Here is a 72,089-nt window from a genome sequence, read left to right on the forward strand (position 1 = left end):
TTCTAACAGGGCCAGTTGCAGTGACCGGTGGTCAACGCAACATCAGAAATGGATATTTTAGTGGATGTAAAGATGATTTTCACGCGATGATCTGCAATTGCGTACGTCTCAGTGTTTGCGCTGCATGCAGAAAAAAAAATGTGCATAATCTCCCGGCTGAAAGACACGAACACGCATGAGCTCCTAGCACGTTTTACCATTGTCGAAGCTGCATGTACGCTTCGCAACGGAGAATACACGAAAACATTAAAGGTATCGCGTTTTATCGGAGATCTCAAACGTCTTACTTGAAACAGTGGAGGTTCTTGATGGTCATATTCTTGGTAGCTTACGTATACAGCTAGATATTTACGAAGCGAGAATGCACATTCCAAGTTCGTGTATCAAGTCTAAAGCAGCAAAATGAGTATGCATACAAGGTGTAGGCATCAGATACAGCGAAGTAACCGCGCAAGAGATTATATATATAAATTATTGTGTTCAACATCGCATAACTGCTCGCATAACGTCGTAGGGGAAAACTTGGCGTTAATTTCCACGGGAATTTTTTAACCTCAACCGAACGCACGACAACGATAGCTGCTTTCTTTGTCATTTTTTTGTTCATTTATTTCCAATCAAAATTTTGCGCCGTCGCTGGGAATCTAATCCGTGACCTCGCGCACGGCAGATCAAAACCTTGTTGCCGTCAATGCTGTACTCGATTAAAACTGCAGTGCACATGTCGCGATGGAAATTTAGTATGTTCACATTTCTGCCATGCAAATATTTCTCCAAACACCAGTCGTTTAGTATAAAGTACATGGTTTCGGCACCGTGAAAATATACAACGTTCTCTTTCGAAGAGAGTAAAATTTTTTTTTTGTGGCTGCACACGTCTACGACGAGCAAATCACCTTATGTTGACCTTTATATAGGCAGTGACTCTTCCTTTTGAATGCTGTGAATTCATAAAATAGAAATTTGTGGAAACTTCTATCGAAACAATGCAGACACATGCAGGGCTGCTATGCAGAAAGCTCCCGCCGGCAGAACTTTTTTGTCAACCAGCGGCTGCGCCGAAGGAAGGGGCTTGTGGGTGTGGCACTCGCAATGACTTCACACTGTTTGCAAACAGGGAGAGTTCTATTGGTTACGCATCTAAATTTCAGTACATTTGAAAAGTTATTACACACGGCTTTATCTAATCGGATCGATGGTATGAAACCAGATGCCATCGGATTAAGCTGTGTTCTAAAAGACTCGTCAAATAAATATAAATTCACCGTACAAGTCTCTAAAAGTGATACTACTAAGCCTGGGTGTAATTTGGACTGTGCGCGTGATTACAGCTTAAGAAATGCTGCATGGAAAAAATTACTTTAAAGCCAGTGCCCTTGTAATTGATTATACTGATGATAAATTATAGTGATTATAGCTCTTATAAATATGCGGCCGCTATTTTTAAGTAAACCGTCGCCATTGCGAAGGAAAGCTATCACAGCCAACGTTTTGAGTTTCTCTCGAAGACAGCAAATAAAAAAAAAACACTATTTCGATCCCTAAGTATAAAAAAAAATGTTATTCCTTTAGTGATAAACGCAGAATCTACGGTTTCCACGTGAATAGAAGAGTTTTCCCGAAAATATAGCTAACGCCCTAGGAAGTCGCTTAACGACTCTTCTTTCATACCACTACCAGTCTCCTGATAGCGGTGACGATTTTGAGGGGGTGCGAGTTTCGGAACTAGCAAACGTAGTAAAAACGTTGCCCAATTCGGCGCCAGGTACTCATGGTATGACTACGTTGGTTATAAAAATTCTAGATAAGATTAACCCTCTGGGCCTATTTGCAATCCTTAATAACTCGATTACAAATTCATGGATTCCGCCTGATTGTAAAGTTGCGAAAATAATTCCATTATCAAAAAGCGAGGCGCTAGATTGATCTTATAAAAATCAGGCGTATACCACTCTCACTGAATCTAGTAAAATTTGTTTAAAGAATTTTACTTTGCCTTGATACTTGAAATACAAGCGCGTCACTACACAGGGACTTAAAGGGGCCCCGCGACGCCTTTACAACTGACTTGTTTAGCGCTGGAATGCGTGTAGTAATGACTTCCGAGACGAACGCAAGAAGAATTACGAAAATTGGTGCATTAAAAATGCTCTTATTAGTCTTCAAAGTTCAAAACTCAAGCAGACGACGACAAGAAACGTTTTCTTTTGCATTTCACTCTCCCGCTGACGTCAAAGGCCGTTTCCAATGACCACGCGCCTGTTATAGAGACATACAGGAAGCCTTGTCTCATGGTGGCCTTCACACAGTGCCTTGCCACCGCTCTCTTTGACGGCGTTGCAACCATGGCTGCGACGAACCACGTGCGTTGCCTAGCAGACGGTCCCCTGGTTTGTCGTGTGGTGCACACTATGAGTCTGGGTGATCCAACAAACCTTGAGCGCGAGATCTTGCGGCGTAGCAATGCCCCGCACGTAGTGCTGTATCCGGACATGCCACTGTAAATTGAAGGTGTGTCGCTGAGCCCCGCGTAACGCGAGGATGGCTCCGAGGGCCCGGACGAAACGCTACCGCCCGATGACGGGGAAGGCGTCAGTTGGTAAGCGTTTAGAATTTTTCTTTTTTCGTTGACAGCATTGGGCCGAACTGAGCTTTGCGAATTTCGCAGCTGCCGGTGTGGCCGATATCGCCCGATGCCGCAAAAGGCAAAATGCAAAAGAGTATCGTTTGCTTACTGCCATGCCCACGACTTCCACAGCGCACCTAGCGTCCTGTCCGTTGTTTTGAAAATACAACAGTTGGAAACAGACGTGAATTGTTTGTGAGAAAGCATAAAAAAAGGGTTTTAGTATTTTTAGCGTTCAGTAATATGGCCTAGCTGCCACCAGATGACTTGTCGCGTCAAGCCAATCAAAATGCATGGCCTTTGTTGTCACTGCTACGTGATGAAACGTCACTACCATAACAAAAACAGCCGATCTGTGTCGCTGTAGTCCAAAATCAATTTAGTTTGTCTGGTGAAATAAAATTATAACGGCTTCGTTTCCGGTGATGCCACTTTCACAATGATCCCACAGTAGAAGAACAAGCGTTGAAAACGACATGCTTAATTTGTGTCGCAGGGGCCCTTTAAGGAGACAGGGCAAGCGCATACTACCAACTGAAAGTTTATTTGTAGGGCAGTGATAGATAAATGTTCCGCGACAACATCCGGGAGGAGTACACAGCGATAATAATCCAAGCGATAAAAATAAGAATATTTGGCAGATCCCAGCCATATGGAAATCGGGTGCTGTATGAATAGGTTCCTATGCTGTATTTTATGGCTTTGAGCCAAGAGTTACGAGGTGGATCGACGTGTTTTTGTAAGCGTAGTAGTTGTGTGCACATCGTGGCCTTACGAGGCACGTCGACAACACTGGCGTTTGAAATAACTTATGGCGTGACATTACATCAGCACTCACGTTACAGCACATACGTCAGTAATACCGAAACGAACTGCACTTTATGGCGCAGTGTCGTGAATATCATCCATAACTTTCGTAAATGTATTCCTCCAGAGTAGAGCAACGCTTCAATATAGCTTGCTGAATCATAGGAATACAAGTGTAATGTTTATTTGACTGCTGTAAAAGCGGAGCCACGACTGGAACCATAGGCGTTAACCTGATATGACACCTGTATCGCAGGAGTACATATATAATGTTTATTGCTTTCTTATAAAATTAGATAGCCAGCACTACAACAACAATGACGTTGCACCGCTATTACGCCTGCATGGGCTGCTTTTACAAGCCTCTTTGTAGACCTGGCATGGATCTGTGGTACAATACCTGACTGCTACGCAAAATGCATGGCTTCGATTCCTGCCGGGATCCTAATCTTTAATCTTTGCGTGCGTCGGTTCACCTCTGCCGATGTCGGTTTTTGTTAACACTCTCGCATTTAGCTTAAAATTGGAGTGCACAACACATGGGAAGAGCTCGTGGAAGCGCACAATGTCAACCAGCTGGAGAGACTGAAGCTGACGAATACGGGTAGAGCCCTACTTCAAGATGTAGGTTATCAAGTCGAAGATGGCATGCACGTTCCTCAGCGTATCCCGCACGAGATCAGAAACAACCTATACATAAGCAATATACCAAGAAGCATGCATCCTGAGTACGACAAGGGAAGAAGACACGCTAGGATACAACTGCTAAAGGAAACACTAAAACGCACCAACAGCAATGAAGAAGACGTGAGGTACACGGACGCAGCGGCTTACATTACAAATGACCGTTTTGCAATCAGCGTGGTCGACGAAAACGGTCAAGAACTGACAGCAACATCCATACGTGCCAAGGATGCAAGCACAGCGGAAGAGTTTGGCATAGCCCTAGCCATCGCTACATGCAAGAAGACGCGGGCTACCGTGATCACGGATTCGCAAGAAGCGTGCAGAAGGTACATGAACGGAAGGATCGGAAAGGCAGCACTCCATGTATTAAAGAGCACGAAGGTGGAAGAAACCACCATCCTCTGGACACCGGGACACGAGTCTCTCGCGGGGAACCAGGCGGCGCACGCTGCGGCTCGAGATCATGCACGCCGAGCCATCTCCGACACGCAGAGAACACGTACCGATGGCTGTCACAACGAGGATGAACGCATACCGAAGAAGTATTCAGACATTTTGGCGCATTACAGGAAGAAGAGGAAGTGGTACCCGCCGGCACACAAGAGTCTGAGTAGAGAGCAAGCGGTGACCTGGAGAAGACTCCAGGCCGGAACTTACCCGCACGGAACATTGATGCACGCAATGTATCCAGGGACTTACAGGCGGGACTGCAAGTTTTGCCCACCGGACACGCGCAACACCCTGCGCCACTTGGTGCTGGACTGCTCGAACAATCCGGACGTACCACCGTCATCACCCCCAAGCGGAAACGCAGAGGAAGGAGCAGACATAGAGAAAGAACTAGAAGACCAGTGGAAGGCTCTGCTGGTGACGCAAGACCCTGACAACCAGCTACGATTGGTGAACAGGGCTCGGGCGGCGGCAGCGAGCCATGGCTGCCTGGACTAAGGAGGCCACCCACCTTAGGGCTCAAGTACCAAGAGCCTGGTCAAAAATAAAGTTCATTTCTCTCTCTCGCATTTATTTACGAATGTCTGTTCTCGCTGTTCCTGGGTAGATAGAACTGATAATCACCTGTGGCGCACAGCTGTACAACTCGGCCCGTGGTAACCGGGTATGTGCCACACGTGTATGGAGGTAAGGGTTTGACGAAACACTCGAGAGGAATTTCACGTTATTCATGTCATGATCCGCCAATTATATTCGTCAAATCCTCTTACCCTCCCATGCCAATTTTGGTCCACACCAAGTTAAGGAGTCGATCTTGAGAGCACCCAGACCTAGGCGGCTAGATAGATGGATAGATAGATAGATGGATAGATAGATGGATAGATAGATAGATAGATAGATAGATAGATAGATAGATAGATAGATAGATAGATAGATAGATAGATAGATAGATAGATAGATAGATAGATAGACACGTGGATAAAAACGCCCAAAGTGGCTAAGGTTCGCTAAGAAAGGCTTCACATTTAATAAAGATGACGGTTAAACCTTGCCAAAGCCTGCATTGCCTTGCAGAAAACAGATTACCGCCACGGCGTGTGCCGTTTTCCAAGAACATGAGCTGATTATCTGACAGGGCGACGGAGGGTTTACTTAAACAAGACAGGTGATGCACTATGCTTGAAGATTCGCTATATTGAAGCTGCAAGCATGGCTCTCGATCGCCTGTCTTGTGTAAGTAAGCCCTCAATTGTCCTGTTAGATAAGAAGCTTACGTTCTTGGAAACCGGCACATGCCGCAGGGGCTAATTATTTTCTGCGGCGGAACGCAGGCTTTGGTGAGGTGTGGCAGTTATCTTTACTTTTACTTTTATCGCTTTTATTGTTATCGTAGTGCTCTGCTCTCGGATGCTGTTACGGAACATTTATCTCACGGTATATATATGTCATTGCTTCCCAAATAAACTTACAGTTTGTAGTATGCGCTTGTCCCGGTTTTCCCAAGTGCCTGTTTAAGTTAGGCGCTCGTATTTCAAGTATCATGAATCGCATGTCTCGCTACATCAGCAGACGTTAAACACGCTATACCAAAGTCGGCAAACGTGTGTGAATAGACTAGAAACGTGGCTTTAGGGCATTAACTTGTCCCTGGATATCAGTAAAACTGCAATCAATAAAACTGTTCAAAGTGTCCCAGTGCAAATATCGTTATTCTATCGACAGCACATTATCGCTGGTTGTCGGAAAAAGTGATATGGAGCCCACGTCTAATTGGATCCAGGCGTGACTGCTCCATTTGGTCTGTGCATGTTGACCTAGAAAGCATAATGCAACTTGCTCGATATCACAAACAATATGCCGCTTTACTTACTTTGGATATGACAAAAGCTTATGACAGTGTGGAGCATATGAAACTTATGAATTCGCTTCAGAATTTAGGCCTGCCACAATACTTTGACGCAATCTGTTGCTTAAATGGTGGAAAATTTTATCGGTCGCGGTCCCCTTTTTCTTCCTCAAAATATAAGCAAACTAGTGGTCTCCCCGAAATGTCAGTTACTGTTTAATGATACTGTTTAACGTTTGACCGTTATTGTTTAATGTTTGTGCTATTTATGAATTACAATTCGGCTGCATTTTGTTTTCTGGCGCACTTGCTTACCGAGTTCGGCCACTGGTGTTTTTAGGACGTGAAGCATTACGCTGATGTCTTGGGCTTCCTAAATTTCTCGCAGACAATATTTTACACGAAGAATCACGCCCGACTTCTCTTATTAATAAGTTTCACACCCTAACAGTACAAACTTTTCTAAAAAATATACACGTCATCCCAGAGAAGGTCATATTATGTTTTTGTTAACCAGCCGACCTCATTTTTTAACCACGAGTGGTTTAGGTTAGGTTGCCCCCAAGCAGGGCTGGCAGTATCGCGATAGTATTTCAGAGATACTTTTCAGTATCTGTATTTCTGTATCAAGTTATATTTGAAAGATATTTGTGTCTCAATAGTGAAATATACTTTTGCAATGTATCGTCTGTATCGCGATACTATGCAGGACACGGGTATCTCGTTACATTTTTTTCGTGGGAAAAGTGTTAAGGCGTGTTTCGAAGGCGGAATGACGTTTTTTTGTTTATTTTTGTGCCAAGACAAGCAAAGGCGCTCCGCCGGTCGCCGACAGAAAAAGCGCCGATGGTTCTCCTCAAGTGTGGCATGGCCCATGTGGTAAAGCGTGCTACACCAGAGGCGACAGAATCGCGGAGGCAGTGTTGCCGGCCTCTGCCGACGAATGTCGCTGTCTCACAAGGCCAATGCAGCACGCCTAATTTTTTTCGGGTGGCAAGCCTTCGGGACTCCCCGCGCGGATGCCGCCTTGGAGCAAAGGCTTTGCAATGCTTCCCGTGCATTCATTTCTCAAAGCGGCGGCACTTCCAAAAGCAGTTGCCGTTGCCGCGGCGGAAGTGACTTGAAGATGGCTATTTTTGTCGCCCTTTCAGCCACCTCTCCAGTTCATTAGGATGCGTTCCTAATTGATTACAAGCGTGAAATGGTCTTTTGTGGTACCGGGCTTCCCCACCGCCGGAGCTGACTTCGCCTGTTGCGGCTTACTGGAATGGGTGCTGGTAGCGTCTGTGGTGCTGACCAGTGTTGCGGAATGACGGCCTCCATTTCATTCCAGTTCCATTCCCGGGAATCAGAACTTGCCGCAACTTCATTCCTTTCAATTCCTCGGAATGAAAAAACTTAGCCGATTCCCACTCCGGGGATGGCCGGGCAGTTTAATTCCATTCCTGCAATTCCTCAACGTAGGAAAGACATCTTGATAGTGTCATCGAGTTAAGATTGAACGCCTCATAAAGCCGATGTCATCAGATGCATTAGGCACTGCAAAAGTACGCAAAACACGTTACCAAGGTCGAGGGATAGCTTGGTGACGGTGACATATCGTTCAGTACAACCGCCCTAGTAATTCCCATAGGGGCAGTTCTCCCACTACCTATAGTATTTGCATGGTCAGGATGTTTGAACGAATGGTGATGTTTTATTAGTTTTTAAGCTTAAATGTGTTAATACTAAAATGACAACATAGCGTATTTTTATGCTGACAAAGCTATAGTGTTCAAGAGACTAAGCAGTTTTGCCACGCGTCTGGAGGGGTCGTGAATATGGAGAAAACTAAAATTTGGTTGATGGGGAACAACACCCTCTAGATCTGCTGGTATTAACTGGAACAGTGCACCATTAGGGTACCTTGTGCCTTTTCATCGAATACGGAACACTGGGCCGCACTGCTCGTCAGCACTCACGTTTGTAAAGCAAGCATGGATGGGGTGACGAGAACTTTCTGTGTTCGCCTTGCACAGGTATGCAATGTCTTCCTTGTCGCAAAGGTTATTTACGTGTGTCAGGTACTAAACTGCTCCTCAGATAAAGATTATGCTGTGCATAGAGTATTCGCCACTTTCGTGTGGGGGTATCAATGGGAACCAAGGCGCAGGTTTTTTAGGTACACTAACTTATGCCTCGGTTTCTCTTTTACAAATTCACAGATCGTTCACACTTTTACACCAGGCCTACCCTTGGCTCTGGCTAACTAAAGGTGGACCTAGAGAATGCGTTGTTGCGTTCGACTTCGAAAAAACATGTATACTCAGGCCTACATGGCTAATATGAGCATGATATACGGTAGTAGCAATTAAGGATGTAGGAAAATACGTTCCTCCACAATGCCCTCTTTGCTTTATTGTTCATTTCGAGTGTCTGACTCACTAACGTTTGAAGTTTGAAAAACAGCGCGTAGACGAAAACGTGCTCTATTTTTGGAAAAAGACGTAATTCCATTCCCATTCCATTCCGTGCAAAATGCGCTTAATTCCATTCCCATTCCCTTCCTCAAAGCGTTGTCCCCATTCCATTCCGGGGTCGCGAAAATGTCGAATGATTCCCGAGTCATTCCAATTCCGGAGTGGTAACTCCGCAACACGTAGTGGTAACTCCGCACAACTTTATTGAAGAGTGACCCTTTCGGCGCAGGCGACGAGTGCTTGCTGTAGTTTCTAATGGGGCGCTCTGAGCAGCTGTCCTTGTTTCCACGTCTGTTTAGAGAGCTAGCAGGAGCGACTCAGAGGGCTTAAAGCCCTTCACCCCCAAAAAACGTGATTTTAAGGAGCTAATGTTTGAATTGTGCAGTTTTGACGTATTGGGTTCCATTGCGCGCAGGGAATTACGACATGCTCATATATGCAGCGGAATCCTCAGCCGTCTGATCAGGCGCCGACCGGGCCAGACGGCTGAGGATTCCGAAGATGGGGAGCGACTTCGACTTCTGAACGGTCAGACCAACCCACGTGAGGGCGGAAGTGTTTCGGTATCTAGATAACCAGAGAAGAGATATCGCCACGCTGCAGGGATATCCGGCTATGAAGGCGGCATTTATTCATTATAACACGAATTTGTGCTCGTCTGCAGTGGTATAGAGACTTTTCTTCTTTCGCGAATCTTGTGCTGAGGTCGAACCGACGCTGTCTAGAAGACAGCCTATTTCAGATGCTCGCACAGCAACCTTCTCAGCAACGCAGATCTTATGTGCAAAATAAATGTATACTTTTTCTCAGTTCACTGGCGTTCTTTAGTGATTCGAGTGATTTCCTTAAACTGTGCTATTTCTAGCATGACTCATTTTGTTTTCACCAAGTATGTCGATGTCGGTGTCCAATACTTGTTACTGTTGCTGCGAAATAGTGTACTTTTTTATTGCAATTGGTACGTGTAATCATGTCATTATTACTAATTATATACTTTTTAGCGCTCCCCTCCCCCTTCTGTAATGTCTTAATGGCGGTGAGTGTACTGTAATAAATAAATAAATGAACTGAATGTATCAATGCGCTGCAACTTTCTTGGCGGAGTATGAGCATCTTTGAAATAAAAAAAGCCTTCCAGTATATGTATTACTGTATATGTAATCCGGAATACCTTTTTGTCTTATTGCGAAAGTATCTCCGAAATATCCTGCTACGTTAAAGGCAAATGTATCTCAGTATCTGTATTTTAGGCTTCCAGTCCATGTATTTCGATATCTGTATTCCAGAGTACTTTTCCGAGTATCTCTGCCCAGCCCTGCCCCCAAGTCATTCTGCACAGAGACTTTTGATCCATTATAAGTTCCCCTATGTGAAGTACTTATGCTCATCACTATACAAGCAATCAGGATTAATTTATGATCTATTTCCCAAGAATTCTTAATAGATATCACATCGATATCTAAATCACATTTTCAAAGATAATTTGGCAACCTAGAAAGAAACATTGCGATGGCGACAGGCCCGTAGCCAGGAATTTTTTTCGGAGGGGGGGGGGGGGCACTTGCTGATAGCCTTGACTATTTGAGGAAAAGGTCTATTTTCATGATATATTTTCGATAAAACACCATGTGTCATCAAAATTTCGGGGGGGGGGGGCTCGGCCCACCCCCCTGGCTATGGGCCTGGATGGCGACTGGTGATTCCGTTTGTGAAGAGAAGGCAGGTGTGGTAATCACATCATTATCACAAGATTAGTCTTTCTCGATTCGGTCACCTGACTTTACATCTACTCTCGAGGTTCAGTTGCTGGCAATCGACCTAGCGTTACGCACGTTGCCGCAATATCTGTGAGCAGCGGTTATTCTAACAGATTACCTCTTGGTCTGTTCTTCCTTAAGTGATCTTAATTTCTCAAGTACCTTACATGCATTCTTTTAGCTGATTCCAGTACATTTACGTCCTTTTCATTCAGTGTGGGTACCTGGCCACAAAGGTGTAATACTCAAAGAATATGCGGATGCACTCTCAGTATCATCCCAGGATGGTGTAGTTTTGTCTGTATTGCCGGCGTCGGAGTGTGTCACAGCAGCGCGTTTCGAAAAGCTTACTACGTCCAACAACTTCGACAAATCTTTCTTTTGAGCCGATTTCACACAATAAAAATATCATTGAAAGAATACATTGCGCTCCTCTAGAAGGGAACAAACATCAAGTACAAGGCTGTGATGTCGAGTCCCCCCACTGAACTTTTACATTCACAGGTATGGTCTGCCTGGTATAGTCAGGCCTTCACTGCAATGAGAGTGAATCTCTGGATGATTTCTTTTTTGACACGCGGAATATTTACAATTCAAAGGAAAATACTACAAGAACTTCTTCGAACGGTGGGCTTGAATTTGTCACCTGAGGTGGTTCTTTCATTAGGTGCTACCCTGCAGTAGAATCCCGCTGTTAGGTTCCTCAATGCCGCATTTTCCCAGCTGTTACGTCCTTTTCTGCTGGCCCCAGCGTAGTTCTCAATGGATCCAATGTATCGGGAACCCCGCTGTTACGTCGCAGCTGTGGGACCGTTCCCGCATGATACGTCGCGAAGTGCGCTGCGAGCCAGCCGAGGGACCACGGAAGATATCAGCCATGTTGACTGTTCATTCAGCTTGGCCTAGCTTGATCGTGGCATTAGCCGCATCAGCATCGCAAGCGGCACTTATAACGTACATTCGGTGGCCGCAAACAAAAGCATAACCTTTGATATTCTTATTGCAAAGATGGAGTCTATGGCGTAATTGCTTTTCAATTTGTTTTACCGTTCGCAAAAGTAAGGCCATCGAGATTGGCGTTAGTTTCCACCCTTGTGTTGGCGTGGACTCATAATTATCCTTATTTGTCAGAGGAGTTCGTGCGGTTCGCTGTCGGACTCGTCGCGCTGGTCGTGTTGCGTGTGCTTAGTTATTTCACGCCTACAACTGTTGGAACCAAAAGAATCGCATACGTCGATTGCATTTCTGTGGATGACGCCGTTCGGCGCTCCGCGGTTTTATCCGTTGACCAGATCCTGGCTGAGTGCGCCACTACGTGCACCAGTGACAAAGTTTAGGAGTTTGTAGAGCAGGGGCCGTTTTCTTCGATAATGGCTATTGGGGGTACTTTCACTTTCGCGACGCGTTGGACCGTCTACTACGAGCCACGGCTGTCCGACACTATGCCAACGGTGCTATACGATCGCACGGAGACGCCGATGCATCCCGTCAAAAGTGATCGCTTGCCAGGTGCCGGCCTTGGTGGCAGTAGGTATATTAATTAAAATCATGTAACGCTGCAGGTTGTCCAAATGCTTTTCGCAGCAGGCAACCTTGCACGGTTTTTTACAAGCGTAAGCTATAAAATATTGTTCTGGAACACTAAATATGTTTTCGTTTTTCCGGTTTCTCGGCTCTTGCGTCTCGCGGCTCTTACGTTTATTTCATACTGTTCCTTCGAAAACGTATCAGCGGGGTTCTACAGAACTAGTTTTTGCGACAGGAGCGTTTTCGACGATGTATGCAATTTCCTAAGAGAGACAAAAAAGTTGAATGCTACGGGTAAATAAATTCAGTTTTTTTTTAACGTTTCCTTATTTGATCACAATGGCTTATTTATAAATATTTTCCTCAGACGTTTTTCTTAGTTTTATTTGTTGAAATAATTAATTAGTTATTTAATTTCCTAATCAAGGCATCGTCCGATGCATGGCCGATCTCACGGTGGGGGTTGCGCCGAGTATCTGAGGAACAGCCAACCAACCAACCTTTAGGCACTGCTTCTTAATGGATGTGATAGCCATGTTCCTTCCGCAGGCAGCTCGAATACTTATTTTCATACCTAACAGTCACGTATTGCGCCTTAAACCTCTGCATTGCTGACCTCGCAGGTGGTGAAGATGCTGTTCACCGTGGTGCTGCTGTTCGCGGTGTGCTGGCTACCGTACCACGCGTACTTCCTGTACGTGTCGCACAACCCACATGTGGTCTACTTCGACCACATCCAGCACGTGTACCTGGCAATGTACTGGCTCGCCATGTCGCACGCCATGTGCAACCCCCTCATCTACTACTGCATGAACAAGAGGTATACTATTAGTATTTTTCTTATGGTTACTAACTGCCGGTTACTACCTAGTGTCACATATGCTGCAGCCCTGTTAGTACTTACAGTCAGTAGCCGTAGCTTAAGTAACAGTTGCTGACTGTAAAATGTAGTAAACGGTACTAATAATGCTGCTGAACAGGCCCCGAAACCTTGTAGGAGTTAGTATCGGACCCGCATATCACTCTCAAAGCGATTATATCAAAATCTGCGCCATATTTAAGATGGTAGGCCACCTTCAAAAGTCGAATTCTTTTCACGAGGTCGATTATTAGGTTTTTGTTTTTTGTGCACGCCCCACCGTTCAAAAATATGTTGCAACAAAAATTATCCTCCTATCATCATTAGTTTGCAAGTTACAGCAAGTTTTCCATACCCCATGCTCGTAAAGAGAAACCGAAATCACATTGTGTTTTTTCGAAAGTAAGCATCTATATTAATGATATATTCAAAATACTTGATAAACTTTATTGTGACTGTTACATAAGAGGATGTCATTAAAGCTAACGTTATGTTTATAATTGTTATTATATCTCTAAAAACGGCCATGGGGGGACGCACACCTCTTGCAAGCTCCCAAATCTATATTTGCGTTTTTCTCAAAATAAAAATTTGCTCCAAGTCATGTGACGCCAACTTTCATAAATTTTTTCTCAGTGTGTACTTCGAATTGAAATTTTGTATAATAGTTTATAACGTATATATTTGTGCAATGAAGTAGAATAAAAGAAATTGGTCGAATATTTTTAAATTCACAGCTAATTTACCAAACAGGTTCAGTCTAAATTGGCTCTTTTTCCCCCGTCTTTTTAGTTTTTTTTTAACATTACTTCCTTTATACTTGCTGCATATTATTTATCCTAGTTCATTGCATAGCTCCAGCCTTTAGTTACACAAATCCCAAAGCTTTACTGAATTAAGCCACCCGTTACTTATCTATCACGGCTGGCGTGACTACCACTTTTAAGGCAATTTTTGACAAAGGTCACCGCCCAAAAATAAATAATCAATATTTTGCACTATAAATGGCTGGGTAAGTTAAATAAGACATGCTTGTTTTGAAGAAAAGTTATTTCAACGCTGGCTAGTGCGAAAAAAATTTTTTTGAGTGGCCTTCCACCTTAACTTCATGAAATTTATTGCGATTTGAAATCACTCTAAAATATGGTTTTTGTAATTTTAATTGCAATGTATGAATAATTGCTCATAACATTTGTTACCAAAGCCCTGATAACTGGGTATAGACTGTACAGAATTATGCATGAGATAAAATGACACACCACATAACACACTGAAGAAGCACAATGACTCATACGATTATTTCTAATGAATACGTAGCGAGAGTTCGGAGCGCCCTATTTTGTGTCACTATGTACGCATGCATTTCCGGAGATAACTAACGTTTTGGTAGAAGAATTTTGTCAGCTATTATGTGCACGCATATGCCCAACGAAGTGCCAGGTAAGTGTTAATACAAAATAATGAAGAAAGCTATAGCTCAATAATTTTTTAAAGAAATTACCGCCGTCTGCAACGATGCACCATTGGTACGATGAAGTAGTAGCCATTCCTAGCTTACTTCGATTACATTTTCAAGTATTATTTATTTATCTACCAGAAATACCCTCAAGCACCGTATATTTATTCAGGGGAGTGGGTTAGAAGCGAAAAGCGTTTCTAATACAGAAAAATTCAGGTGAAGGCGACGTCGTTATAGAATTTTTATATTACAAGAACATAGACTTGGTAATAGCTAGTAAACGCCTGTTAGCCATAGACAGACGCTCCGTTGTTAAATTTTTGCTAACATTTATTAAATGGGACATGACAATGTCACCCAGCAATTTGTGGTTGTCAGCGCAAAATAGACGTACAGGCTCTATTATGGCTATACATATATGAAAAAGGGACTGTAAATGAGTGTTTTAGTGAAAACTAAGCCCTATGAGTCGGCGGCTATAAATCCCGCCTACCGCCGGCGACCGCCATTTTGCTGCGGCGTGGGTGTTGTCATGTGCTGCACGAAGCGGAGCCGTCGTGTTCAACCAAAGTTTCAGCCACAGCCAATCCTTCAATTTCTCTGGCAAGCTGAAGAAAGGTGAAGTAGCTCGATTGCACGCACAGCTGACAACGAAACAAAATCGTTTGCCGGAATGCACAGCAAGCAACTTGTTACGTCAGGGCTCGGAGCGCGCCAGTTTGGCTCGATTCTCAAACTGCTCGCGTGCTTATAAAAATATTAAAATATACATTAAGCGCTCGACCAAATGTGCTAAAATTTCACTAGCATGTTTGTTAAGCCACAAGGAGTAACTCGCATTACACAGATTATGATCGAAAATTGGGTCTCATGGCCCCTTTAGGAAAGGAACGAAGCATAAAGGCAGAAGGAAGGGAGGTTAACCAGAAAAACTTCCTTTTGGCTACCCTACACTGGGGGATTAGGGAAGGCGTGTAAAAAGATGAGAGAGAGAGAGAGGAGTGAAAAGAAGAAAAGTGTGCAGTTAAGCCCGTGTAATCAACAGTAATCAGCAATACCATGCTGATTACTGAGATTGTCAATAATCTTGACGATAACTTTCAACAACTATTTGAAAGCATTAGATGGCAAAGATGAGGGGTTCAACTTCAAGATCTAGAAAAAAATGTAGTATTTCGTGGCCTGGCAGCTAAAGGAGAATTATCTATTATGCAATTTTTCAAGATAGTTCGAGCCAATTATTTGACCTAGACAGGGGAGGCTGCAGCAGCATATGAACAACCCAAATAGTAGACAAAGAAAATTTACGTAAACGCAATAAATAATACATGCGCTGTATTTGCGATAAAGTCCCAAGCTAGGTAAAGGTTTAACAAGATTAGAAATATCATTGAGTCTTTCTAGCGTAACGAATCTACGCGACAAGACATTCAGGAATTGAGTTGCAGTCTGGAAATGACATAAAAAATAGGTTGCATCAAAGTTGCTTAGTGGTCTCTGCAAATATTGCGGTAATTGTATGCTTGTGATTGTGATGAGTCCTGTGGGTCACAATGATGTTACCTCATTTGGGTGGCTTCAGTTTCGTCTGTTCTTTTTTTTTGACAGATATCCTATAGAACACAACAGGAGAGAAATCTTCATAGATGTTTCTAGTTCTTGTTTGTTTTTTATTGCAGTAAACACTTAGAATCTGTGCACTCGTATGTACATTTGTGCAGGCAATGTTTCTGAAGGCAATTAAGAAATCCAGGGCCTGTACGCACAAAAGCCTCCTGCAGTATAATTGTACCTAACAACTAATTTCTGCCAGTGCTGATCTTAGACATAAAAGTAGCGAAGGTGGCCGACAAATGAAAAGAACCATTTACGAATGAAACGTTTTGCGATTACGACTCCACAAAAATAAAAATAAGTTGGAGTGTGTATCGCAAGCATTTCCACATCATGACAGACAGCTTTCCTTAACTTTGCATACAGCATTCTATAAACCTATTAGAACGGTCCCAAAATATTAAGATGCGAAAAGTTGGAAGGTAATACAGAAGCGCGAGAAGTGGAGGGTTGCGCAACGAAAGATGAAACGTTATATTATAAGCGTCTCATCAAGATCCAGGAAGGCAAGAGTGCGGGTTAGAGAGCGAGCAGTGGTCGCCGTTGTTTGGTAATTGAGGTTATGTGGGAAAACTGAAGCAGCGCAAGCGATGTAATGTGTAGAGCAAGTAACCAGTGGTATATTAGAGCTACAGGATAGGATGTGAGCGACAGGAAGGGCAGTTTCGTACGCATAAAACAGGTTCATTTTAAAGTCTGCAGTGTGTATGTATCTGAGGTTTAACGTCCCAAAACCACGATATGATTATGAGAGACGCCTTAGTGGAGGGCTCCGGAAATTTCGACTACCTGAGGCTCTTTAACGTGCACCTAAATCTAAGTACACGGGCCTCAAACATTCTCGCCTCCATCGAAAATGCAGCCGCCGCTTCCGGGATTTTCAAAGTCTGCATAGGACAGCTTATCTCGGCTTCGCAGCGAGTCACCTTATTATAAAAAAGGGGCAGGGCGAGAGTGTGGTGAATATCAAGTATGAGTGAACAGGTGACAGCGGTTGTGTAGCTGTAGGATCATACCAAGAGATGCGTGCCGTTTCCGTACGTGACCAAGTAACCAACCTCGCGTCACCGCGCCGCCCTCGGGTCCTAGCTCTTATGTTTCCTGGGCCACAGCACGACGGGAGCTGTCACCTGTCATCACTAACGGTCGACGTCGCTGTGGAAGTAACACCCTCGGGCACTGCCATCGCTTCTCTGCTGGTCGAAGTTGCGTGCTGCCCGCAGTATTTGTTGCGTACTTACGTCGCCCGTGTAGGCAATACAACGGCGGCACGAACAAGGGCGTTGTTATGGACGTCCGATAGACCACTGCGCTCCTCGTGAGGCAAGAGGGCGCTGTAACTGCATACAAGGGAGTCTTTGTATGTACAGGGCCGACTGCATTCAGAAAAAAAACTCTCATTGGTATTCAGCATGAAATTCAGAAAAAAAATCTTTTATTTACTGAAATTATCAATGGGCACTATATGCAGCACATTTACCACGCGACATTGAAGTAACATTAATGCTATAGTGGCTTCAATACTAATGAGGTGCTTCACCTACGTGTGCATAACCTTTATATTGCTCCACGATTGAAAGTGCAGGCCAGCTGACGCTGTGTTCTGTCACCAGTGGGAGCTGGTAACAAAGGGCATTGTAGTGTATACGACAGAAGCTAAACCATTTGTGACACGATTGTGGTTCGTCCCCCAACCCCCACCCCTCTATAGCAATCACCCAACGTCAATTGGTAACGCTGAAGAGACGGCCGCCATACATGCAGATTGGTCGCTGGGGGCTGCCCGTTCAGGTATTTCACAAGGTGACCAGTTGCGCTAATAAACTAGCACAAAATAAACTCAGGAACCCTAACCGCAGAAGGCGCGCTGTCTGCCTCGCTCGTCCTGATTTCACGGTGCTTTATACTACTTCTTTGTCAACTGTAGGACTGCTCGCACAACTAGACCTGTTATTTCGTCGGGATATTTCACTAATGCTGTGCAAAGAGAGCCAACGCTGTAAGGACAGGTCTGAAGCGTAATAATGCTTTACGCTTAAGTTTGCGTCATTGTCAAGTCAAAACGGCGTCTCCCTAATAATGCTGCACTGCCCTGCTTATATTTTGTTGACTTTTATACTTCTGTATGAAAATAACAAACCTCATCTCATAATTCCTACATATATATTCCTTCAAGCAGCCTGGTTTTCTTTATTTTTAATGGTTTAGGATATATTAAGACTTCAGACTTCTGCAAGGTCTGTTCAGAAAGTGAGAAGTCTCAGTACAGAAAACACACTTTATATTGAACAATCTTTCAATACGACTAGTATCCTTCAAACGAAAAACCTTCAGCATTTGCCCACAGAGACCATGCAGGTTTCCGCCGCTGTACGCATCTCGAAAGCGCATTTTCTGAGCCCTCGTTGACCAGCTCCGTTGCGGGCCTTGGGATGTCTTTTGCGAGATCTAATCGGTGTCTTATCAAAGCACGTTTCATTTTTTAAAACAAAAAGCGACGGAAAGCGTGGCCTCAACTGTATGGCGCTAGTAAGAACATGGTTACACCTTGGCGAAAAATTCGCCGACAGCGAGTTGCCCATGCAGCGGGTTTCTTGTGGAGGATTCACTTGCAGTCACTGAATTGTCCGCATGAATTTCGCTTTGTATTTTTGAAGGAAAGAAGTGTTAATTTCAAGGGCTCGTTTTCTTTGTTATACACAATATTAATGAGAACTAACAGACAATAATGCCAAGGAAAGTATAGGGGATGTTTTTAGTAATAAATGTAAGGTAATCGTGAGAAAGAAAAGTGGACGAAAAGATAGCTTGCCGCGGGCAGGGACCGAACCTGCGACCTTCGAATAACGCGTCCGATGCTCTACCAACTGAGCTACCGCGGCGGCCATCCTCCCGTCCACTTTGTAGGGTATATGTGTGCATTTAAACGTGGGAGCGTCAGTCAGCGCCGCCAGTAGCCATGACGGCGAGTGTGGAACACTCTTTTTGTGCCTGTTGGCGTCACGTAGCACGTGAACTTATTACGAGCTGGCAGCTGACCAATAATCCCTCGCATACTACCTGAGAGCATCAAGCCTGCCAGAACGAGACCCTCGCTATGAATGAAGGAAAGAAGTGTTAATTTCAAGGGCTCGTTTTCTTTGTTATACACAATATTAATGAGAACTAACAGACAATAATGCCAAGGAAAGTATAGGGGATGTTTTTAGTAATAAATGTAAGGTAATCGTGAGAAAGAAAAGTGGACGAAAAGATAGCTTGCCGCGGGCAGGGACCGAACCTGCGACCTTCGAATAACGCGTCCGATGCTCTACCAACTGAGCTACCGCGGCGGCCATCCTCCCGTCCACTTTGTAGGGTATATGTGTGCATTTAAACGTGGGAGCGTCAGTCAGCGCCGCCAGTAGCCATGACGGCGAGTGTGGAACACTCTTTTTGTGCCTGTTGGCGTCACGTAGCACGTGAACTTATTACGAGCTGGCAGCTGACCAATAATCCCTCGCATACTACCTGAGAGCATCAAGCCTGCCAGAACGAGACCCTCGCTATGAATGAAGGAAAGAAGTGTTAATTTCAAGGGCTCGTTTTCTTTGTTATACACAATATTAATGAGAACTAACAGACAATAATGCCAAGGAAAGTATAGGGGATGTTTTTAGTAATAAATGTAAGGTAATCGTGAGAAAGAAAAGTGGACGAAAAGATAGCTTGCCGCGGGCAGGGACCGAACCTGCGACCTTCGAATAACGCGTCCGATGCTCTACCAACTGAGCTACCGCGGCGGCCATCCTCCCGTCCACTTTGTAGGGTATATGTGTGCATTTAAACGTGGGAGCGTCAGTCAGCGCCGCCAGTAGCCATGACGGCGAGTGTGGAACACTCTTTTTGTGCCTGTTGGCGTCACGTAGCACGTGAACTTATTACGAGCTGGCAGCTGACCAATAATCCCTCGCATACTACCTGAGAGCATCAAGCCTGCCAGAACGAGACCCTCGCTTTGTATTTTTGAAGGAAAGAAGTGTTAATTTCAAGGGCTCGTTTTCTTTGTTATACACAATATTAATGAGAACTAACAGACAATAATGCCAAGGAAAGTATAGGGGATGTTTTTAGTAATAAATGTAAGGTAATCGTGAGAAAGAAAAGTGGACGAAAAGATAGCTTGCCGCGGGTAGCTTGCTTTGTATTTTTGACATCTGTACCTTCTCTGGACAGCCAGGCTCTCCTGCGCTAGTGTCACTCTGAGCTGGTTCAAATTTGCTGATTTACTGGCTCAGGTTGTAACACCCACGTTTCATCTCCAGCAGTTTCCTGCCTTAGAAAACTTTCATTACAAATCTTCATCACTCTTGATACATTTCACATTTCAGACCTTGGCGGAAACAGCCGTTTGGGCCTCCTTTAGGAACAATGTTCTAAATTTTCTGCAGAAGTTTTGCGCACACTTTGCGTCTTTACAAATGTTACAAGTTAGATTGCAATAACGTTTGTAAACAAATGTTTACAAATATTACTGAAATAATACGGACACTTAAACACTGATCAGTGTTCATCAACGCACGCAGAAAAGGAACCCGTCGTCGATGAGCCTTCGAATCACTGCTCGTCGTGGATGCCTTCTCAGTCATCCGTGATGACATTTCCAATAGGCAGAGCACGCAATATAATATTCCATTGGTTACCCAGCAACTGCGGCATTCATGAGAATGATCGAGCGGACGCAAGTGCCCGATCCGCCGACGATGGCCTCAGCAGTGCCACCATTACGCTATCCAGATCAGATGCAGCAAAACGACTTCGTGTGCTAGCGCCTCATCTAACGTTGGACCTGTGGAATTCACCGATCTTTACAAGTCCACGTCGGCATACCTTGGCTCCTGATCTTCAATTTCGTGTCCCATCAAATCTATCACGACGTGATTCTGCCCTGCTGATCGGCCTCTGTTTTGGAGCGGCATTCTCGAATGCACACTTATTCACTATTGGAATGGCTGATAGCCCATTGTGCGGACTCTGTGGGTGCAGCGAACCCGTCGCGCACTTCCTCTGTGAGTGCACCCGCTTTAACGCTCAAAGAGCAGCCCTCTTAACTACAATAGGTCAGCTGGACAATCGCCCTCTGACAGAAAGCAAAATTCTTGGGCACTGGGTTACCCTGACGTCAACGCGAGCCGCTATGAGGGCGTTGCTGCGGTTTGCTATAGAGACAGGACTGAACGACACGTTGCGGCAATTAAGTGACTACTTTCAGGTGTTACTTTTAGACAGTCCTATTGGCGTGACTTTGCAGTGTAGTTAGTTACAGACTCTCTCCTTCTCTTTCATTCTTTCGCACCTCCTTACCGCTTCCCCAGTACAGGTTAGCCAGCCGCAGATATTTCCTAGTTAACCTCTCTGTCTCTCCTTTACCTTTCTGTGTCTCTCTCGAAAGTCTTCATAGTTGACTTCCTCAGTTAAGTGAAAATTTCACCGGGTCGCGATGCTCAAATGTTTCCTCCAATAATTTAGTAACGAAGCGACGAAACAGGGGCGCGCTCTCAAGCATGTACACTCGAGTCATCTCTCCAAAACCAATTATCGCGATGTAAAGCTGAACGTTTTGTCACCTTCAAGTTCCACCTGTTCCGCAAACGAGCGCACATGCGCACAACGCCATGACTTCTCGTACTATCAGGATAGACCCTGCACACAAATGCAGCTACATGTACGACAAACTTGATGAAAGGTTCACCTGATTTCTCGGGTATAACTTTTCCCAACTTGCATACTGGTTTCAAAACTACAAAGAAATATTCACAAATATTTGCAAAAGAAGGCGTTTCTGCACCCATTTCCATATCATGGCCCCAATAGGTGGTACATGTTACAGTTGTTCGTCTGGAAGATGCTTCATCAAAATAGGTGACTACAACTAAAGTTATTTTCTGTGCTTTGTTACCGCGCGCCATAAACACGTTTTCCGAATCAGTCAGATTATGACTCTATTTGCCGCACATTTTTGCCTATTACGAATGCATTGTGTCTTTGAAGCCCTGGAATTGGTAGTTCGAGCTATTTTACCTGGTGTTTGGCGAAAGTTGAAGACAATTTTAATATGTTGGACACTTTAATGTGTTAATTAATGCTGCTGAGATAGGCAGTTGATACGTCTCGCAGTTCATGCGTCGTACTTACGTAAGGAATGCAACTATGTGAAACACGATGTACGGCGTCTGTGCAATCAAAAATCAAAATTGCATCCCGCATATGTATACACTCCTTACCCTAAGCCACGAACCGAACAGCTGAAGCACCAAGCTTGCATCCAGTTCTGCAAGTCGGCGATATCCGGCAATAGCTGCCATCGCGCTACAGCTTGTCCCACGTAGCTTGAGTCAAGACTTTAAAAACGAAAGGCGCGCCGGAAGTGAATTAAACCCAACGCACACACTATTCGCAGCAAAACGGCAAGTTGGGCCAATTGGTTGGGATACATTTTTTCACTCGGTTACAGCGCAACACAAACGTGGACACTAGAAGGAAAACGGAAAACACGGCGCAGCAACACGGGCAACATCAGCGCCGTGTTGTGTGTGCTGCGCTGTAACCGAGTGAAAAAATGAACACACTATTCGCACTCGCTTATAGTTGCCCAAGGCATTCCTTTACTTTCACCTTAACTAACTCATTATTTAGGTTTAAGTACCCAAATTTTTTTATCATTCACTGAAGACACAAACTAGGACCGCAGAGTTATGGAGCACCTTCAGAAACTACCGTTTGAAATATTTCGTGTGCGATACGCTTCACGTAGGCCTTTTTTTCTTCCACATATTGTAAAGAGAGCCCGCGAAATATGAAAAAAAGGTATCGTGGCGAAGCGCTTGCGCACTTCTATCACGCTATTCTAAAGCAGGCAATCGCAGAACCAGGCCGCCTGCAGCATTTTGTGGATTCTTTATCACCTCGGCAGCGCTCGGCCACCAGAATGCCTTTGCGCTGCCAATACGACAAAAGCCGGAGGCCCAGATGCCGGCCAGCATCAAAACACCCTGCCACTTCTCCGCGGTCACAGTCAAGCTGCAGGCGAGCTTGGTCACCGATTGCACGCTTTAAAGCCGCACGATAGCATTGAGAAAGAGCTCCGTCACGTCGCATTTTTCATAGTTCGCGGGCTTTCCTTGCAAGTGGAAAAAAGGACTACGTGAAGCGTACCTTACATGAAACAATTCAATCGGCGGTTTCCGAAGGTGCTCAACAACTATCCGATCATATTTTCATTATTCAGGCAATAATTGAAGAGTTGGGAGAAAAATTGGCCGCGTATCTGCGTGCTTCGCTGCAAATGTCGTCTAAAGACGATAGTAGAGGCGCTGCGTGAGATATGGACGTCATCTGGCAATAGGTCGGGAAACATGAGTGCTGTGTTGCGGGCTGGTTGTCCCGGCGCATCAGCACGCGAAGACTGGCGGTGACCGACGCGATCGGCGGGGACGCCAGCCAGCCCGAACACGCGGTTTGGCGCGAAGCGCCGAAGCAGAAGAAACGTCCGCACTCAACGAGTATTCTCCACACACTCTTTTATTTACACGTCGCCTGGGTAAAACAGCAATGCCAGAGCGGCGCCCTATGGCAATCGTACAGTGCAATATTGAACCGAAACCGAAACACAACAATGAGATCGTGCAGAGCGCACGGAGGAAGGCAAGTTTCAGCGCAGTCGCATTTTCAGCGCAGCTTAAGAAACTAGGGTCTTCAGAATTATGTATCTAAGTATTTTATATTAAAGGAACACACCACCTAATACTTACCTAGTGATGTTGTGCCTCAGATATGCGTAATGTTTGCTTTTTGATCGACAATGTACACAAGTATGAACCTAGTCAGCTGTTCAAGATGGCTGGCCCTCGGGCAAGTGGTTCAACTTTGGCCGGGTGGCTGAATCGGGTGACAGACAGACAAACAGAAAGACAGACAGACCAAAATTTCTGCGTTTAAGTTCCCCAAGAAAGACTATCGTCTTTAAAACAAAAATAGCGAGTTAGTTAAGAAGTGAAAAATCGCCTGAGTAACTAAGGCTGGTGCGAATATTTAGTGATTCGGTTCACTCCCCTACCAACGCGCCCTACATTTTTAAAGTATTGGATCGAGTTACTTGGGACAACCTATATTGTAAAACATGTTGCGGAAAAGAGATATCAATTTCACGCACATTTCAGACGCTTACAACAGCCGCGTAACAGAACATGCGATATTACCAAAAATCTTCAATGGTGAATTCCATTGGCCGACGAACTCTACGCCAGAGCACTCCACTCCGGCGGAGATCAACCGAAGAAACCTGCCAATGGAACACAAGCGCCCTCGCCAGAGCAACCGGTAGGGGGCGCTAGCGCACACCTGCTTCGCAAGAAACTAGCATTCCTCGCGTTACGCACCGCTTTCGCCTTTTTCGTGCGCGAGCAGAGATAACGGGCGCGGCCGGACAGCGCATTTCATCGCGCACGCGCGGGGAGCTCGCGACTTCTGGTCGAATCCGCTGCTTTTCGCGGAGTAGAGAGAGCTGCTCCATGGAGTGAATCTGGCGCAGGAACTGCTCCAGATCTGCCACTGAAACATACAGGGAGCACTCTCAATCCGCCAATGGAACAGACTTGCTCCGAATGAAGCAGAAAAACTGCTAATTCACCACAAGTCAGAAGGCAACACCGGTATTACGGTAACTATACTGATGAATTTTCGCCTGTGGCTTCAAGGAAAGCGTCATGATTACGCGAAAGCGTCATGATTACGTGAAATACGATAGTAATGTTGGGAAATGCAGCATGTACACCCATGGGCAAAAAGTATACGAGACATCGCCGTTTTTGTACATCGAGTACGTTGTATAGTCTCGAGCCGTCTGCTGTCGAGAGCATTTCTCTGACAAATTTCGTGCTCTCGACAGCTAATGCTCTCGACAGCCATTCAGTCAAAGCAATGCTCTCGACAGCAGACGGCTCGCGACTTGACGGCGTAGAAAGCGATTTCGGCTCGCGCTTCCGCGGTCCGTATACTTTTGTTCAAGGGTGTAGGTATCCAATTTTGTTTGTAGCGGTGTGCGTGTGTGTGCGTGTTTGCGTTCCCGCGCTTGCAACTAAGACTTTCCAGTCCAGCGCAGGGTAGGCGGTGCATTTTCAGGGCAGTTTATCTCAACGCAAAAAAGACCAATACATCCTAAATAAATGTCTAAAAAATATTTTAAGTTATTAATCCAATCCACCGTTTAAATAAAAAGAATGAAGCTGGACTGTTAATGTTCAATCGCATTTCGCTACTTGAAACTGGACTGGTATTACGGTAATTATACTGATGAATTTTCGCCTGTGGCTTCAAGGAAAAGCAGCTTCAACAATGTACACAGCTTTTAGCCCAAAATTACTTTGGGAACTACTATATTTATTTTAGAGAAACTCCATGCCGGCGCACTGAGCTGGTAGTAAATTATTCATTTATCTGGGACTTACCTGCGGCTTGAAGACCAAAAGCAACGGATAAAATATTTTGATTGTAATTCTGTTTTTTAGCTTATTAAAAATCATATTATTTATTGTTGAATAATAAAGACCCTATTCAATACATCGCTTTCTTGCTCTATTTGGCTACGAATTAAATCTTGTTACTGCTTATAAAGTTCCAACGAAAGCAGTTTGCTTTCAGCCATTTTATTTACATTCCATCTGGCTTCTTCTACCTCCTCTTCTAGCCTTCTTTTCCGCCTTCTCCAACCAATTCTCTTGGATCACTACATCCTCCCAGGCTCCTGTTTCCATCTCTCCGGAGATGGTATGGAAGTATATTTGAGAGAGACGGCTCTTCGATCTTGCCGCGAGGTCCCTGGTAATATACTGTCTTCAATATGCCTTGCTGTTTCGCGATCTTCGTGACGAAGTTGGGACCCGTAAACGTAGACTTCGAGTCGAGACCTTTGCGCACAAGAGTCAAGCTTCCAGGCTGCACGTCGGGTATCTCTGAGCGATGACGCTTATCGAAGTTCCTTTTCACCGTTTGGCGATATCGCTGTTTCTTTTCTTCCGCCATAGGTTTTTCCTTGAGAACGATCTTGTCAACCAAACCAAGCTCCTGATCAGCAGGCAACCAGCTTGGTTTTCCGAACGCCGCAAAGTTGGGGCCGCATGCAGGTCCCGCAGTATAGGAGCGATTGTGATGGGATACAGCCGCTTTGAAGTCTAGGTATAAAGGCAGAAACATCTTGAAGTCCCTAATCATCCTCTCTGCAAGAGAATTAGCTTCAGGGTGGTATGGTGCTGGGAAACGTAATTTAATACCTCTTTCTTCTGCCCATCGTCGAAGCTTGAGACTTCGAAAAGCTGGTCCATTGTCGGCAACTATAACTTTGACATCCTTGAACGCATTACGCTCCAGGAGTTACATCACTGAATTCGCATCTTCACGGCCGGCCTTAGCAGCAACATAGCGTGTGCACTCGTCCACGGCAACCAAAAACGCTTGAGCTTTTCGCACGCCCTCGCCTTTCTTCTTGGCTTCCGCAAAGTCGAGGTGAAGTACTTCAAAAGGGACCTGCGAGTACACCGGCATTACCATTTTATTCCCTCGTGGCCTAAACTTTGCTTTGAAGAGCTGGCATTCGTGGCATGTCTTAATTTAGTTAGCGACATCCGCTTTCATGTTCGGCCAAGTGAATCCTGCAGTGAGCTTTCTATACGTCCTCCAAAATCCATCATGTCCTCCAGATTCTGGACTGTTATGGTACAGTCTCAGTATAGCTTTCACTTCTGTCGCCGGCACGTGTACCTTTCCGTTCTTAAATGTCAACTTTTCTGTACCTTCCCACAGCCTTATAAAGTTGACGTGTTCAGCTTCTGTTTCTTTTGGTATATGCAGTCCGGACAAGGCATCAGCATCCTAGCGATTTTGTCCAGGGCGATGAGCTACCTCGAAGGTGTACTGTTGGATCTCGCTTGTCCATCGCGCAATTCTCCCCTTTGGCTGTGCGAGATGAAGCAGATAAGTCAATGCCTGGTTGTCGGTGAACAATTTAAAACATCTGCCTTCCAAGTACGTCCTGAATTATCTGAAGGCCATGACAACTGCCAGAGCTTCTTTCTCTGTGGTGCAGTAATTATTCTGGGCTTTCGTAAACGTGTACGAAAAATAACCGACAACTTGTAGTTGTCGGGACGCCGGCCCTTTGGTAAAGTACAGCTCCAGTTCCGTAGTGTGACGCATCGTTGTAGAGCTCGAAGGGTAACATGAAATCCGGCAGCGTTAGCACAGGGTCAGAAGAAATTATTTTAACCAGTTCCACATAGGCTCGTTCACATTCGTCAGACCACGCGAACGGGACGCCTTTCTGTGTTAAAGTGGTGAGACAGTTCGTCTTTTTAGCGTAGTCTTTTATAAACGCTCTGAAGTGTCCTGCAAGACCTAAAAACACACGAAGGGAATGAACGTCATGGGGCTTCGCAAGAGACCTGATTCGCTGCACACTTTCTTCCTTGGTGCTCTTTGTCTTGCCGTCAAAGCGCCTGCCGAGAAATACTACCGTCCGGCAAAAGAACTCACTCTTCTTTGCATTAATTTTTAGTTGTGCATCACTGAGCGCTTGCAGCACTGCCGACAGGTGGACCGCATGGTCGTATCTGGTCCTTGAATAAACTAAGATGTCGTCGACGTACACATTACAAAACTCCCCAATGAAATCTTTCAGTACAGAATTCATCATTTTCTGGAAAAATGCACCTGAATTCTTCCACCCAAACGGGAGCCGGTTGTACTCGTACACACCAAAAGGTGCAACGAACGCCGTCAACTTCATTGTGTCTTCCCTTAGAGGGACCTGCCAATATCCTTTACACAAGTCTATTCTGGAGAACCATTCACACCCGCCGGTCTCATCAATTATCTCATCGATTCTTGGCATTGGGAAAGGAAACAGGTCTGTCTGCCGGTTGATGAGTCTGTAACCTGTGCATAACCGGAACAATCCATCTTCTTTAGGCGCGATCGTAATTGGTGACGCAAACGAAGACGTGGATGGTCGAATGACGCCCGCGTCTAGCATGCCTTGAAGCTCCTGTTTTAACGAAGTTTTCTTCTCGTGACTTAAGGCATATGGCTTCTTTCTTACGACGTTTTGTCGCGTAGTTCGAAGGGAACTTAGATTGCTGTGGTTGCTGTGGGATAAGTTCTAACAGAAATGAGTTCCCCGTACTTCGACGTGACTTCGTCGGCGCACTTTACAATTTTAGGATGCCTTCCTCTAATATGGGAGCAACTTTCGGCATTGTCAGTTGTTATAACGTCGTTCCACAGTATGTTTATTTTCAGAAGTTTCATGTCGGGCGGGGACAGAAGAAAATTAAAATTAACACCCGACATTACGAGGCTTTTCACCCGTACTACCTGGCCTCTGAAGCGAACTTCTGCCTCGGTCCATTTCGTGAACTCCCTGCAAGTTCCATCATAGCCACACACCCTGATTGGTTTTCCTGGACAAAAGTCAACTTTAGGTACCATCTCCTCGTTAATCAGGCTCACTGAAGCACCTGTGTTGATCAGCGCTGACACGTTGGGACCATTGACAACCATCTCAGCGAAGAGAATGTTTGGGCTTACAATAAAAACGGTCTCTCGCTCCAATAAATGCCCCTGCAAACAATTATGCGACGATTCTCCAAGTGATGTGTTAGTCTCATATATTTGATGTGACGGCTAATCTGTCACGCAATTCGCGTACGGGAAGACACCTTTTCTAGAGGATCCTGCTTCGTTTGATTGGTGAATCTCTCAACCCAATTGAATCTGTAGAGTCAGAACTAATGTACTTCAAACCATGAAGCAGCTCCTCATACGTTACAGGTGCCTTGAGTTCCATTTACATTCGACTTTCTTTCTTCATTCCCTGTATTATAAGTGGCACGATGCATGATTTTGGAAGGTTCGGATCAGCGTTATACAGCAATTCTTGTTTTATGAAGAAATAGTCGACTAGGTTCTCGCTGTTTTGTTCACACTTGATGGCTTTGTCCCATAATTCTACTGCATTCTTTCGGAAGGCACTGACACATCTGTCCTTCCATGACTGCCATGAATCTTCTTTGTGTTGGGCGAAACGCAAGTCAAACCATTGTTTGGCATTTCCAGAAAGGTATGCTCGCATATTTCGTATTTTGTCGCAATCCGTGTACCGATGATTCTGCTAGCATGCAGACTCGAATGCGTTCAGCCAATAATCTACACCGGAACTGCCGTCAAAGATGTTCGGGTTTACTGTCATGTGACGAGTCCTGTCTGATGCCAGAACCGTCAAGAGTGCTTGCTGGTACTGTAGTTGCTGCTTTTGCAACCAAGTGAACTGAGAAAGAACGTTCGACCAGCTTGACGTATCTGTAATTGCATCAGAATGGCTCGGCAGTTGCTCCTTAATGGTGTTTTGCTTCTCCCAGGCTTCGAACTCCGAAAAAGGTAGGTTTACTTTCACAGTACCTCTGGCGATGACTTCGCTGATTGGCTCTTTGGCAATGGTGGCGATGGATTCGATTCGGCCAGGTTTTGTCATCTCTTCTGGCGCCGCAACGAAGTTCTCGCCGTCTAGCTCGTAGCCTGCGATCAGTCCCGCTGTGTGAGGTAGAAGGTCACCCACATCTTCAGGATCCTGTCAAAGGCTGCGCCAGTAAAAAGTTCCAACGAAAGCAGTTTGCTTTCAGCCATTTTATTTACATTCCACCTGGCTTCTTCTACCTCCTCTTCTAGCCTTCTTTTCCGCCTTCTCCAACCAATTCTCTGGGATCACTACACTACTGCTGGTTACTTTTAGCGTGAGTATGAGCTCGGTTTCAAATCTACCGAGCGGTAACCCTGGAAGTAGCCTTTGCTAATCTAGTCGTGTTCTGGGGCCACTTCTGTTGTCCTGGGACCACTTCTGTTGAGATGGGTTGGTCCAATCATTGTAGACTCAAGATGGCTGAATGCCGGCTATGTTTATGGTCATCATGTTCCTGTTGGTTACGCTTGAAGTAGGTTGTGAGTTGTTCCATGACACCTAGAAGTGACCAGTAAATCCAGATAGTTATCACGCAGGCACTGATGTCAGCGGCCAGCACATTTCGAGGCATGTAGTCTAGATGGGGACGCCGGAAATAAAAGCCGGGTTTTCTCACTCTCGGCAATTTTCGCTTTATTTCATTCTTAAGCGCTTTAGCGTACCCTTTTTTTGTGCAAATGGGGTGTGTGATAGAATTTGGCAATATAGGGCACTCTCTTTACAAAGAGAAAAAAAAAACGTACTTATCTCGTCTCCTTGAACGCACATTTAGTTCCACTGTAATGTTTTCTTTCGGGGCTTGTCTGATAGGGCACTCGAACTGCGATATATACAATTTATCCACGGTAATCTTCATGGTCATAGCTTTCATTATCATATCCATGAATCACAACTTGAATACACTGTATTCTCTTATTTTTTATTTCTTGGTTTTTTAGCGCGCCTTCAATACTGTTAAGTAAACTAATATTATTATTCGCGATGTAAAACGATTCATCATGAAAAAAAAATGCCAGCCCTGCGCGGAAAGCGCAGCACAGTCACAGCGAAAGCTGGAAGAGCGGCATTTCTAGAGCCAGTTATAAACTTTCTTGTGGCTACTAATACAAGTACACTAGCAACATACCCACTACGCCACAAATTATAATTTTTGGGAAGTTGGGAAGCACCCACCACGATATTATTCGTTATTCTGCGGAAAAGCGAGGTACCATCTGTGAGGCATTATGTGCGCTTTGTTATTGCGGTGGTTGATGACGTTGAAGAATTACGGCTGATCTCTTTGTAATGGGTTGGGAGCTTTAAACGACCCACTAGTTACGTAAATCATATTGTGTGACACCCGGCCGCTATTTAACTGTCCCACCACGCTTTATGACATACATTAACCGGAGAAACGGAGAACGAGAGAGAGAAGGAATTAACTTTATTGAGAGCCTGAGGATATGGATCATGGCAGCCTTATGGGCTTCCTTGGCAACCAATAGAGGTGCACTTGTGAGGAACCCTCTACTCTATAAATCATCATAATTTTTGTGAAGTAAGGAAGCAGCCACTATGCAATTTTTCTTCATTCTGCGGAGAACCGCGGTACTCGCTAAACACCAGTAAGGCATTATGTGCATTTTGTTGATGCTGTGGCTGATGACGATGAAGAATTATCGTAGAGGCCTTTGTAATGGGTTCGAAGCACTCAACAACCCACTCGTTGCGCAATTTGCATTGTGTGACGCCCGGTTACAGAATTCGCGTTTGTGTGACGCCTGGTTGTTATTTTACTCTTCTACCACACTACGTTACATATGTTAATGTGGTTCCTTCCCAATATGAAGCCTGTATAAGGTCTTTTTGCAACGCAGTTTTAAGCACCGGCATGGCCCTGGGGTAGAACACTGGGCTCCCACGCAGAGGGCCCAGGTTCGAACCTCGTTCCATCCTGGAAATATTTTCTTATTTCCTTTTTTTCTTATTTTGTGCGAAAGTGGTTACGGACACCGGCGGCGGCGGCGGACAACTACGGCGCCAAAAACGGCCGTTGAAATGATCTCATAACAGCGTTCGCTGTAAAAGGCAAGGCGTGCATACACGGACACAAGAGGACCATACTTATGCCCTCTGTGTTAAGCATATGAGTGTACATGCATTACCTTCTTTTATGATTAGCCGATAGTTCAACTTTATGTCGTACCAAAAACAATTAAAATTAGTTTAAAAAGTTCCAAGGCAAATTTCTTAAACAAGCCTCCTGTGTGGATAGGAGCCAATATTCATGGCATCATCATCATCATTACTGTCATCCCCGTCAGTGTCTTGTGCGAGTTCTGGCAAGCAGTGCAACCATGAGCTGATCTGTAACAACATTAACTGTAACAAAGGCGCTCCTTAAAGGGGCCATGACACCCAATTTTCGATCATATTCTGTGTTATGTGGAATAAGCCTTGTGCAGTCACAAATAAGCTGGCGAAATTTTAGCGCATTTGGTCGAGCACTTAGTTTATAATCGAATATTTTTATAAACACGCGAGCGGCCTGAGAGTCAGGCAACACAGGTGCACTCGCGAGCCGCGACGTAACGAGCAGCTAGCTGTGCAAGCGTCTGCATCGCGACGAACGATATCGTTCCGCGGTCAGTTGCACGTGATATTGAGATATTTTAGCTTTCTTCAGCTTGGCCCTGAAAGTGAACGATCTGCGGCGGCTGAAACTTTGTGTAGAAGACGACGGCTCCGTACAGTGCTGCACATGACGTCACACGCTCCATGGCAAAATGGCGGTCGCCGGCGGTGGGCGGGGTTTCCAGCCGGCGAATTCTAGGGCTTGTTTCGCACTGAAATATTCTTTTAGGGCCAACTTTTGAAATCTGTATAGGCATAATAGAACCTCTACTTCTAGTTTTCGCTGAGAACCACAAATCTTTGGGCGACCGTGTCATGGCCCCTTTAAGTTTACTTTTGCCACGTGGCTTTTTTTACCTCACTGTATACCCGGGCTTTTTAATTTTCAATAAGTTTTCCACTGGAGAGAACTGGGTAAACAAGAACGAACCTATGTTGCCTTTCATTGCAGCTCTCGTGTTTCGTCGCCGCAAACATGCGTATTCTTTATGCATCGCTCTCCAAGCGTCTTGATCCATAATGGAAGAGAAGTTCTGTGGCACATATGAACAAATATTCTTCCGGGGTTTCCTTTATAACATGAAAGTTATGAAGTCGCCATTCATTGAAATGTTTGAACACAAAGATGTTGCTTCCCGCAAGTGAAGGAGAACATGCCCAGGGGCTGGCAGCTTCTTGGCTACGTTCGGGGTCAGCGTCTTGTGCAAACTGAGGTGTGCATAAGGTTCAGTACAGTTCAGTTTGCTTGCCTTAAGGGCTTCCCAAAGGAGGCATTACCTAAGGGGTGGTCGTACAATCTGGCGCATGGTTTACACATTCGTTACTTGCACAGTGATTTATTACATGATGATGAAACTAGGACGGCCAGGTAATGACGGCAATGTCAACAGGAAGGCCGTACCAGACTGGCAATTCGTGGGATAAATGAGTCAGAGAAAGTTGTGTGCAAGCGTGGGCATGCGACTTGCTAGAGATGACTAGTCAACAAAGGTTGCAACAAAGGAAAAAAAAAAGCAAAATTAACCTCTTCTTTTCTCAACGGAAGTTATTAGTGGCTTTTGTGCAAATGATCCTGCAGTTGTTTATGCTGCGCACCTGACAGTGCAGATGTGGGTGTTTTATTAGAACAAGTAACAGTACACGTTATTCGTCCAAAATTTATGCTGCGAGATCTGCCCGCATAGGCTCTAATTTTCTTGGCCGAGTGGACGCTATAGGCTTATAGACTACGCTGTTTTTTTTTTCTTTGTCCCAGCGGTAGAGAACTATTTCAGCCTTAGTCTTGGCACCCCGTAAAACTTAGGCCTCGCTATCTTCTCATCAATACAATCCTTTTTTTTAGCTCAAGCGTAATAATTAAAAGAATCATCCATCGTGGGCCAGGGTGTGTTCAACAAAAATGTACTGTGCATGTCCGCTGACCCTCCTTAATTTCGCTGAAAAAGATATATTTTGCTGCTCGAGTGCCCAGGGCCACGAAACAATTGTTAGTATTGCGAAAAATATTTTCCCTTAGTCAAAAAATTCGGAACTCTGCACTCAGCAGAACCGCTCTTTACGAATTCCGCGAAAATGGGATTTTGACGACATCCTACAGAAAAACTATCGTACCTATGAGCCTCAAAATTTTTCTTGACATATGAGTAACGTCTGTTTACAGAATGTTGTTATCTTACTAATTCATTGCGCATACTTTATTTTTAATTGACGTGAACAGCGCGTGTACTACACAAGGACGAAGAAACGACGAGGACTAGCGCTGACTTCCAACTGAAATTTATTAACACAACCATTTCTAAGAATTCTAAAATGCGGCACATTGCTCAATAACCTTCTAGTTACAGTTTTTTTTTCGCTTCGCGTCTATAAAACTCAGAAATTTCCTTGAGTGTTGTCACACATTAGTTCAACAATTGCGTTAAATATGATAGCCCAGAATGATGTCAAACGGAAACCAAAAATACATAAGTGAAGGGATGTCTCTAAAAATGCAATGATTTGAAATGCAATTAAAAGTAAGCCATCTTAGATTTTCTTTAAACACTACAGAATTAAACCCCAGTGCGTGCTACTTAATGTGCGAAAACATGTTGCATTATTTTTGTGACATCGGAGTTACAAAGCCGCCGAAGAGTCCAAATTGACGTTCACGCGCAACCATTTAAATGAGCGAGCATGTAACTATAATCGCGATTGTCATGATTTCTAGGTCTTAAGGGGAGATGCGGGTGGAAAAACGCGAGTTTTTTAAAAAAATTATCGATATTTTGTTTTCACCTGTTTTCTTAAGATTAGTATCTCTACTATTCCGGAAATAAAAATCAAGGTCGAGACTCAACTGGAAGTTTGTTAAAATTGCGTTTAAAGAGCACAAGGTGGCTGTTAAAAGACCGAGAGTGCGCTGTCTTCTAGCGCCTCGCGGCCGATAACGCGCGGCCGCTCGCCATTGTGGATCGCGTGAGATCTCGAAACAACCATGGTTTCCCGCGCTGCTGAAGCGCAAGCAAAAATAAAGAAAGCATGCTTTTGCCGCGCCTTTAGAGCGCTGCGACTGGCTTTTAAATCACGTGGTACGGATCGGGGACCGCCATTGACCGCTGCGCGCCTTGCGTGTTACGAATCCTACTTGCAGGGTCCGTGTATCATCGAGCTGCGCAGCTGAATAACGTTTCTCTCGCGTATTTATTTTCATCATGGACGAAGAGAACCGTAGCAAGCGCAGTCACCGGCCAGTGAAGTATCGCTCGGTGAACAAATTTCGAGGAGGCCAGCGCAAATCGAAGCCAAACACTCGCCGAATGGCAAGTGGGCCTGCTGCCGCGAGGCCTAGAGACTTTGACGGCGATGCTTCCGACGAGTTTGCCGTGGCGTTCGAGTATGTCAGTGCCTCTCAAAGAGAAGATCGGACTCTTCAACGACGAAGGAAAGTCACGGTAGATAGAGTTTTCCTTGATCGCTGAGATAACAGCGTTGAACATCCTCGTGATCGGTGCAATGTGTCCAACGTGTCACCGTTCGGCAATACGCGTCCGGGAACCAGCTTACAAACGCAACGGGGTCTTTTCTGGAACTACAGTGCGAGAACAGCGAGTGCCCCGAAAGTATTCTTTCGATTACGTTTACGTTGCGGCGAGTTGCTTCGAGCAAGGAGGCCAGCGCAAGCGCGGCGAGTAACGGACCGATCGCAAGCAGAACCTACGCCAGCGGGAGCTCACGCAATAGCTAATCTGCTCGAAAGAGCTGTAAATGAGAAAATTATGGCGCTGGCTCATTTTAGTGGCAGTGGCTACTAGAAGAACAATTTTCCTCTTTTGCGTGCAATTTTGATTGGATTTCGTTACCTCTTTCATAAATAAACATCCAATTTTAACTTTGAACTTTGTTTTTCTCAAAACACACTTTTTGGCAACTTTTTTAGTGTGCCCCTCTTGTTTTTGGTACTTCTAGTGCTCGGATCTGTATGAAACTTTCCCCAAAGTTTCTCTAAGGTGTGTGGAGTGCAGTTAGCTCCTTTAAATCTCAATATTGCGTATGCAGATTAAAAACTTCGCAGGTAAACATTTACTGGGGTCTGAAAAATATGGACTTCCCAGTAAATATTTTGTATGCATTTTCTGGATAGTTTTCGGCACTCTACAGTTCAAATGGGACAATGTGAGCCATCAATCGTCAAAATGTATAGAAGTTGAAGGATCGAAAATGGGGGGGGGGGGGCACAAGGCCTATATTTTGCACATTTGTCACGTGCAGAACAAAAAGTGTGAAACGTGCAAAAAAAAACTAATTATATATTTGAAATCAGCATAAAGAGCTCTACAAATAGGCCAAGTTTCGCTGCTCTAGAGTGAACATTAAAAAACGTGTCTTCCAGTAGCATGTCCCCTCAAGTACTTTTTCTCGTGTTCACGAAATATCAAATTGACAGAACAAAGATGAAGAGTTGCTTTAATGTGCAAAGTTGCCCATATTCCTGTTTGTATTCTCGTAGCATTGTTCCAGGCGAAAGCAATTATCGGAAAAAGTTCGTCTCGATGCACACTCGAGTCAGGTTTTCGTATGCAACAGTTTATTCAGCCCTAATGCGTACAGGACGCGAGACAGGCATTGAAGGAAAACTCAGTCGACGCAGAATGTGTCGTGGAGACGGCATCCACAATCTCCGCCTTTTAGCGCCAGGTGTGGGGCGTCCCAAAGAGGCATTTCGCCTTCACCGCCATCTTCAAAGGAGAAAGTTCTGTTGTGTAAATGGCTAAGTTTAGCTTCTCAGTAGCATTTTACCGGCAACAAAATTTATCACAGACACAGATACATCTGTACATTTCACGACGATCTCTTTGAAGAGGCTGAAGCAGTTTCCAAGACAGAAGGAGTTTCTTCTGACATAAGACCTATGAAGAAGGTGTTATTGAAATCTTTTATTCTCCGAAAGTTACGCTTATAGCTAATATTTTTCTTGTGCTTATCCAGATAGCGCTAAACGTTCGCTGTGAGCTGTGCAACTGAGCCATAAATCACAGGGGAGTGAAAGAAGCGCATTGAATACTCACATAGGCTGCTCAGTAGAGGACTGCCGCACAGTCGACTGCACGACTGACGGACGTGAAAGCTGATGCGCTGTAGGGATGCGGCGTAGAGAAACTTTCAGAGAATAAAAGATTTGAATAACACCTTCTTCGTGAGCCTTATGCCAGAAGAAACTGTCTCCTTCTTGGAAACTGCTTCAGCCTCTTCGAAGAGATCGTCGTAAAATGTACAGATGTATCTCTGCCTGTCAAAAATTTTATTCCTGACCAAAATGCTGCTGAGGAAGTAAGCTTAGTCATTTATTTATTAGACATTTATCCTCTCAAGATGACGGTGAAGGGAAACGTCGTTGTCGGACGTCGGCGGAAATCGTGGGTGCCGACTTCAGGACACTTTCTGTGCCGAACCAGTCTTCCTTCGATGCCTGCCTCGCGTCCTGTGTGCATTAGGGCTGAAGAAACTGTTGCATCCCAAAACTCGACTCGGGTGTGCATCTAGACGAACTTTTTCCCATAACTGCTTTCGCCAGAAACAATACTACTGTAATAGTACGACGAGTACAAACATGCATACGTACAGATTTGCACTTTAAAGCAACTCTTCGTCTTTTTTTTTTTGTCAATATATGTTTCGCGAACACGAGAGAACATATTTAAGACCTAAAATCACGACAACCTCAACTATACCTACATGCTCGCTCATTTAAGTGGTTGCGCGTAAACGTCAATTTGAACATGTGGTGGCTTTGTAACTCCGATCTCACAAACATGGTGCAACATGTTTTGGCACGTGAAGTTAGAGCACGTGCTGGGCTTTAATTCTGGCGAGTTTAAGAAGAATCGAAGGTGGCTCTTTTTATTAAATTGAATTTCAAAATATTGCATTTTTTAGAGACGTGCCTTCACTTATGCATTTTTGGTCTGCGATTGCCATCATTGTCGGCAATATTATTTAACGTATTTGTTAAACTAATGTGTGGAAACGCTGTGAAAAATGTTAGAAATTCTGAGTATTAGAGACGCAAATAAAAAAAATCTAAAACTAGAGCTTTATTGAGCAATGAGCCGTCCTTCCGATTTTTCGCCATAAATTACGGCCAACAAAACTGAAACATAACAACACTTTGTAAACATGCGTTACTCGTAGTTTGCCAAGAAAAACTTTGAGACTCACACCTACAATAGTTACTCTGTAGGACGTCGTCAAAATTCCATTTTTGCGCAATTCGCCGAAAGCGGTTCTGCCGAGCGCAGACTTCCGAATTTTTTTGACAAAGGCAGCGTTTTTTTTTTCGCAAAACTCAGAATGGTTTGGTGGTCTTGGGAACTCGGACAGCAAAATATATTTTTTTTAGGAAAATAAAGAGGGTCCACGGACATGCACCAACGTTCTTATCTGAACACACCCGCCAGGACATTTTAAGCAAGATTATTCCGATAAGCACAAATAATTTGTACTAGGCATATCAAGATCAATACTTCATGAATTGCCAATGTTTCACGAAGGGTATTTACGAATAATTTGTTTATGTTACATATTCTGATTTACTAAATGCAGCCGGCCCCAGTCCTCGGGGTGCAAACAAACTTTAGAGGTCATATTAGTAGGCATGCCATCAATATATAGGAAATAGAGGAATGCGCTTAGCACTGACCGCTGTGGAACCGCTGATGAAACATTGAGTTCAGTGGGATCAAGGAAAACAAAGGCTACATACTCCGAACAGAGGTTCAAGAAACGAGCAGTCGTGTTGATCAGAGTTTACTGAAATAACGTACAGTTTGTGCAGGAGCCTAAAATAAGTCATTGTGTCTGACATATTCGAAAAGTAGATGAAGTTGGCGTCCAACTGATATCTGATATCCAAATCAACGCAGATGTCATGGGTGAATACAATTAGTTGTGCTACAGTGCTGAAACGACGTCTGAACCCGTGCTGCCTGCTGTTTAACAGGTTTCATGTGCTGGGAAATTCCGTAATATGCTTGTGAGTGTCTTCTAACATTTGTAATGCACATAGGTAAAATAAATGGGATGATCATCGCAATGGTGCTGCGTATTTCCTCATTTTAACACTAGAATATCCTTGGCTGGTTCCATGAAGGGTAGCCACACTAAGACTGGGAGATTTATTAAAAATAATTGTTAGGTACTGCGCCCATCTCCTGGAATAATGATATAGAGATCCATTTTGGAATCCATTAAGGCCAGGATGGCTTTTAATATCTATAGATTGAGCACGACATGTAGAACAGCATTAAGAATGCCGGTAATGTCTTGAATAGATCTGTGCGAACCACTTTTAGAAGAAAGAACTTTGTGATTATCCAGAATAACTGTTTGAAAGTACTCATAGAACAATAGACATTAGAAGAGGATTATCAGCCTAATTATAAACCGTTATGGACTTAGTTGAATCTGCATTTTATAAGACAGAATACCAAAATTTTGTAGGGTTGTCTTTAAGGCATCGAGAGCGTTGCACCTGAAAGAATTTTCCACTGAGTCGGTCTTTAGACAAAGCTGCTCCATTGACTTAGGGAAATGGGGAAAACTTTCGGGTTTTGTCGGGCCCTTAGGACACCTGAGGCTTTGTGCACGATGTGAAAGGCGCACTACATGTCTATCTATCCACGGAATGCGTGGACTTTTCTTCTTTGTTTTGTACGAAACGAAACACTCAATACGCACTTTCGATATATCCCCGAAGAAGCTGACAACTCTATCAACGTCACTGCTAACACTCAACATCTCAAACGTGTAGAAATTACCAAGCAGCGCTACTATGACTGACGCGTCATCTGTTTGTTGGGGTCACGAAAGGGGCTAAAAAGTTGCTTCAGCTGTGAAAACATGAGCAATACGATCATACGTCAAGCGCAGGCGGCGCCATATTTCTGCCCAGTACAAATGAACCCATATCTGCACCTTTCAAGTTAGAAAATATTGTAATAAAAAAATTACGGCAGCTTCGCAAGTGGTGCCAAGCCTGAAGGAAGTGCGGAGTGGGGCGGCCTGCCTATGTTTCTCTTTATTTTTCTCTTCCTTTCTCCTTTTTCTGTTTCTCGCTGTTTTTCCTAGCTCTATTTTGTGTGTTTAATTATTTGTGTTTTTCTGTCTCTATCCATTTGTTCCTCTTTCTACCTTTCTTTCTATTTCTTCATTTTCTCTCTCTCTCTCTATTTCTTGCTTCCTAATTCTTTCTATTTGTTTCTATCTATATATATCGCTTTCTCTCTCTTGCTTTTATTCTCTCTTTTTCATTCTCTTTCTTTCTTGCTCCCTCTTCTTTCTATCTCTCTTTTGTGTCTGTTTCTATGTCATTCTCTCTATTCCTTTCTCTGTATTTCTATTTCTGCCTCTCTTCCTTTTCTTTATCTCTATTTGCATCTCTTTCTCTCTGTATTAGTTCTCTTGCCCATCAGAGTTATTGAATCCCACGCCGGAAAAATCGGCGCACGTGTTCTCGGAGCGAAGAAGAGGACGAAAAAGAGGTCGCTTTGCACGGACTCACGATCAACTTTATGAGCTGCGCTGTTAAATGTGTACGGCATTTCAACACTAATATAGAGACAAATACCCACGTACACCAGTAAAAGTTCACACGATGGGGATCATATGAATCTTCACTTTTTGCCCGCGTGGGGCGCTAAAAGTCGTGTTGCGTGACTTTAGTGAAAAAAATAAAAATATAAATCCGCGTTTTGTGAGAAAAACAGGCTTCGTTTTAGTCAATACAGTAGACGATCTTTCCATTAGTGGGGTTGTCTCAATTCGTGCTCTGAGTGGTTGTCTGTCCTTTTAATGTTGGCAAGTCAACACATTGAAATTATCGCAAATGAGTTCTGAGGAAAAAATATCGGATAATGTTTTTTTTTTCGCTAAGAAAATAGGCAGATTCTTTGAGACTATACAAGCAGCCGGGATATGCGCTATCGTGCAGCTATTAAGTACACAGGATGTTCAAAATTAAGCTTTATGGTTTTCTTAAAGTTAAGCACTAGGAGGTACGTCAGAACCACCTTTGCCGATAAGTTTTTTATCCAGGAGGACACAAAGTAAATAATTATCGCTGTCAGCCACCCAATGATCTAAGATTGAAGAATGAACTTTTTAATTAGTGCAGCAAGTGGGCATGTCTGAATTGAAAAGTTGGAGGCAGTCACGCTTCTACACAGTTCCACTTGGAAGAATCCCTCTAGCATGTCTTTGCCACGAGATGTCCCGCTGCAAAGTTTAATTGTGGTTTGCATGATTACGCATGCAAAACAGTGAGCACTGGCGCAAAGCTCCTCCCGATGTGCCGCGGCAGTTGCGTGTGGCGTTTAATCAGACAACGGGTCGAAGGCATACACAAGGTGATAATAGCCAGCAATGATTGCTCGTCACATCGGGGAGGAGCTTTGTGCCAGAGCTCACGGTCTCGCATGCGCAATCATTGAAACCGCAATTAAACTTTGCAGCGGGATATTTGGGGGCACAGACATGCTATAAGAATTTTTCCAAGTGGAACTGTGTAAAAACGCGACTGCCTTCAACTTTTCAATACAAACATGCCCGCTTGCTCCTCTCATTAGAAAATTCATTATTATTCAATCTTAGTTCATTGGGCGGCTGACAGTAATAATTACTGCCTCACTTTGTGTCCCCCTGGATGCATAACTTATCTGCGATGGTCGTTTTCAGGTTCTTCCCAGTGCTGAATTTTAACAAAACCATAAAGCTTAACTTTGAACACCCGGTATAATTCGCACCACTGAGATATAAGATTAAGGGCAGTTCGACTCCCGGCCATGGCGGGCGCACTTCAGCCATAGCGGTGGGCAAGAACACCCGTGTACTTATTTAAGTGCACGCAAAAAGCATCAGATAGTGGAAAATAATTCAGTGTCTCCCAATACCGGGCGCATCGTGATCATATTATGGTTTCGGCAAATGAGACCCCATGTTTTAAAACATTAGCACCTACAGTATTGAATAACACTTCAGGGACGTAAATCAAGAGCATATTCTACTTCGTGGAGGCTAAGAGAACCACGAAAGCGTTGACGGCAGCTGTATTTTACACGTGCACTCGCACTTGATGACGCCTGGATTAAAGGTGCGAAGCAAGCTGCCTTGTTTCGGTAAAACAGCGCGCTAACGTTCCGAGAACTCTGTCGCCATAAAGGCGTTAATTGTAGCGCTAGTTTGCTCTTAGTAATAGCGATTTCATTGTGGCTACAACGACGAGTCCCAGGAGACTAGTTACGTTATGTAGTTTCGTTTACAATTGAAATAAATGAAGCATGTTACCTCAATAAAAAACAAACAATGCAACCCCGTAGCCCGTCCGAGCTTGCATTCATGCTTCATGAAAGTGTTTTTTGTAGGCAGGCATGTAGAAAGCTACAGCCAGTTTAGCCTTGAGAATGTGTGTCAGTACTTTTAAGTCTAACGCATCTAGTGTTGCTCCTTTATTGTCTCGTAAAATGATAATGCCACGTGGTCTTTGAGCGAGTGGACCAGCTACACGCCTCTACGCCACCCCACACCTTGATATCACACAATCACGGGAGACACCTCCCTGACATCGCTCCTTGAGACCGCAGTCTTCTGCAACGAACGTGCTCCTCGGCGTCAGCAGGCCCGCACGGTCAACTTCGTGGTCGACAGCACTTTATATCGCCCAGTGCAAGCGTCGTTCTGCATTCCAGAGAGCTGCGACAGTGGGTAATGAAACTTGGGAATGTGGCTCCTTTAATTCATATCAGTGTTCTAGAGCAGCCCTATTGCGCTGATGAATCTCAATAGTTGGAGTCCATCGATCGTTCTTGAGCTCACCAACGCCCGTAAAGAATGTGATCGCGTGGTTTGCCGTGCAATTACGCGAGTATATATATTCAGACGCAGGCGCAAATTCAGTCACCAGGGCTCCGCGACGCACGCGCATATAAATACTCAGTAATCAATAGAATTAAGGTTCTACAAACGAAAAATTCCGGCAGATCCCACGCATTGTGGGAATCGATTTTATGGAAAGCAGTCACCGGGTGAATTAGTGTTTATAGCAGAAAAGGAAACTTCCGGCATGCATGACTGGTTTTAGACTGCGACTGCGCACTCAGAATAGTATATTAGACCTTGTAAGCCACATCGAACACCACCCAGAAGACGGCATTTCTACCCTTGCTCTATTCATGGACATCTCCAAGGACTATGACTACGTTTCACAGAGGTATATTATCGCCCAACAGCGATGCATGTGAACTACGAGCAATACTCCGGGGTTCATGCGCGCCTTTCTCAGCAACCGTATCATTTGCGTTCGCTTCGGCGACGCTGCTAGTGAGGCGAGGAGCATTTCTCGCGGTGTACCGGTGGGTGGTGTCCTCTCTCCTCAGTTATTCAACGTTGCTCTGGCAGGTCTGCAAAATGCAGTTTCCTGTCGGAGCGTACAACTGAGAATGTCAATCTATGCCAATGACATCGGCATCGGGGTCTCGGGATACAGCCACAAACGGCTAGTACGAATAGCTCAAGAAGCAATTTTATCCACTCAGACCCACCTGTCAACACGCGGTCTGTCATTAGCATCAGAGAAGTCCTCTTTTGTTCTACTTCCTAGGCGAGAACAAAATGCCATACGGCTGCAATTGAACTAGGGAAGCCGCCAATACGACAGGCTACAAGTAAGTGCCCGTTTCCTAGAGGTAATCTTGGACAACAAGCTATCATGGCGGAAAACTGTGAAGTAACTCTCAGAAATATCATTTCATCGACTTGAGGCCCTCAAGCGACTCGTTGGTATGCGCTGGGGAAATCACCCAGTCTATGATCGTATTTCATAGCGCCCTACTGACCAGCCGGGTACTTTACCAACCGCCAATCATGTGTCCATCAGAGACCCAATATGAATGATTTAAGCTCCTACACCGGAAAGACCTCCGCCTGTGTTCCGCAGGCAGCCACAAACAAGAGAATCTTACACGAGGCCTAGTCTCTACTACTACGTCATCTAGCATCCCCAGCAATACTGACCCAACTTCTACGACTGGGTGAGTCCTTAACTCTAAAAGCCCTCATCCGAAGACTTAGCACCATGCACAGATCGCATCTCTCTGCGGCGCTAAATACTTTAGATATCCTGGGTAATAAAAGCCCCCCCCCCCCCAAAAAAAAGGGAGCAAAGTGACCCGCCTTAGATGCTCGAAGGCGTTATTTGCGACCTCAGTATACCTGGGCTGCAATTCAAACGATCGACACTTTTTACTGAATCGCGTTGCTTCGTACTCGAGCATTTAGAGCTGAAGCATTCCAGCTATCTTCACGTACACAGTGACCATTCCACCAGTATCGACAATAACAGCTGTGCTCCGACATATTGGATTCGATCTATTGGAGCTTCATGGTTTGGCCGCTTCGACAACTCAGTCTCTACAGCAATTGCAGAGAGCAAAGCTATTACTGCTGCTCTTCGCAAGGTGAATAATGGACCCGCCATTAAAGTTGGTTCCTCACCCGTGATCCGAGGATCGCGATTCAGCCAGAGGCTGACCACCAGGCTAGTGAAGTTTTTACACTCGAGGTGCCCCGTCAGAGACGGTCGTTGTGGCGACTTGCAAGTCAGAGGCTTCGAGATTGTGGAGCAAGTAGTTTTATATACAGCAAAGGTTACAAAAAAGCAACATATTTACAAGGTATTTACAACTTCTGGCCGGCTACTTTGGACATCGTCCAACCTCGGGGGACCCGAGCACTGCATAGCCCAAACACCGCTCAGACCAGACTGCCCTTCTTCCCAAGGTCAAGCTTTTTCGTCTGCCTTTGAGCATCTACTTTCCCCGCATGCAGTCACGCGGTCCCGCCAACCTTGGCACGCCTATTCCTAGCGTCCATGCAGCTGCACCTGCGGGGATTGGGCTTTACCAAAGGGGAGGGGTGACATTCTGAGTTTTTCCGTGATAACGGGAGAGTTGCCCCACCGACTGTCTTCCCTCAGCACCAACTTGCATCTGGTGGCTGACCTTGTAGTCGAGTAATGGTGGCATTGTTCATTGCCCCGGTGGCCGCCGTCTGCAAGCCCCGCGCCTTCTCTCTGTTGGCGCGGGCGACATCGCGGGCATATAGGCACCAACGGCCTCCCCCGGCTCGCTGGTTTCTCCGAACCTTACACCGCCCAACGAGCTGTAATTCTCTGCGACTCTAAGTCGGCAATGCAACAACTCTTTCGAGGGCACCACTGAAAGACGCTACCAAAAATTAGGGGAGGAACGAAGCATGTACGGAAGAGTGTTTCAGCTCCACTAACGTGAAACGTGTGGAGGGGCGAAGCATGCAGTGTGCGCCAGTGTTTGCCACAGCAAAGTCAGTGCTAATGGGTAATAAGAGACAGAAGAAAGATTAGACACAGAGACCCGCAGTCCGCTTTTAGTTAACGTGTAGGCTGCGTTTTTTCAATAAAGAAGCTTGCTAGCATACGCTGCCTGCGCCTGCGTTGTCTTTTGCTGGCGAGGGCGCGTTTTCGTTCTTTTCGAACCGGTAGTTCAGCGTTCATCGCAGGAAATGCGTTTCCATAGTCAACGCTCGCCGTTCGCTCTCTCTCGCCACACGGCGAGTGCTGAGGCGGTGGCGTTCTCACTTGCGCTCAAGCAAATGGACCGTCACGACAGCAGACGACGATGCACGATGCACGCCGACACCCTAAGGTACTTCGCCCCTAAAACGACATCAAGACAACATTGCAGGAGATACCTTCGCATGTTGGTATCAGAGACAACGAAAGAGCAGATGCCTTAACGAAGCACTTTCAAGACAACCTACCGTCAGAGCTCCTGTCAATCAGGAACTACCAAAAGAGACAATTCGATGATATTTTCGTTCTTTATCGAAATCGCCCCACCAGCCCTGTGTCACAAGAGGACTTAGCCGCGCCGAGTCAACTCTGCTGTATAGAGCCTACACGATCGGCCTACACTCTTGCATGATCGTTTAAAGTAAAAGAAACGCTCCTTCCTCGTTGTGCACCGAGTGCAACGAAGTTGGGGATGTAGACCACTAAATCTGGTCCTGTAAGTGACTTTGCTCCGGAAGAGATAGACTAATGAACAATATGATGAAACGAGGGTTTCCCAGCGGATGCTATGAAGACGTGTTTTCTGAAGGTGTGCGGAAGACTCGTAAGGATTTGGCTGCTATACTTTTGCCTTTTCTGCGAGAGGCAGGTTTAAGTAATGTATGGTGAGACATACTGCACGGAAAGAGTCACTCAGGCGGAGCAACTGCCGGTCAGGTCTGCCAGGCTAACCCAGCCTGTGGCAACATCACCGCCACCGCCACCACCTTCAGCGAGTATCAGTCTATGCCCAATTTTCTTTTCTTTCTTGCTTTAAGCCAAGGGCTATGGCGTGGATCGGCGTATCTGCGTATTTTGAGTAGTTGCGTGCATATCATGGGCTTACCAGGAAGTCACGTTATTCATGCCATGACCTGCGAATTGAGTTTGCATGCACTCATGTCCTCTGCCAGTTTTGGTACATACCAAGTTAAGAAGACGACCCCGAAAACGCCAGGACATAGGCGGTTAGGTAGATAGATAGAAGCAATCAAAGTGCCTTTTGTCCGCTATGAAATGCTTGGCATTTAAAATACTTTCTACTTGCAGTTGTTTGTTTTCTACCTGTCGTGCAAGAGACAGATTTACGGATGTCTTATGGAGTCATTAGATTTTTTTTCTCCAGCTGTCACGAGAATTCAACATAGTTAATAGGAGCTGATGTTATCGGGAGGAGTATGAAAATGCCTTTTTTCTTCATACTGCAAACGGGTTTGAGCCTTTTAGGGAGTTTCGGGCTCGAGACATAGCGTGCATGCAAGAGGTACTACGCAAAACCCTTTCAAAAGGAGGTTTTATTTACATCCTTTTTTAAGGGAGTGATTAGACGGAAATAAGGAGGTAAATTTGTGTTTTTACTGAACTCATTTTGAGGGCTTGAACGGAACGCATTGGAAGTTTTTCTGGTTCTTTTGAGAGCTTTCAAAGCCTCCTTTTGGAGGTAAAGTTGGTGTTTTTGTGTAACCCATTTTGGGGGCTTGAACAGAGCGCATTGAGAATTTTTCTGCTTCTTTTGAGAGCTTTTAAAGCCTCCTTTTATACGAGGCCTTAGAGCGGTCGCGAAATGAAAAAAGAGTATATTTTAGGCACTACATGACGTTTACCGGCCAATTTCCGCTACTTTTCATCACTAGGACATGATAGAAAAGGGACATCAAACTATTTATGCACAACCGTGACATTTGAATACAAGTACGCACGACACAGGAATCGAACTCGCGACCACACGCACTCAAAGCAAGCACTATAACCATTACACCACAGCGCCACCACTTGCAAGCTTGCTTTTTTCATGGGCATATATATGTACCAATGTATATACAAAGCGGCTGGTAACCCGTCGGCACAACTTCGAACTTCTGTTCTTGTACCATCGGCGTGTGTTTGCTCTTGCGGAAGGTCAATACATAATTTGTGGGGCGTCATGCAGGCCGAGCCGATCGACGCAAACACCCTCGGCTCCGAATTCTCCGGTTCACCGTGTCGTGCCGCTAGAAAAACTATAAACGTGTGCCCTCTTCGCTCGCGCTAAATTCGTGAATACCAGCGTGACAAAGGTATCTTCAGATGAGCCAACGTATGTGCATTCCATGAGCGTATGCTGTGGAGCAATTTTCGTTATTTCTGCAGCCGCGAACTGCGCGCGTCCAGATGCGGCAGCGTGTTCTGAGCGGTTCGAAGACCGCCTGCGTTCTCATATGGAAGTTACACACGCAGATGCCCGATTACAAGGACATTGTAATGCGCCTACATTAAGTGCATTTAATGGGCGCGTACTGCCGCGATCTGCACGCAGGGGCAGCAGCGCGCTCTGAGCAGCTGAACGAAAATCTGTTGCCACAATTAGCGCTTATTCGCAATGCACTCTTTAGCGCGGCATGCAGTGGTCCTCTATAACTCATATTCACTATTTAGTTGCTTTCATAGTCGAAGACTACCTAATATCTTACTCATTAATCTTCGTTAGGCATCACGCCTCCGCGTTAAAGCGAATACCCGACGATTGCCCCAAGGTCAAGCACAACCTCCCCAAATTTACCAGTGACAGGTCCCCTGCAAAATAAAAAAGTTAATGTGCCTGCAGTTCTCTCTTGTGAACGCCCATGTGTACTTGGCCCTCCTCTAGCACAGATGATGTAGTACGAATTAAGAAATAGGCATTACCGCCTTCCTCAGTGAAACAGCGGTTATTCAGAAAATGATGGTTCTTTTGAATTACTAGTATGGTATTTTCACAGCAGCAGACAGGTTGGCTTGTTCGCAATTATGAAGTTCACATTCATAACACAGAAAGATGAGGACTGTAGCAAATATTCAAAAAAAACTGGGAAAACTCTATCATATGTGTACTCCTTCGACTACCTGCTCATTATGTTAAACTTCATTTATACAGCAGGCACTATCAATTATGCTAACATGGATGAAAGATCACTCAATATACGTTAGAACATTGATTTCTGCCTAACTTTCCGTTGTCTATCTGTCCTCTACAATGTGTCATAATGCGTGCATCATCTGTTCAACTCGTTTGGTAATAAAACACAAGCAGTTACATTGAGCAGGCAGTGTTTCAGCAATTTGTTTTCCATGCACAAGTTCATTTCTTTCATTTCTATGCACGACAAGCAGTCATACTTCAATTGATACAAGAACCAGTGGTTGCAATATTTTATTAGAATGAAAACAGTAGCAGTCACATGTCAATGTAAGGATATATATATTTCTGTCGTGGCGTACACAACCTACTCCCAATACTGAACACGTGCAACAACATGTACAGTAGAATCTGAGCACTATACATAAATCACAGCAGTAGAGCAACATGAAAGTGGGGTGTAAAATCATATCATAATGCACACTGACATGTGCACTTCAGCGTGCCAGTATGTAAGTACAATCCAAAGAAATGGGATACCCGAGAAACTTGGTGTCAGCCTACACATGAAGGCAACTAAATTAGTACAAAACGCTAGTATCACTTTTGAGAAATATGCAACCGTGAAGACAGGCAGGTTGTACGGTTTTTGTTGCGTTAGTTTGCCATATGGCATCAAAACATGTCACTCTTGATTGTGCAGTTAAGTTTCCTGTAGAAATGACGAAAATAGATCTGTAGTGTTGACTGTAGGTCCACTTACCAAAATTCATAAAAGCATTCAGCAATGCCCACAAAATGACAAGGTTGTCTTCACATATTGCTGTACATATTTACTCACAAGTATCTGAAAACCATCGTAAATTTCTGGACGTGTGCTTGCGAACTTGTCGGCATAATAACACGACTGCGATATACCAGTACTTCAAATATGCATAATTAGTACAGCTATGTTTCAATGTTTTCATGCCAGCCAGTGCCATCTGCAACTCTTAAGTTCTGCATCCTTAATTCCTCACTTTATGGCTTATGCATAATTACCCCATTGAAAATTAATCCAAGTATCATGGCTGCGAAGTCAACTTGGAATTTCGCAATCACATGGAGTGAACAAAATTCTCTTTTATATAGTGACTGGCGGCTTTGCACATTAGGACTTGATATGTCATGAGGTTGAATAAAAATTGACCACACGTGTATAGAGGCTGTAACACAGCCAGGACTTAAGTTCATAGTTAAACAAAACGCGAAAACAAAACCACGACACATAGAAACGAAGGGGACAGGACGACGCGCTGCTAACAACTGGCTTTTTTATTCATGTTCGTGCTCTTTCTGTGGATGTGTGATTATTATTTCTTGTAATTTTTTGTACTGTGTGTTTATATCTTTCTGTGGTTTCGATTAAACTTCAGTTGCTAGTAGCGCGTCGTCCTGTCCCATTCATTTCTCTGTGTTGTGATTTTTTTCGCACCTTCTTTAACGACGAGCATACACCAACTCGCCCAACTGTCCTGTTAGGACTTAAGTTTGCTGAATAACGCTGGCTCCACTCAGCCTCTTTTTAACACAATCCGAAATTTTAAAATGCACACGATATCGGAAAGGTTGCACACAGAATTGTGCATAACGCTCAGCCTCAATCCCAGTATTTGCTCAAATGTAGTAAGATGTACGAGATGTTCTACATAGTGTATAGTGAGGCACCGCAGATTGTTCTCGCAATCGTGGGCATTGGCAAGGGGTTCCAAATGAAGGCACTTGCCCCCCCCTCCCCCTAAAGACACACCAGCACTTGGCCTCACCCAAGCTACACCAGTGCTCTCCCCTTTACCCGGCCGCTATGTTACACCAGCTTCCACCCCCCAAGACAAAATCCTGCCGACGCTCATGCCCACAGTAGACTGTTTTGAGCACAAACAGGTGGGCGAGCATGTATTGCTGCTTTTGTAGAAGTTTATTGCTGAATATTGACACAAGAAAGAAGCCCATAAAGTTTTCTGTATCCCTAAAATGATTGCCTTAACCATGAATGTCTTAACCAGACTCGCACTTGACTATCCTTATTGCAGACGTTTTGACAAAATACAAAATAAATACAAAATTGAGATACTGCTAATATTTCCTTGTGAGCTTTTCACTTAGTTTACACAGGGCGAAAAATCCACACAAGTAAAAAAAAATACGAAACAACACCAGAAGTGTACCCTTGTCATGTTTACCATCATTCGGGTAGTTTTTGATGTAAGTAAAGTAATCATTACAAGTCCACTTTAAAAGGGGTGTGAATGTTGGTAAGGTCTTCTTGATCAACCGCAGCTACTCTGTTTAGGAGTGAAGATTGGGCAACTTGGTATTGATTCATGGCAAAAAAAAAGCCCAGTGCACTTCTATGAGTATAAAATGAGGCCTGGACACAACAACAGCACTTTCACCATGTCAAAGTGTGTCACCAGGTATAATACTGTGTATTGATCATAAAAACTATGGCAACATAAGGCAAAACAGCAAAATAACGAGAGGGAATAAACAAGGTGAGTCAGCAACGTGGTTCAAAACAGATTCAACTGACTTGTATCAATGCAAATAAATTAGACTTGCACATCTCCTAATGGCTAAGAATATGCACACGCAACCTTGGCAAGTTCCACTGCTGATATGTGACTAATGAAATTGCATTGCTTCCATGCCGTCCAACGGCTGTTCATTGTTTTCTGTTTTCACTGTTTTCTGGTTTTCATTGTTTTCGCTCTTTGTTCACCCTTTTTGATTTTGTCACTTTGCAGTTCGCGTATGTGTTTTGCCTTTCAACGTGCACATGTTTCTGCTGCTCTGTCTTTTATTTTTTTGCTCAACAGTGCCTCATGCACTTCTCAAGCTACAATTGTAGCTTTTAGCTCGAGGCGCATTTCTTTTATTTTGCTGGGATAAACGTTCATTCATTCCAAACCATAAAATGCATGTGCTTCACAATACACAGTCACTTAGCAGATGTCTGTCACATAATATGGCGTTCATTATATCGCTTTAACGTGATTTATTTTTTCTAGCTAAATGAATGCAGATAATGACGTTTATGTGCCTAGACATTATATTTTACTGTACCTTGATACATATGTATCAAGGTACAGTGCATATGTGCCTGAATATGGTATTTCAGGAGACAGGCAGAGTGCGCAATCCAACTTGTTGTCGAAAAGTCTTCTCACTTGCTGATAATCTGTGCTTCGGTGGGTTCTCACAGTTGCATGGCGGCAGAAGGATGTTCAGGGTAGTTCACATTATCCAAGGTACATGCTGCAAAACGAGAGCGCACAGATATGTCACACGCCAATGCGCACAAATCGACACTGAGACGAAGGATCAGAGTTCAGAGTTCAGAGTTCTTTATTTGCACGTAATAATGGTAGTTACAATTGGGGATTGTACAAATACAGAGGGAGGTCCCAAAGTAAACAGACTGTACAGGGGACCTCCCATAAGAAATGAATGAACAAAAGTATGTTTAATGCAGCTAAATATGTACACAAAGTACACAATATGTACACAAGAGAAACATATGAAGTTTGAGAACAGAATAAATGGAAAACTAAGTTGGCCTTTATGCACATTTCATCACATGATAACGTGATATCTGCAGCCTTCTTTTTGCTTTAGTGTACATTGCCTGAAAGCATTCTGCTTCATTCATGCTTTCGTAAGCAAGAAAATTATATCGTGCAAACGCCTTTTTCAGAGCGCACTCGTGCGTGGATTGACTGGTCGTGCGAAGCACGAGCTATATTCACAAGAATTTCAAAACACGCATCACACATCGTCGCTATGTGTTCTTAATTACTTTTTTTTTCTTTTTGACTGCACTTTTCACGCGACGAAGTGCTCTGAACGACACCTACAGGTTCCTGAGCGACGATAAGACGCGCAAACAGAGAGAACATAAGTATTACTTACAATTTTTGTTTCTGAATGTGCCAACCACGCAGAGTGCCCATCATCTGCTTGGTAATACACAGCGGCGCTCTCGCTTGAGTCGACGGGCCGTCGCAATTATCCCACTCGCAGTGCGGCACGTTGCACTGTCGTCAAACCAGATAACTACTATAACGCTGTCAAACCACGCATTTCACATCCAGCGGCGAGAACTCAGTCGGCTGCAAGCACAAAACTCGCACACACGGCCGACACAGCAGATCACTTGATAAGTGGCGTCAGCCAAGGTGCGATGTGGCGAATACCGCGACGGCTCCGCTTAGGCATCATGCCGCCGCGGGCAATTAGGAACTTCAACGACTGTGTTCTCGCGTTTCTTTCTTGTTTTCTTGTTTTGGTTTCTTCGCGCGCGCATGCGTCGTGAAGTTTCGCTTCGGTAGCGCCTCTGGCGCCTCGTTTGACTTGCTCTTGAGCTGGTGGCTGGCGGGCCGCAGCTGCTGCAGCCGCCAAGGTCAAAGGGTGCTCTCGCTTTTTCTCGGAACGCATACAGGACCCGTTCAGAGGGGCCTCTCGAGGAGAGTCGCGTAGATCTTTTTCTTCGGGCTATCTATACACAGGATTTTGTTCAGTGTCTGAAGCATACCGCTTCTAGCCATTATGTTGTACACAAGCGTATACTCAATATGCGTGCGGTGCCGATCGGCCACATCGAGGGTTCGCAGGCTCTTCCATGTAGTTTATTTTTTTTATTTCTCTGTTTTACTCCCCCCTCCCCTGCCCCCGCACAGCGACGTATATGCCCGCCAGCACTGAAGACATTATAGAAAGCTTCGGAAAATATAGACAAAAACGTGCCAGAGACGTGAGATGGGAGTTTTTTGTTCGTGAACTCCATTTGACGAATGGCGTCAGGTAGTGAATTTACCTCCTTTATCCCACATAAATTTGTAACGAAGTAAAATTGAGGACGCAGAATCTTATTACACCCACCTCATTACACCCTAATGGAGTACCGTCTAGATGCAGGCAGTATTAAGGAGGATCGTGGCCCTAAAACGGCCAATTTGGCTAGGTATCGTTTCCAATGCACAGCTTAAGACGTAGCACGGTACGTGACCGTGAACAACAAAAAAGCATGTTCCATCCCCCCTTCAAGGGAATGGGCTTAACAAGAAAGTGGACCGTCATTGTTTATTGTACATTGGTGTATGAGAGCTTGCACAATGTCTGTTGGTATTTGGCTGCTATAGCACCATTTGACGTGGACGCACCTACGTTGACGCCTAGTGGCACATCTTGATCCCGACGACTAACGCCAAAGATTATGGTTTAACCCTTGTGGTAGCTGAAATAGTTAACATACATCTGGACACATCATATGCTGAATCCCGCACGAAGATGGCATCAGAAAGCATATAACGCTGGTACTATAGATATGTACTCATTCATAGCGTCGTCGTTTGATGAGATAAAGGCCAAATGTGCGCGCTCCCCATTAATAGCTAGCTAGGGTAACCTACGCCTGTTGCTCACGCATACACTACGACACTGCGCTTGAGCACCGCGGGACGCAAATGTTCGTAGCTGGAGCTGTGAACGCGGGAATACGTTCCGTTCCCGGTGCACCGAAAGCTGAAACTACCGAAGCGCTCACTTTCGACGCTCGTTAATCTCATGACGTGGCCTCCGACATTAGCTCCGGCAAAGAGCAACGGCGCATTGCCGGAGCTAGCTTCGTATGCCACAGTCATGCTATAGTACTTCACGTCCCTGATCGAAGACGGCGACACCATCCCCGCCAAGAATTATGACTGTGAAATGGAGAAGGTGTGAGAGACATATAAAGTGCGTTTGTGAAGCCTCATGCACAAGTGTCGGTGACGCGTTGATTAGTTTCCCGGAATTATCGGCGCGGACCGAGAGCTTGTGGGTTCGACGCTCAGGCCCAATCAAATCAACAAAACTTCTTCTGGTGTTTCTTTTTCATCTGTATTTTGCTGACGTGTTTCTGTTCCGATACTACGTCAGTGAATCCATATTTAAACTTTTTTAGCGCGCACAAAAGACGAGGACAAGAAAGAGACACACGAGCGTATAGTTGTTTATGGGTATTTTTATGTATCGTTCCTTTCAAAAATAAACAGTTGAGAGTTAGCGCTCGTGTGTCTCTTTCTTGTCCTCGCCTTTTGTGCGCGCTAAAAAAGTTAAATATGGATACATACCAACTTGCCCAACTATCTGCCATACTGCAATACGTCAGTTAAGTCTTGGGGGACCCCGGCGTACAATGGTTTCGTGTTAAAAACGGAAGAGTTAGTGCGCCACATGCCGCAGTGACCGCGACTTAAATGACGCTAAATATTTATTGAACGATTTCACGCATATATTCGCGGAGGCATAGCGATATCAGTTTCACACGACATACCTTATCTTAAATAAGCGATTATTCAATAAATGCACTAGGTTCAATACAGTTCATAGCGTGGGGGTCCAACATCGAGAACGCACGCAAAAGGGCAGTGGAATGGAAATTTCCGAAGACGTCGCTCTGTGTCACCATGCCTCGAACCAATAATCATAGAATCCCCTGTGGTGGCGCAGTCGTTACGGCAATCGGATGCTGCCCCGAAAGACGCAGGTTCGATCCCGGTCGCACTGCTATGGAGGCGAAGTGCTAGATGTCATTGTACCGCGCGGTGTCAGTGCACTTTAAACAACCCCAGGTGGTCGAATTATCCAGAGTCCTCCACTGCCAACTCTCTCATAGCAATGAAAGCTTTGGGACGATATACCCCATACAGCAGTCTGTAGAAGAACATGTGTCTGGGCGAGTTCGTACTTGCTAACTGACATTTTTGTAGCGCTTTAGCACAATCACAAAACAAAGGAACACATGTGTTCCTTTCTTTTGTGGTTGTGCTAAAGCGCTACAAGAATGTTAGTTAGCAATCTGTAGTCGTGTAAGGTGTTTGAACGCGTTTCCTTCTAAGCATATAGTGGTTTGGTAGTGCAGCGATTTGCGCGATTTGCCTGATTTGGTGTTTATTCACTTTGTAATGAAGTGCGAACATGCAAGGGTTCGGCAAAGAGCGGACAGCTCTTTACATGTGTTTGCCCTGTATTAATGAAACCATAACTTTACAAGTAAACCATTCTACCATTTTTATCAAAGGTGACGCAGAGGGGAAGACCCACTGAAGGCATGCGCTGCTGTATGTGTTTTATACTGGTGTCACACGGTCGCTTTTGATTAAGATCGGGCCTGATCCGGAACAAATTTTTTATCGTGAATGGCTCATTTACAAAAACGTAAAAGGAAGTCAATTACTGCTGAGAAGTCTGATCTCAATCGAGCTTAATCGCGATCAGCAGCTTACCGTGTGACACCGGTATCATTAGTCATTATGGTGAGCCTACTTATACACAATGCTGAAAGAGGGCCGCTCCCATGGATCTACGATTACCCTCTAATGCATACGAACTGCAAACGTGGCATTCAAAATGTGAATGCAGAAAATAGATACGGATATGGATTAGCATTTGACCATTCTTTGCAGGCTGTCGCACCGTTAATTTGTAGTTGAATACTCCAGCGATTGCGTTCTTACATATCCCGCCACGGTGGCCCAGTGGTTATGGCGCTCGAGTGCTGACCCGAAAGTCGCGGGATCAAATCCCGGCGGCGGCGGCCGCATTTCGATGGAGGCGAAATGCGGGAGCCCCGTGCACTGAGGTGTAAGCGCACGTTAAAGAAAACCAGATGGTCAACATTTTTTAGAGCCCTTCATTACGGCGTCGCGCAAAATCATATCGTGGCTTTCGAACGTAAAACCCCAACTACTACTACTGTGTCGTTACATGTGGCATCAGTAATCCCCAAATCGAAGGTGTTGAGCTACATTCGAGTGTATCGATAGCGATTGTAGGCACACTCTGAGCGAAAACTTGTCGCCGGCGTTACCGTAATCTTTCCCGCGACTAGTGCGATAAGATGCTGTCACGCGGCGAGCACGGTACACTTTGTGATCAAAGAAAAGCGTGGAAGGGAGCCGGCGCATTAGCACGCCACGCACGAGGCGAAATAGGATTCAGGAGAAGGAGATCTTGCGAAAAAGACGCTTTTTTTTCTTCCCTCAACCTCTCCTCTTCCTGAATCCCATTTCGCCTCGTGCACAACGCGCGAACGCGCTGGCTCCTTCCACGCTTTTCTTTGATCACACCGAGTAGTGTGTCGTTTGGGTAGCAGATTAGCTCTCGCGGATAAGAGGGCGCATGTGTCTTGAGATGTGTGTGCCATAGCGGAATGACAGCGAGGGTGGCAGGGTAGCGCGAGGTGAAAATGGCCCGTAGGTGAAGTGCGTGTCTTCTCCTTTAGTCCGCAGTGCCACAGTCGAGTGGTTACAGCGTCTGCCTCCACTACGGAAGGTATGCTCGGTTCGATTCCCAGTGCCGCCGGGCACCCACCGGCTTCTCTAATGAAGAGAGAGGTACCCCAGCCTGGCTATCGGCGTTGTGGGTGCTCATTTCAAAAGAAGGTGGCCTCATCTTGCTGTTCTCTTCTTTCACTCTCCTTCCTCTGCACTCAACGACGTTTTGCTGTGCTCGCTTATGTGTTTCAGAAGTAACCGTCATTCCGGTCCTCAAACCACTGCCGCTATTACGATAGTCAAAGTGGCAGTGCCGCAGTGCCGTTTCTCCGCGCAGCAACAGTCGTAAAAAGTGCGTAAAAGCTGGACATGGAAGCAAATGCTGTGCAAGTAGAGGTGTCTGCGTGCGCGCTGTCTCAGCGCGCCTAATGTTGGAGGTCGCGCTAACTCCTGGAAGCAGGAGGCAACGCTATGCGCATGTTCGCTTCTGTTTGCGATTTTCACCGCAGCAACGTAAAAAGAAGTGGAAGTGTTCGCTCTCATCGAGTGAGATGTGTTCTTCTTTAACTGCACGTGCCAGTGGCCATGTTCAACTTTGTTAGTAAACTAATTTTTACCGCAATATATAGGGCCGGTGATAATATGAGCATCTGTGCCGTTGCCTTACATATTAGAGCAGAGGTCGGCAACTGACGGCCCGCGGACCGCATGTGGCCCCCGGCACAGTATCAGAACGCCACGCCCCTTCCTTTGTCTCTTCTAATCTGAAGGCCGACTTGGCAGTTTTGACCTCATGTGGGGTATTCGCTTGCAGCCTATGTTTGTTGATTGAAACCTTGTGACATGCGTGCATGAAATTAACATTATTTTTATTCGCATTTTATAAAATAATGTAAATTCAACGAATTGTTACCCTTGCGTGCAAAGCCCCCCCCCCCTGCCCCCTCCCCCCTTCCGATTTGCCATCCGGCCCCCTCTGTATCGGCTTCATGCAAACTTGGCTCGCTGGCTCGAAATGTTGCCGAACCTTGCATTAGAGAGCTTTAGTGCCGAGGCCCCCAAGGTGCTTGCGTACGCAAGCGCTTGGGTTTCTTTGTGTTTTTCTTGGGTGCAGCTGACGAGCAGAAGAAAGTGGGAATATGTACAATAAGGCGCATAAATCGCACGGACCCAACTGCTAGGGGTCTCCAGCACTAAAACGCTGTATTGTAATCGCTATCACTGCTTTTACCCTCACGGCGAAACTGCAGCGTCTTTCTTTTTTTCTTAATTCGGTATCCAAATATTTATTAGGCGTTGTATTCCAGTCGTCGCAGTGTTGATGTTAATTCCAATTTTATTGCCCGTAACACAGGTTCAAGGCCTACTTTCGCGCCTTCGTGTGTGGCCCCTGTTCCTCCAAGCCCGCCAGAGCCAAAGGGCGGAGAGGCCGCCAGGCCCGGGTGAGGACATTGCGGTGCGGCTCCGGAAAGTGGACGCAGAGCTTCAGCCTCAAGAGTGGCATCAAATTCCCATCCTCTCCGGAGGATGGGGAACCGCGTCGGTCAAGCAGAGGAGAGCCACTCGTAACTGAGGACGACGGCCGCGGCTGACATCGAGATACTAGCATGCTGCTTTGCTTACACTTGACTGGTCTAACTTGTCCCGCCTGTACTCAGCAGCGCCGATGTGCACTGAATAACTCAAGTGAGCTTTGTAGCTGCTGACGACGGCTATTAAATGTGATTGATGTCAATGTGCATTGTGATGTACGTTCACGGAAGTTGCGTGAATAAATGTGATCTTCAGCGAGATCTGGCTGCTGCTTCTTTGAGTGCGGCTGTTGAAGATGAGAAAGCGGTAACATGCACAATATGTACGTCTGTGCATATTGTATTGTGCCGTTGAAATAGGTATTAAGAGGCCGCTAAGGGTAAAAAACAAAACATAAATATGGGACTCATTCTGATTCGCCGACAGAAATATTTACACGCGTATTTGTTTTGTTGCTATTGGTAAGCGTGTTTCACCAAGCAACAATGATACTGTTATCGATCGGCGCAAGATGCACTGTATAAATCAGAAGCTCCTCACATGCTCTCGATTATTATTTCCAGATTTCCCTAACGGAGTGTGGTTTACATTCAATAACTGTGGCGAGCACCAGTTTTCAGCCCCACATGTTAAGATCAGTATACAATAACTGTGCACGTTTTGCTATAGCGACAGCGGCAGATTGCCTGTGACAATTTGGGAATGCCTGCTGTGTGAGCTCCAGCCAATCATTATTATCCGCTCCATTTCCCCTTCATGAGCAGGCTCCTTCTTTAGAAATTCACCTAGGTATGCATACTCTTGCACACACTCCAAAGGTTAGTTAAACTCTGTCCTTCGCCAGGCTATAGAGCATTACCTTTTGATTCAGCGCATTCATACTTAGTCATTTTTTAATACCTTCTCGGTTTGTGGTCCTTTTTTTGCAATCTGAAGCAATATTGCTGAAGAGCAGTATGTCATCTGTCCATCTTAGGTAGGCCAGATATCATTCATTAATCGTCATTCCTATTTCTTCCCCAACCGAGTCTTTTTAATACTTTTATACATGCGGAGAACAACATTGGAGGGATCGTGCCTCCTTGTCTGACCACTTTCTCTAACGCAATTATGTAGCATTCATTGTGGAAAAGCGAGGAAGCTGTAAAGTACTTGTAGATGTTGGCTTAGGTACTTAAGTGTGTCTCAAATACTCTTTGGTGCCGTAATATTTCCGAGGACTGCTATTATCTCTACTAAGTCGAATGCCTTTTCGTAGTCTATCGAAGCATTATAAAGGGTTTCTGTGTTCAGCAGATTTCTCAATTAACTGAGTGATCACGTCCACGTGATCCATATTAAAGCACCCTTCGTGAAGCCCACTTGCCCTCTAGCTCGGTTTAAAGTGAATTAAGTGTTTCTGTTATTCTGTTTGAAACTGCCTTAGTAAATATCTTCAATTCTTTGGCACCTCCTTTCCTGTGTATTAGACTTTATCTAGGTATTTTTTGGAGCTTACTGACACAAAATTTCAAGTTTCGAGTCACTGAGTGCAGGCTGCCGCAAGTTTTCGAAATACAGAAGCACCCCCTCCCCCCCAATATTTATGAAATCAACAATTATGCCGTCCATCCTCCGGCAATTTTGTCGCGAGGCATATGCCGTACGGTTTTTCTAACCTCATCGGCCGTCACATATGGAACTTCAGTGTCTTTTTCGACTTTAATTTCACTAGAGGGATGGATGACTTATTTGCGAACTGTTGCGTTCCAAGTACAAGTGCTTCTGCTCCCTTTACTATATCATTAAAATTGGTAATAACATCGCCCTGCTTAGTTTTTAGAACGTTCATTTGGGTCCTTCCTAAATAGAGTTTCTTTTAGCTGTTTCGATGCTGCCTCCTTTTATTCTAACAGCGCAGCTATTCTAGGGCTGGGCCTGGTGACAGATGACTGTCCGCGTCTGCTCACGCTTCGGTTTCCAGATACACCCATAGATGGCGTAGCTGCCTCGGTCTCGGTAGAGTTACTGTATATGCTACCTTTAGGTAGCAGAGTTGCGCATAGGTCTGGCAAGCAACCACAGCTATGCGGCGAAAACCGCTTTCCATTTTTGCAGGCGACATGCCTACCGTGTCGCCGATCGACATGTTTGGCCTGTCGAAGACCGGTGATTAACTTAAACGTCGACGTCTGGTGTCAATCCAATTCGCTGCAGCGGCGGCGTAGAGAAACAAAATATTTGCCCAAGCGGCAGCTTCTCCGCAATGCATGGGTGCTAGCGGCGTTCGGAAGGACAGATGCGCAACTCTGCTAGCTAAAGGTAGTATATACAGTAACTCTAGGTCTCGGAGGAGGTGGTATTTCTACGGTGGCCTTTGGCCGAAGATGGGGGCCGGAGAGGGGGTAACCACTGTGAGGCCGCGCTTGGCGCGAAGAGGAGAGGAATGTCACCTGAGCTGGTCTGCAATGAGCACTGTTTCTTAGGTATGTGTGAGTTTCATTGCTGCACCAATATGGATCATCTTATTTTCGCTTAAACCTGATGATATTAGCCTTCATGCGTACATACTCACTTATTTTTGTCCAGTAAAACACACTGCAAGTCAACTGCTGTGTCCGCATTCGTTTCTTGACCCTCTTTTTTATTTCTGAAGCTTTGCTGATTGTCAGCAGGCGCTGGACGTATCGGCGAGACAAATGCTCAGATGGAAAAACAGCCTCACTGTATTCCATGTAATACATTTGTCCGATTCAGGGAACCTACATGATAGCTTATGCATGTGACCGAATGAATCTGATCATATTTCTGAGTGGTTCGCTGAAGACCAAAAGTCCTTATTGATGCTGTTGCAGATCAATCCGCAAAAGAGAAGCTAGCTCACAATAATATAATAATGCCTGGGGTTTAACGTCCCAAAACCACGATATGATTATGAAAGATGCCGTAGTGGAGGGATCCGGAAATTTCGACCCCTGGGGTCCTTTAACGTGCACCCAAGTCTCAGTACACGGGCCTCGAACATTTTCGCCTCCATCGAAAATGCAGCCGCCGCGGCCGGGATGTGATCCCGCGACCTTCGGGTCCGCAGTTGAGCGCCATAACCACTAGACCACCGTGGCGGGGCAAGCTCCCCTCACACCCCCTCTATAAAAAAAGTATATAAATATTTAACGCTGAGCACAATCTGAGTCAAACTCACCGAAATTCTGCACAGCCGGGTTATAGGTCAGCTTGGCTGGGCTGACACTCGCAAATATCTTGCTCATCTTGGCTGAGCGGGAATCAAACTCACAAACAAGTTTGCCCTGCCAAACTCACTGGAGCTAAAACTCACGAAAATTTTGCTGAGCTGTTCTCCCTCCGACTAGCACGTCGATCGAGTCTGTGGAAATCGTAGTTGGTCGACACGTGAGAGACGTGACCGACCTATGGCCAGGATTTGGACCCCATCCAGTTTGACAAGGTGCCTTTGGCGATTCTTGCTTGCCACCCACCTGAATTTTATCTCCAGAAACCTCTAGAAAATACTCGAAGATTTGCGCAGCAGACGTACAGATCGGCACAAGCACCGACACTAGATAGATAGATATATAGATAGATAGATAGATAGATAGATAGATAGATAGATAGATAGATAGATAGATAGATAGATAGATAGATAGATAGATAGATAGATGATAGATAGATATATAGATAGATAGATAGAAACGGTTAAAATGTCTCTGGTTCCATAAGAAATGCTTCGCATTTATAACAACAGGCGTCACACAATGCGACCTGCGTAACGAGTCGGTGGTTTAAGCTTCCTACCAATTACAAAAGGCTCAGCCATAATCGTCATCAGCCGCAGTATCAACAAAGCGCAAATAATGTCTCACTGAAGCGTAGGAAAGAATACGGCTTTTAAGGGCTCGTTTTTCTTTGTTAGACGTGTGACGTGGTTTATTGACGCGTCTTCAGGGAATGTCAACAGGCGTCTAGAGTAGGGCGTCGGGAGCGGCGGGCGTCAAGCAGCCAAAATCCGGGCAAGCGCGAGCTGGAGTCCCCTGCTACTCTTGACACTGCGGCTTGCTTGCTTGCTAGCTTGCTCGTGTGTTTCTTCGTCGTCCTCTCTTCACTACATTGGCCCCCGGGAAATAGCGGAGCCGTCCTGGCGACTTAAGCGTTGACAAGATAGCGGGGTGATAATATGGCTTGATCCGAGACACGTGGACGATTTCTCGGCCGCGACGGCGCAAGTCGTCAGATGGTGTCAAGGGCTCGACCTCGTATTGACGGGAGAAGTCTGAGCAAGAATGCGGTAGGCCGTGGTATCGGGCTAGTAACTTGGAGGAAAGTCCAGATCGTTCGGCGGTACCCAAAGCCAGACGAGAGCACTTGTCTTGAAAGCAGCAAGAGGTCCGCCGTCGTCGCGCCTAAGCTTCTGGCGACCTTGGTGTCTGTCGTAAATGAACGGCCAACTGTCGGCAATCTTCTGCGTACCTGGCAAACTCGGAAATTGGGCTGTACTCACATGCGTCCGGTGTGTAAGGAAGCATGGTGTCCAGCATGCATGATGGCTCTCGTCCGTATAAAAGAAAGAACGGTGAGAATCCTGTGCTGGCTTGCGTAGCAGTGTTGTACGCGTATGTCACGAAAGGAAGAACGGTGTCCCAGTTGGTCTGTTCGGATGCGGTGTACATCGTCAACATATCCCCGAGAGTGCGATTAAATCTTTCGGTTAGGCCATTGTTTGGATGATATGCGGTCGTCATGCGGTGAACGATATTGCACTGAACGAGCAATGCTTCAATAGCTTCGGACAGGAAAACACGTTCTCTGTCGCTCAAAAGTTCGCGCGGGCGCCGTGGCGCTGGACGAAGTTGCGTAGAATGAAAAACGCAACTTCTCTGGCTGTTGCTGTGGCCAAAGCTGCAGTCTCTGCGTAACGCGTGAGGTGTCTACGCCGACAATAATCCATCTGTTCCCAGAAGTGGTCGAGGGAAGCGGGCCGTATAAATCAATACCAACGCGGTCAAACGGACGTGCGCGGGCACAGAGATGAAGTGTACCGGCTGGTCGTTGGGGTGGAGCCTTTCGTCGCTGACAGGCGGTACAAGTGCGGATATACTTGCACACAAATGAATACAGTCCGCGCCAATAGTATCACTGACGCAGGCGGTTGTAGGTCTTGAGAACGCCGGCGTGAGCGCTTTGCGGGTCGGTGTGAAAAACCAGCGCATATTCCATGCGCATACGGGCGAAACTTAGCCAAAGCCCAAATTATGGCAAGGCATTCCTTCTCCGTAACCGAATAATTGCACTCAGCTTTCTTGAGAGTTCGACTCGCGTAAGCGACGACGTATTCTTCGTATCCCGGTTTCTTTTGAGCAGTACTGCACCAAGACCGACGCCGCTGGCGTCAGTATGGAGTTCCGTTGGCGCATCAGGGTCAAAGTGCCGAAGTATTGGATGCGATGTCAGTAAGCGCCGTAGCGTTTCGAAGAGATGTCGCACTCTCTTGACCAAGCAGACAGGCCATTAGAAGTTGTCAAAAGATTGGTAAGAGGGGCGATGATGGAAGCAAAGTCGCGGACAAGTCGGCGAAAATAGGAACACAGCCCAATGAAACTTCAAGCGTCTTCATGCAAGTGGGCTTGGGGTATTCGGCAACGGCCCGGAGTTTCGCTGGGTCCGGAAGAACGCCTTCCTTGCAGACGACGTGACCCAGTATCGTCAACTGGCGCGCCGCAAAATGACACTTTTTGATGTTGAGTTGAAGACCAGCTGAGGTGAGGCACGTCAAAATCTCACGCAGGCGGACAAGGTGAGTAGGGAAATCCCTAGAAAAGACTACGATGTCGTCGAGGTAGCAAAGGCAGGTGTTCCACTTGTAGCCGCGAAGGATGTTGTCCATCATTCGTTCGAAGGTAGCTGGGGCGTTGCACAATCCAACGGCATGACGTTAAACTCGTAGAGTCCATCAGGAGTGACGAAAGCAGTCTTCGCACGATCGGTGACATCCATCTGTACTTGCCAATAACCCGAGCGTAAATCTAAAGACGAGAATATTCTTCCCCTTGTAAGCAATCGAGAGCGTCATCGATGCGTGGCAACGGGTAACATCCTTTCGAGTAATCTTATTGAGGCGGCGATAGTCAACGCAGAACCTTATTGATCCGTCCTTCTTGCGCACAAGTACGACAGGAAGGACCAGGGGCTCTGGGACGGCTGTATCACTGCGCGTTTAAGCATGTCGTCGACTTGTTCGTTGATAATTTGCCGTTCTGCCGCGGAAACTCGATAGGGTCGTTGGCGTAAGGGAGCATGTGAACCGGTGTCGATGTGGTGTGTGACGCTCGTCGTGCGGCCCAAGGTTGGCTGGGCACAATCGAAGGACGACGCGGAAGTCTTTCAGAAGGGCGAGGAGTGGCTGCGATGCGATGGCGGTAGATCGTCGGCGATTGAAGGGCGGAAATTATCTGGGGCTGAAGAGTTGGGAACAGGTGACGTCATGGCGTTCAGCTGAAGGTGGTGTTGGTCCACAGAGAAGTCCAGGGAACGCAAGAGGTCGACGTCTTGTACGTGCCCCAAAGATTCCCCGCGAAGCAAGGTAACGGCGGACGTCAGCGAGTTGGCAACGAGCATTATCGTAGCGCCAGAATTAATCGATAGTACTGCAAAGGGCAGTCGTAAGCCGCGACGACGTAGAAATACGTCCGACGGGGCAAGAGTGATGTTCCGTCTGGTGCGGTCGTACAGGTCAGTGCTACAAGGGTCCACGTGTTTGGGGGTATATCCCCAAACTTATTAATGAGAACTAATGAGAACCAAGCAATATTAATGAGAACTAACACACAATAATGCCAAGAAAGTATAGATGTTATTTGTAATAAGGGATATAAATGTGAAGAAAGTAAAGTTGACGAAAAGATACTTGCCGCCGGCATGGACCGAGCCTGCGACCTTCGAATAACGCGTCCGATGCTCTACCTTGATACTCATCCCCCCCCACTTGCAGGGTATATAGCCTTTTAAACCTAGGACTTAGTCCGCCGATCGCAGCCATGGAATGTGGAACACTCTGGCGGCGAGTGGCGCTGACTAACGCTCCTAGGTTAAATTGCTGAGGTTTGGTATCGGCCTCCCTCACCAACGACTATGGTTAGCCGTCGAAGGGGCGCTTGTTAGGGCATTTTATCTACTGCGCTTACTTAGTTATTAACTAAGATCAATTATGAAAATGTTTAATATTCACTCTGGGGCCAAGTGCGTTTCGTTGCGACGTAGAGGGCGTTCAAGTACTACCAGTCAAATTTTTTCAGGTAACTTACATGCTACGTGGTGACTTCTTCCGGCGTTTAAAGAAAGCCTCCGAAATTTGAAATAAAGCCTGACGGCGCTCATACTCATGTGCTCCGTACTGCAGTTGCTGCAGTGCTCTCAACTGTGCCTCGAGCGAAAGAACCGCGCGCGCACCATCAACCTATCGCTCATCAGGAACGACAGGCGCTCTCTGGCCGTGTGTTTCCGACAAAAATGCTGACGCACTGACAAGCCCATGCCTACACCCGCAGCCACTGATTCGCCACGGTCCGATGGCCGGTTCTTTCGCTCGAAGCACGTTTCAGAGCGCTGCAGTGCGATAGCGCACGAGGTACGTGGTTTTATTTCGTATTTCGCGGCTTTCTTTAAACGCCGGAAAAATTATTGGGCAGCATGCACGTTGCCACAAAAATGGATCGATCGTTGTGGACTGCCCTTTACAATGCAGCGATATGCACTTGGTCCTAAAATTAACATTAAAATTTTGCGTAGTTCATTTTCGTTAATTATCTAACCAAGCGCAACATTAAACACATTCACAATCGTCTTATACTATCCAGGTTGGCGTTTTGTAAAGGTGCGCTAGCCGATGCGTGACGACTGTAAAAATTAACAATACACTTGATTTCCGCTGCATGCTTTCGATTATGCTTATATTTGATAGGATGTAAAGGTCCCAGACAGCAGTAATAGTGGTCTTATAAACATCTTGATCACTACTAATCTTATATTAATGACGTTCATTTTAGCTGGTACCTTGTACGCGGCTATTGGTCATGCAAGCTTTTATTAAAAGCGAAGCATTTCTTAGCGAACCTTTACCTTTGGCCCTTTGAGCATTTCTATCTATCTATCTATCTATCTATCTATCTATCTATCTATCTATCTATCTATCTATCTATCTATCTATCTATCTATCTATCTATCTATCTATCTATCTCTAGCCTCCTACGTCTGGGTGCTCTTCTTATCACCTCCTTAACTTGGTGAAGACCAATATTGGCATGGCACGAATATGAATGTCGGGTCATTACATGAATAACGTGAATATCCTGTCGTACGTCGTCACCCCTTTCTTTCAGACACGTGTGGAAAATACCCGTTTACCACAGGCCGTGGTGTACGGGTATGCGCCACATGTTATTGACAGTTTAATGTACCCAGGAACCGCGACAACAGACATTGGTAATTTAAATGCGAGAGCGTTAGGAGAAACCGACATCGGGCAACGTTGACCCGACGAATGGAAAGAATGAAATTAGGATCACAGCAGGAATCGAACCCAGGCAGTCTGTGTGGCAGTCAGGTATTCTAACACAAAGGCACGCCAAGTCTATAAACTGGTTTGGAAAAACAGCCTATGTAGGCGTAATGCCGGTGCAACGTCAATTGTGGTTGTGATGCTGGCTATGTAACATTACAAGAAAGCCATAAACCCTACATGTGTACTCCTACGGTACAGGCGTCATATCCTAATAGCGTCTGTAGTTCCAGTGTTGGCTCCGCTTTTATAGAACATCGACTTTGTATTAATATAATTCAGCAAGCTGTATTGTTATCTTTTATGATCATGTGTTGACATTTTTCGCTTTAGTGATGACTTACATTTTATATATATGAGGGCGTTGTTTTCAATATAAACTGAGTTGCTAGTAGCGCCGTGTCCTGTGCTTTTCATAAGCCTCCGTTTCTTTTAGCGCTTCACCATAATGAAGCTACATTGAAGCATTGCTCGACCCCTGATGCATACATTACGTTACGTATGATATTCACATGACTGCACAATAAAGTGCACTTAGTTTGATAATACTGACGTATGTACTCTAACGTGAGGGCTGACGTTACGTCGCACCATAAGTTATCGTTTACCCTTTAAACGCCAATGTTGTCGACGTGCCTGGTAAACCCACGATGTGCACACAGCTACTACACCGACAAAACACGTTGATCCACATCGTAACGCTTGGCTCAAAGCACTACACATAGAAGTACCCGCAGACTGCTTCACGTGAAAACGATTCGCACAACGCGTGGGATCTGCTGAATATTTTTTCATTGTCGCCTCCATACTTGTTTTTTCAGAACAAGCGACGTGAAGTTAACCCTACAGTCATTGCAGTTCGACATCGAACAGAGAATCAGTCTTACTATCAAATCCCAATTATTACCAATCAATGTAGAAGACTGCTCTAGTTAGCATGAACACTTTCAACTGGCTTTCACCATATCACAGACTGCCTATGTAAAACACAGTTTTCCCGATTTCCGCAACGATGGCCATCGCACACAGTGTTTTCGAACCATTTCTAGCATTTTGTTTACTCGTTATTACTCCAGTGAAAATAGATCTTCTCTCATGCACAAACGAATGTATGCATGAAGTTATAAATAAACACTGTATGCCGAATCTCCTTTGTCTCACTCGTGCGTAAGCGCACATTTTTTTTTAGTAGAAAGCTGTATGGTTTAGGCTTTCCCTGAAACGCTGTTGTATATAGACGGGCATGGGCACGGCGTCTTTCATCTTTCTGGTATTCGACAGCGTCAACGTGCCACAGAAGGGCCGTCGCACGATCAATAAAATGCATGTTTGGCATTGAATTTTAGCTATATCGGAATTTCGCGTATGCGTACAGTCACCCCTAAGGGCTTTAAATCCTGTGCTTGAAAGGGCTTTCACTCCGCCGCCACGAAGTATTTCAACGAAGCCTTCATGGAGAGTCTTCACTTTTTACACTTGTTTTGCACAGCTGGTACCACGCATTTACATGATTGGCATATACATTCGCGTGCGACAAGCGTAGGCGTCTGGTCTACACTAGGATGCAAATTAAGAAGCAGGAGAAACCACGCTCGGATGACCGAAGCGCGGCAGCCGATTGCCTCCGCGGCTAAATGAAAACTCCTACTGCTTATACTGAACGATGTTTTCCGACAGCGGCATCACCGACCGTTGGGCTTATGACGTAAATCGAGAGCGCCCGCTCATAGGTGCAGGCTTGTGTTCATCCGCCACTGAGGTGGAAGTGCCGCTGTCTTCGAAAGCTATACCCGACTATAGGCCTAGTGCGTTGCTGTTTCAAATCGGCCGTGCGCGTCGCGGCGGCTGCTGGCAAATGTCCCTGTTCCCTCCGCACAGCTGCGCTTGGCCGCAGCAGGTTGGCAATGGCCCCTAACAGCGCAAGCGTGTGTATGCGGCGAAAAAGTCGACTTCTATCTTCTCTTGCGAGTTTGCATGTCATATCAGCTACAAGAACACGGCTGGAACACTGCCGGAGGTGCAATTTTATCATTTTCTATTGAAGTCGTACAAGGCTGATCGGCAAAAACGTTGGAACGCAGCCGTTCGGCGCGGCCGACATGCAAACGCGTCCTGTCTTCGCACGGTTTTCTTTCGCTTTCTATCCAAGTCACTGGCGTAACCAGCGGAATTCAAACACCCTACCCCCCCCCCCCCCCCCGATTTTTTTTTTAACTTTGCATGCCTATGTATACACGCGCACATAAAAACTCACGGACGAACATACATAAAGTATGGTTGAACCGCCACAGAAGAAAAAATCTGGCTACGCTACTGCTCCAGGTGCAGTACACAGGCGTACAGGTACGAAAGCCGTTCACCACAAATAGAAGAAAACATAGACAAACCCTTTCGCTGACGCTAATGAGAGCACAGCCATGGAAGCCTACGCTCTGACGAGACACTCAATGCATTACTTCGACGTCCTCGGCGATTGCATTGTTACCTGTTCTTCTTTTCTCCTTGTCGCCTAGACACCACCACTGTCTCTACATTCTGAGACTTAGTCTTTGAGTTGTTGATTCGCAATTCATTCACTATTATTTCACATTATTTCACCTTAACATGAGATTCACAATTCGCAGTCGACTTAATATAATTCACTTAAAAATGTAGTCCACTTTAACATTTTATTGACAGTTCATTAACATTGCGTTCACCTTTCTCGCTAATTATGACTTCCAATCACCTGACATAGTTCTACTAGCATCCGGTTCTCTATCCAGCACTGCGGTGAGGCGCAGAGAGAGAGAGAGACAGAGAGGACTAAAAATGATAATAAAAGCAGCGCTCGTGTTGTGTGCTCCTTATTTAGTGTCCAGTCTTCACACTGTTTTTTTTTCCTTCAAAGTAACATGCACCAACAAGCCCTTCAACGAACCCTACTGCAGAAAAAACACAGAGGCAAATAGAAAAAAAAGCTTCTTTAAAAGAAAATAATTTAGTTAACTACGAACGTGGTATTGTGGCAATTGCTGAAACATGGCTCACACTTGGTCATGCAGACATGTGGTCATGAAGACGTATCCACTACTCAAGGATTTATACAACATCACGTGAGGAATTACTGCGGATGAGTGATGTCAATCGTGTTGGAATAGACTGGAACACAATCCATCACACATCATCAGCCTATTATTCTGTTTCTTATCATGTCATTTAGCCTTCAACAAATCGTGACTGATCACAAGGCACAGTAAAAAAAAAAATTCTGGACCTTATATCCTCCTCAACACTTCCCAATAAGTGCTATAAAATCACATGTTATCAAAGGCCTGTCAGACCACAAAAAGCCAACATGCATTTTGTCATTTAGCAGCATTATAACCAATCATAGCGAAGTCTCTGTAATGATCAACTTTCGAAGAGCACATGACAGCAGTGTGCTTATGCACTTATCCCCCGAGTTTTATAGATCTTCACAGCTGACATCTGACGCATACTGTTATAACTGCGCTTTGAATTACGTTCAAATACACTCTTATAAATAAAGGAGTGCCCAGAACACACTTTGGAAGAGTACTCGCTTGTCCCATATGCCACTCTTTTTGCCAGAGTGAAAGAACTCTGGCTAGACAGACGGTGATCTAACGCTTTCCCATGGAGTAGCGTACTCCTACTGCAATAAGTAAAGACACTCCTCCGCGGGAGTAAAACATTTAACTACTTTTAGTGTAAAATTAGTCGAGCGCAAAACGACACATTCACACACGCTTAAATCCACACCTTCACGCAAATAAAATACGTACAGCGCTCGAAAGCAATACATGTACATTGAAACAGAATATTTCCACTCTCCTAGGGAGAGTTGTGAACGCAGATCTGATGTTTGGGAGCGCTGGGTGCGTTTCACTACCCTCTTAGTCTTAATCCTGGTTGAAATGCACGCCTGCAGGTGGGAAAGGCGGTCAAATTACGGCCGCTCTTGTAGTCACTTAGGGAAGGGGAAGCTCTAGGACTAGGATATAATGTAAGAAATTGTGGATTGATGGTATTCAATGATCCTTGTGATCAGGCGGTGTCAATACAGGGCCAAGAAATACCGAGGGTGAGCCAATACGAGTACCTCGAAGTATGGATAAATGAGGGTCACAGGTACATGGAGGTACAGGAAAAAGCCTCCGCAGCAAAAGGAAAGAGGAATGCTGCAATAATGAAGCACAGAGCGTTGTGGGGATACAATAGGTACGAGGTGTTTCGAGGTCTGTGCAAAGGTGTAATGGTTCTAGGGCTTACTTTTGGGAACTCAGTGGTGTGCATGAGGGCGGAGGTGCACTCGGGAATGGATATAAATCAGAGGACTGTGGGATCCCTCGCGTTGGGTGCTCACGGGAAGACGACAAATGAGGCTGTAAAGGGCGATATGGGATGGGCAGGTTTTGAGGCGAGGGAGGCTCAGAGCAAAATAAGGTTCGAAGAATGGCTAAGGAATATGAAGGAGAGTAGATGGGCAGAGAAGGTGTTCCGTTATTTGTATAGGATCAGCGTGGTCACAGAGTGGAGAAAAAGAACTAGGAGGCTCACTAGTAAATATACGGCTGGTAATGTAAGCAATATGTCAACAAAGAGCGGCAAGCGAAAAGTCATGGAGGCGGAGAGAATTTACTGGACGGCAGCTATGGAGAAAAACCGGCTTTGAGTAACTACCGGAAGGGCAAAAATGAAATGAGGAGGGAGGCATTTTACGATAATTCAAAGGGAAGCGCTTTACTGTTTGTAGCGACATTGGGTTGCCTTAGAACGGGTAGTTATAAAGCGAGATTCGGTGAAGAAGAAGAACAATGCACGTGCTGCGGGGAAGGTAAGGAAACGGCGGAGCATGTTCTGATTGAATGTGGAGAAATCCACCCAGGTGTACGTTTGGGCACGAGCCTACATGATGCCTTGGGTTTTAGAGACAATGGAAAGCTGAACACACCCGCGATTGAAATAAGTAAGAGACAGTTAGGCCCGTATTCTGAAACGCTCCTTACCTCAATGAGGGGCCTTAACTGCTTGAGGACGCCTTGTCACGTATTCTGGAACACCCTTACTCAGGTTCCCTCATTGAGGCCCTCCTTGGTGCTCCGTCAAGTTAAGGTAGCTCTAGGGCTACCTTCAGGCCTCATTACCTTGCTACTAGCACTGAAAGGGCGCTTCTCTGCAGTACTTTGACGGCGACAGTGTGTCCAATTTCTTATTTTCGATCGATGCCTTGCACTCCTGCACAAGCTCGCTATAATTGTATCCTCGTCATTGTTGGAAAATTGCTTGCCGGGCGTTTTTTCTAACGTGCGGCTGAAGGGCTGTCAAATTTTTTCGTTAAGATTGTGCAGCGCGAAGAGGACAAGGCATTTTACAGGAATAGAGAAAAAGAAGACACTGAGGGAATGCGAAACAGTAGGCCCCCCATCGCCCACCATTCGTGCTGGTGTCTTCCAGGAATGA

The 72,089-nt window shown here is 45.3% G+C and overlaps 1 protein-coding gene across 1 annotated transcript; it reads left to right on the forward strand.

The window, feature by feature from the left end:
* The first annotated feature begins 7,262 nt into the window (after positions 1–7,262).
* Positions 7,263–58,134, forward strand: LOC119400519 (tachykinin-like peptides receptor 86C). Its single transcript, XM_049419014.1, has 3 exons — positions 7,263–7,295; positions 12,783–12,979; positions 57,897–58,134. Exons 1-3 carry the CDS (start codon positions 7,263–7,265, stop codon positions 58,132–58,134), a joined length of 468 nt encoding a protein of 155 aa, XP_049274971.1.
* The last annotated feature ends 13,955 nt before the right edge of the window (positions 58,135–72,089 follow it).

The sequence above is a fragment of the Rhipicephalus sanguineus genome, chromosome 1 (genome assembly GCF_013339695.2).
Source record: "Rhipicephalus sanguineus isolate Rsan-2018 chromosome 1, BIME_Rsan_1.4, whole genome shotgun sequence".
Classification (NCBI taxonomy): Eukaryota; Metazoa; Arthropoda; class Arachnida; order Ixodida; family Ixodidae; genus Rhipicephalus; species Rhipicephalus sanguineus.

What these genes read in the sequence shown, in the direction of transcription:
- LOC119400519 (XM_049419014.1), top strand. Translation starts at nt 7,263, where the DNA reads ATGGTTCTCCTCAAGTGTGGCATGGCCCATGTG. An exon ending in AGTGTGGCATGGCCCATGTG is followed by an intron (nt 7,296 to 12,782) that starts GTAAAGCGTGCT and finishes CTGACCTCGCAG; the next exon opens with GTGGTGAAGATGCTGTTCAC. An exon ending in TACTACTGCATGAACAAGAG is followed by an intron (nt 12,980 to 57,896) that starts GTATACTATTAG and finishes CCCGTAACACAG; the next exon opens with GTTCAAGGCCTACTTTCGCG.